The sequence below is a fragment of the Mixophyes fleayi genome, chromosome 11 (assembly GCF_038048845.1).
Source record: "Mixophyes fleayi isolate aMixFle1 chromosome 11, aMixFle1.hap1, whole genome shotgun sequence".
Classification (NCBI taxonomy): Eukaryota; Metazoa; Chordata; class Amphibia; order Anura; family Limnodynastidae; genus Mixophyes; species Mixophyes fleayi.
The window spans coordinates 31,217,438-31,289,526 of NC_134412.1; the positions used below are offsets into that span (position 1 = coordinate 31,217,438).

The following is a 72,089-nucleotide window of genomic DNA, read 5'->3' on the forward strand; positions in this document are numbered from 1 at the left end:
TGGGTCAGTGGTGAGGTGGGCAGGGACAGAGCCCCCTGCTGCGGGGTATCTGTATGTGCTGCTGGGTCAGTGGGTGAGGTGGGCAGGGACAGAGTCCCTTCCTCCGGGGTACGTACTCGTGCTGCAGGGACAGTGCCCCCTGCTCCGGGGTATCTGCATGTGCCGCTGGGCCAGTGGGTGAGGTGGGCAGGGACAGTGCCCCCTGCTCCGTGGTACGTACTCGTGCTGCAGGGACAGTGCCCCCTGCTCCGGGGTATCTGCATGTGCCGCTGGGTCAGTGGGTGAGGTGGGCAGGGACAGTGCCCCTTCCTCCGGGGTACGTACTCGTGCTGCAGTGACAGTGCCGCCTGCTCAGCTCTCTACACCAGACTCAGCACTTCCTGGAGGACCGGAGGGCGGAGATACAGCCATCGCCCGGCCCACTCTACACATGGAAGTCTGCAGGCAGCAGGCGGACAGTGTGCTCTGCAAGGCCAATGCAGGTAAACGGGGCACCGCTCAACAGTTAGGGGACTACTCAGTATACGGATTGTATGTGGTGCCAGGACACATGCTGATAATAGTGACACTAACCAGAAAAGTGAATGCACACCGTATAGTGCTGAGAATATAGGTACATGTGTAATGAGGGGTATGTAAAACGTTATTATGGTAAAGAGTATTGCATAGGTTTTAGTGTTGCCAGGTCAGCATATGAACAATACCCTGCATGCATGCACCACAGTTACAAACATTGGTCAGTATTCCATTTTAATCTGCACCTACTTGTAAAAAGCTGCAGCTATCAGCTGTAATGTGTCCTCCTGTAGATCCAGACTTGTGTCCCAGAGACACCCTCTAGAATAAAGACATTCTCTCAATTGAGTCTTTTTATATTGAAAAAATGGAAATGGGTACCATACCTCATGCCATAATATGTGTATGTAATGGCAGTCTTTCTCACTTTCATTACATTTTATCTGTTTGTGTGACTTTTTTTCTCTAAAATGTAGATGTTCATGGTAAAGTATATTTCCTGTTCCCTGTGTACCATTTATAGACCTGTCAAATATCTTCTGTTTTTTTTTTCTTCTGGTTAGAGCCTCTCTGCGCCAGCCCTACAGTAGGTGTATATTTTGGCGACAGCATTTGAAAAAAGTTACAGCAGTTGCAAAGGAGGAAAAAAGTGCATGTTCAATTGTGGACACATTATGGACAGCAATGTGTGAGCTTTTCTAGCCCTATGGGGTTTATAATAAGTGTCCCCCCTGGAACTCTGATGTTTAGATATGTTCGTAACTTTATTCATCAATACAACAAAAAATACATACACTGTTACACACTTGAGTAATTTGATTCTATTACTTTCTATAGACGATGCCAAGATTCTAATCCACCTTCTGGAAGGAAAGGCCTTTGTGTGGAATGTAGAAGACGCTCGTAAGATCCGGGAGCAGCATGGGCTGGTCGGGAACCTTGTAGGAGCCTTGGTGAGGAAACCTAGACAGAATACACGGCTTGGCCTCCCACTACAACTTCTGCCTGAGGAAGCCCGGCTACTGGTAGAAATTGGGGCTGCAACTTTTGTACGCAGCTGTGAGCAGAAAAGTGCACCCCCAAACCACGATGGATTGCCAATGGTAGGTATAACAATAGGATATGTACTGCCATACAGTAGAGAAGATGACATCTGTAGGTCGGTCGCCTTGGCTGTATGTAATGGAAGTGACATTGACTCCCTGATTGCCTCCTGCATGTCAATTATACTTTCATTTCATTTGCATTTGGTTATATTGTTTATGCCTTTTCATTTTATAATTTTAAAGAGACAGTTTACCAAAATATTCTGTTAAATCCTGTTTATCTTTTTGATGACATTTTATAGTTTGTTGTTTTTTTTAAATGCCAAACGTGTACCATCAGGCAGACCTAAATATTCTTTGGGTTATTCTTTTCAATGAAAAAGTTGCCGATGTTGTATTTACATGAAGCTTTAAGAAATTACTCGTATAGACTAGGTTGACAACTCTCTTTATTATGTTGGAAGGCTGGAAATTTAAGATATCTTGTATACAACTTGAGAGCAGGCTAAATGTGGTACTCCGTTTCGCTTGCCCATGGTTTGTAGGTCTGGAAACTGATGTAAAAAAAGGCTATGTTTATGGTCTTTCCTATTTGGATGACACAGAACTATTGGTCACATGTCCCTTAGAGATGAGCAGGGCCGGATTAAGGGAATGGAGGCCCCTGGGCTAAGGGGGCCTCCATTTCCCCGTGAGGCCTTCCCCCCCCCCCTGGTGAGGCCCCCCCCCTGTGAGCCGAGCCGCCCCCAAGGCACTTACCTCCTTCTCCTGGCATTGCAGTCCTTCCCCGGCGTGCTGTACGCTCCTTACTGTGAGAGTGAGACGCAGCATTGATCGACCCGGGGGCGCCCACGCCCCCCGACCGATCAATAATGCTGCTGAGCAGTTTCAAGGGCCCCCTGGATGCCTGAGGCCCCTGGACTGTAGCCCAGTTAGACCTCGGGTTAATCCGGCCCTGGAGATGTGACATTTTCAAAACTGTTTGCAAACTATTTGCTACATTTCACATTAATATGTAAAATTGTTCAAGTTTTACCAGCAGAATCTGTCCTTAAGTGCTCCCAGATCTCCATTCATACAAAGCAGAATAAATTGACCGTCGCTCCAGCTCTATTCACCGACTATAATTGGCGCTAAATATCAATTTATACAGCCCGGAATGGAGAAACAAAGTAGAACTGGATGATTCAGTTGCCAGAACTGTGATTTTGCTACATATCGCTCCTCTCTAATTTTCCTATTGAACTTTTACCTGAAATAATTGATTTTTTTTTTAGGCTTGAACTGCACACAACAATAGTGTAATGTGTCCTTTTTCACCAATAGGACAGCACAAGTGTTTCTGCTACTGTAGACGATGAGGACTCAAAAACGAAAGCTGAGGCCTATGCGCAGTTTCTGCATAGTAGCTATGAAGAGCAACGACAGCTGGCTCTGCAAGAGAAGCAACACACCCTGGAGAGCTTGGCGGACCGTATTGCGGAAGGTAGAAGCAAGAGAAAAAGGCAGCGTTGTGAACAAGAAGGTGAGGGGGACATATAATGGCCCTTGAAATAATTTAACTATTCATATTTGGCATGAAAGTGCAACTAGACTCAAGTAGTGAAGCCATATTAGAGGGAGGTGTAATTGTCTTTGAAAATGCTAAACCAGCAGTGTCTACTTCCATCAGTTCATTAATATAATTTTACTAATTAACCATTGCCACAATATATCTGAAAGGGCACAACAAAGATATTTTCATAGCAGGAGTCATACTTTTCTCGGATTTGGCTATCTAGAGCGGGGCTTGTCTAAATCCAGTCCGCATGGGGACTGGAAAACTTACCCTGGTGACCGGTCTAATCGGGACACCCGGCTGTCCTGTCCCAGGTTTCTCACCGCGGGGCTGGAGGCAAATATCACAAGAGAGATCATAGTCTCATCTCGTGAGACTAAGCTTCGCATCACAGCACCAGACACCACTAGAGGTAGATAGCCTGTTCTGTTTTATAGCAATCCTCCTCGCTGACGCTGCCAGGCTGACACTGGGCGCCACCTCACAGGCACTTCTCCGCTGAAATCTTTGTAGGGGTGCTTTCACGATAAGCACATTGTAGCTGGGAAACCTGCCACCTGACTGCTGTGACATTCCACAATGTATCCCCTGTAAATAAAAATTGGTCAAATCTGCTTTGTGCTGCAATCATATTGTCATCTATAACGCTTCCTACCTAGATTACTCACATACTGTCCATAAACACTCCCTATGTCCAAATGCTTGTTGTTATTCCAAATCTAGAGAACATAACAAGCTCATGTATGTATTAAGTCTGGGCCTGATTCACCAAGGGACGTAAACAGTGATTTTGTGCGTTTCATCCGAAAAATGAATCTGCTCATGCCTAGAACCAAATACCACAGAATGCAACAACGTTCAATTCATCTTCTACTGCAAAGGACACGTACTACGGCCTACAATTTTGGGGAGGGAATGGGGCAGAGAAGGGGCATATGACTGTAATCAGTGTACAGTACGGGTGTGCCAAGCACAAGCGCACTTAGCAGGGTCCAATCCAAGCTCTGAACATCTCAAAGGTACTTGTTTTTCAGCCGTATCTCTTGCTCCAGCTACAGGTCTAGTCTAAGTGCTGCTTACTAATGATGACGGCTGTGTATGCATGCTATAACAGGTGTATGCAATCAGTAGCAACTGTAGCTATGTATTTTGTGTACATTAAACCTTAATAACTACATTAAATGTATTCCATGGAAAAAACATATTTGAAAAAACTTTTTTTTTTGATGTTCTGCCATTAATGCCTATATTATTACAACAATTGAACAGGCTTTTTTTTTCCGTGCTTTCTTTTGAGAATTTATATTGGACACAACCTGCAGTGTCCTGTGTAGCAGAGCAGACCTACACCCGTATTCGTCAGCGCACGTATCTTCAGATCCTGGAATTGGGCATGTGCAGACCTGAACCAATCGCATGTTGCGCTCAGTATGACTGCCTTGGTGAATCGCGCCCTATATTACATGACTTAATCTGGCTTTTTGTTATTTGCCAACCTTCAAAGACTGGTACAAGACAACATATAGCAAATTCAGATTGGACTGTTAAAATATGTATTAATCATTACTATTATAACAAATGTTTATAATCTACCCATTTATTGTTTTCACAGAAGAGCTGATGGAGTCATCGTCTCAAGGACCTATTAAAGAGTTTCAAAACCTAGAGAAGACATTCCACTTCCCTGAAGAAGCAATGATGGTGCAGATTCCTACTGCTCGAACACCTCTTGGTAACGTAGAGGAGGTGGACTTACACCAAGTCTCCTCAGACTGGCCGTACACGGGCCACAAGAACCATGAAATGCGCTTTAAGGTTTTCCGGGACCTCTGGCAGAAAGGCTACTTCCTCACCAGCGGCAGCAAGTTCGGAGGAGATTTTCTTGTTTACCCAGGTATCTCTATATCAGTGCTGGCTAACCTGTGACACTCCAGGTGTTGTGAAACTAAAAGCCCCAGCAGGCTTTGCCAGGAAATAACTAGCTGATAGCTGGCAAAGCATGCTGGGGCTTGTAGTTTCACAACACCTGGAGTGTCACAGGTTAGCCATCACTGCTCTATATTAATGCACAACTGCTTTAGGAATAAGATACAGTAGCATCTGTATACGTAAAGGTCTTTTGAGGTGGGAATCTAGGGGGGTATTCAATTCGGAGCGAGGTGTCTCTGGAGCATCCATGGAGACAGATAGCGCGAATGTTATGGCATTGAATCTCCGCTGATTTCTTCTCGCACCCTATATAGGTTCACAGAAAAATGAGCGGAGAATCCTACCGTAATGGCTGCCAATGTGCGCAGCTGAACATTGCAATGATGTCCGCACGCCACATCGGCAGCAATCGAATCTCCCCCTAGATGTCTAAAACGTTTTCAATCACAGCTGTTGAATGGTTTTGTGGTATAGAAATACACACATTCTGAAAGGGCCTTTGTTGCATTGGATTGTGTATTTACAGCTTTGAGATCCTTTGTGCTAAAAATGTGAAAACTATTTTTACTACAGCAGATCCCATGCGCTTCCATGCACATTACATTGCCATCTGTTTTCCGCAAGATGAAGAAATTGCACTAAGTGACATCATCACCGCTGGACGCTTGGGCACTAATGTCAAGAAGACCATACTGCTATGTTCATCTAACCAGGAGGGAAGTGTGACGTACACATCTTTACAGTGGTCGGGGTTGCAATGATAAACTAGCACTCGCTGTTTATCTCACAAATGTGGGTGATCAAGCTCACTTCTCCAGTCTGTGTTGCCGAGTCTCAAATGTTGTACAACACTTCCATAGCAAAGACATTGAATACATCGGGGAATACAAAACACATTCAAGATTAAGGACAATAATTAAGCCAGGAGAAGACATAATAAAGATTAACGAGTCTCCTCTTTACATTATAGCAGGAAAGAAGACAATTTATCCTGATCTGGTGAGGTTACTGCAGAATGTTAATATATATTCTTTGTGTCTCTCAAAATTCTACTTTTCTCATAGGCTGCAAGAGCCCAAAACCAAAACGAGACCTTTGTAAAACAAAATGATTTAATGTTTTATTTATTTACAATGTTTTTATTGAAACTTTGAACAAGCCTCTTTAAGTTGAATCAACACAGGAACACATTCAAAAGCTTGCTTCAATGTTGTTGTTTTTTTAAAAGCATGTTGCTCTTGTACAGCTAACATTAGTAGATAGCATCCAATATTAAAACAAGAGTAACATTCCCTTCTGTTCTACTCTGTATTAAAGAGGAACTTATCTTTGTGGGTGGCCATAACAGTTATCCAATCAGGAGCTAGCTTTCACTTCTATTTCTGTGTTTCAATTCCTGCTCTCTTCTGGTGGTCATACGTCACTACTGCAGCCATTAAACATTAATAGTAAGGTGAGGACCCAGCTGCATTGGTTAAATGACAAGGAATGGTCCGCAACCTACCAATATATGTGGGTAGGAGCAAAAGCTGAAAACCTGTTAATTTGATGGAATATCTATACATTTTTTACTCCAAATTCTATTATAAAGTCCTTGTTTGTCCATTAAAGTTTTTCTCTTATTTTACTGTTTTGTTTTTTTTTGTTAAAAAGACATTTAGTACTTGTTTTCTATTTTTGTGTGCAGAAAGGATATTTTCCTATTTATATATTATTTTTAGTAGCGCTGTCAAAAAAAAATGCATAATGACTTTTCCCTAAAAGTGACATTTATTGAGGAGTTACAAGGCCCACTCATTTAAAATCTGGCATTAATATGTATTTTTATTGTAAAACAAAAAATATTTTTTTTGTAGGGGGTGGAGAATAAAAATCAGTTTCTTTTAATGTAACTGGTAGCAGGGTCGTCTACTATGTGTTTAGTGTATCCGATTCTCCCACTAGATGTTTGGGTATGGTTTATTTTAAAATGTGACTGGTAATTGCAAACAGGCTATGGATAGACTGGAAAATAAAGTGCGAGAGGAGTCATTTCGATGGAAGAGTTTTGTAGAGGGAGTTACCTAAATGTGAATAGTGGAATAGTTGTTCATTCACAGAAAAGCCCATGTTTCTTCCATGTACCAAGTCACTGCATTCATAAATATGCAGCCTCAATAACAGAAATTAATTTTACACCAGACACCATTCACATATTTATATATGGTCAATGAGAGCTAAAAAAAATAATTAAAAAAAGGTATTTTTGTAATCCCAGAAATTTCTTTGCTCTCTATAATAAATGACATTTATAAGAGACATATTAACAAAATGTTGCAGATCTGTCTCAGATGGTGGCAGTGACAGACTACTGCCATAACCAGAAAAACACCAGTGCAAATGCAAAGTCAACACTTCTTAAGCTTTTTATTAATGACCTTGTAGGTGGCCAAGGAAGTATGTAAATCTGCTGATGACCCTAAACTATGTAGGATTATTTACACAGAGTGAGATTAACTGGTTGCAGGAAGGTTTAGCCAAACTTGGCAGTGAAATAGCATATGACATTTAATATATACTGTATATCCCATAGGCTGTGGGAAACTATACTACATTTTGTAGATTATATGGCATACAGTTGTAAGCTGAGATAGAAAAGGACTAGTGTACACAAAGTCTCACAGTGCCAGAGAGCAGCTGTAAAGCATAAATGCATGTACTGAAAGCATGTCATAAGCCACTAGTTAGACCACATCTTGATTATGACACCTCACACTAACCACATTGGAGATCTAAGAAGGGCAGAGGTGGGCAGCCTTATTAATAAATGGAAGGGGTTAAAATAATTAGGTCTGTTTACTGTGTAAAATAAAAAGGCACCCTAGAGGTGACCTCTTTTACAAGCAAAAATATGGTTGAGGTCAATATGGCGATTTGTCTAACAAACGTTTTGTCCCTCCTCTCCCCCCCCCCCTCCCACTGTCCCGCCTTCCCTCTCTGCCTCTGACTTTGCTACCTTTTTCTCTTCCAAAATTGAAGCCATTAGACAGAACATCTCCTCCTCCTTTCCCTCTCCCACCACCCTCATTGCTTCACCTCCCCCCATTAACCAGCTGTGGTGCTCGTTCAGATGAAGAAGTTCGCTCCCTTATTCTTTCTTCTCCACCCTCTACCTGTCCTCTTGATCCCATCCCCTCTCACCTCCTTCGCTCTCTCTCTCCTACTGCCTGCTCTTACCTCGCACACCTATTCAACCTATCACTCTCCTCTGGCATAGTCCCATCCTCATTCAAGCATGCTCTTATCTCATCTATCCTCAAGAAACCCAACCTTGACCCCACCTCTCTTGCGAACTACCGCCCTATCTCTCTTCTCCCCTATGCCTCCAAACTACTTGAGCGGATTGTCTGCAGCCGCCTCACCTGTCACCTCTCTGACAACTCCCTCCTTGACCCACTCCAATCTGGCTACCGCCCCCTCCACTCCACCGAAACTGCTCTGGCTAAAGTCACTAATGACCTCCTTTCAGCCAAATCCAAAGGTCACTTCTCCATACTCATCCTCCTCGACCTCTCTGCGGCCTTTGACACCGTGGACCACCCCCTCCTGCTGCAAACTCTTCTTTCTCTTGGCCTCTCTGGTTTTGTCCATGCCTGGTTTACCTCATACCTGGATAACCACTCCTTCTCTGTATCCATGTCTGGCTCTTCCTCCACCCCCTCCCCTCTCCCTGTAGGAGTCCCACAGGGCTGTTCTCGGCCCTCTACTCTTCTCGCTCTATACTTCCTCCCTTGGTGCTCTCATCTCCTCGTTTGGTCTGCAGTATCACCTTTACGCTGATGACATTCAGCTCTACATCTCTTCTCTTGATCTTTCCTCCTCTCTCGTGTGACTGACTGCCTCTCAGCTATCTCCTTCTGGATGTCCTCACGCTTTCTTAAAATTAACATCTCAAAAACTGAACTTAATTTCTTTCCTCCGCCCAGACTCCAATCCCACCACGACCTCTCTATCGTTGTCAATGACTCCACTATCTCCTCTGTCACCTAACTCCGCTGCCTGGATGTCACTCCTGACTCCTCTCTCTCTTTTGCCCCCCACATTCAATCACTCTCCCAAGCCTGTCGCTTCCAACTCCGTAACATTGCCCGCATCCGTCCCTTTCTCTCTCAGGATGCCACCAAAACCATCATCCATGCTCTCATCATCTCCCACCTCGATTACTGCAACCTTCTCCTTACTGGCCTCCCCCACTCCCACCTTGCCCCCCTCCACTCTATACTCAATGCGGCTGCAAGACTCCTCTTCCTCTCACGCCGCTCCCCTTCCCCTACAGAATCCTTTTTAAACTCCTTACCACCACTTACAAGGCTCTCTCCCAGTCTACTGTCCCTTATATCTCTAACCTCCTCTCCATTCACACTCCTGTCCGCTCAGCCAATGATCGCCGCCTCTCCTCCACACTGATCACCTCTTCCCACTCTCGAATCCAAGACTTCTCCCGTGCTGCCCCTCTTCACTGGAACGACCTCGCTCCATCCGTCTCTCTCCCAATCTGTGCTCCTTCAAACGGGCACTTAAAACTCACCTGTTCCTCAAGGCCTACCAACCATCCATTTAACCTCTCATCTCTTCTGCTCATCCTCCCTTGACCCCTCATCTCTCTCCCCTTTGATTCACTGGCTCCCTTTTTTGCCTGACTTTGTTTACCCTCCCTTAGGATGTAAGCTCGAATGAGCAGGGCCCTCTTCCCTCCAATCCTGTTCTTCTGCTCCGTCTCTACTGTATCTGCCCTCCCGGAGATTCTGAAGTACTGGTACTGTGTGTTTATTGTTCTGTACTGTTCTACCCTGTATCGTCTACTGTTTGTACTATGTGCGGCGCTGCGGAAACCTTGTGGCGCCCTACAAATAAATAATAATAATAATATGGGGAACGAGTGATCATCAATTTTGAATGAAAGGAAGATTGTTTCACCATCAGCATAGGAAGGGATTAGGGCTTCTTTATTATAAGTGTGATTAAGCTGTGAGTTTCCTTACCACATATGATGATGGCAGGACATTAACTACAATAATTTAAATATGGATTGGATGCCTTCTTCACAAGAAATGGTATGTGTTGCTATTAGTAGTCTTAATAAGGGTTATATCAGAAGGATCCTCCCCTCTCTTATTCAGCTTGATTGATCTTAACAATCCCATGTTGTTCAAGTGGGTTGACATCAGGGGATAGAAAATGTTGCAGGAACATTGTATAAACATGGTATAGTAAGATAAATAAAACACATCCTCGCCAGACTCTTATAAATAACTCCTACGTTGAGATATGTCATGGTGCTAGCTCTCAATATTATTATGTAGAAAGAAATTAAGCACTGGTTTTAAAATTCCATGGATGAGTCCCAGTTAAGTATTAACCCCCTTTGTCATTTTTCAGTTTATTTTCTTACATTGTGAAATTGAATGGATTTATTTTGGAACTCTTACCACTGATCAAAACAAAACACTCTAATTTGAAATAGAAAAATAAATATTTTCTTAATAATTATTACAAATAAAAACAACAGGCAGTAATTGATTATGTAACGTTCACTCTATTTGGCAAGATACACCTATATAGTGCAGGTCTGGCCAACCCGTGTCGCTCCAGTTGTTGTAAAACTACAAGCACCAGCATGCTTTGCCAGTAGATAACAGCCATGGCATGCTGGGACTTGTAGCTTCACAACACCGCAAGAGCCACAGGTTGGCCACACCCACCCTAGTATGTTTTCAGAGGTCACATAATTGACTGGTATTCACATGTGTACAATTAAAGTGTTACAATGTATGCACCTGTTGGTTATTGGATTTACAAAGATCAATAATCAATTATAGAAAATCTGTGCGTGAAGGTTATTGAGAAGCACCTAATCAGGGGAACAGTATAGAAACAAAGATTGTTAATGTCCCCTGAAGCACTGTCAATTCCATCATAGAGAAAAAGAGGGAACATGGCACACCTGTGAATTTGTATAGAATAGGTCATCCCCAAAACAGCATTTGTGTTAGGGAGGCCACAACGAGTGTAATCCTGAGTTACCATATTCATGGCAGAAACTATCCAATGGGACAGTAAAAATGAATCCGTTCATGTAGAAAACACATGAAATGTCAACTAGTCTGCCAGAAAGCATGTGAGAGACCTTCATGTCAAGTAGAGGAAGACGATGGGCTGATGAGACCAAAAGTAACTTTATGTCCTCAATGATCTGTACTATGTTTAGTTCAATCCTAACACTATGTATCATCCCAAGATGACTTAGAAGAAGGTGTGAATACCAATGTAATCAATTATTGTCCCTTTTTTATTTGTAACTAAAAAAAATAGTTTTTCTGTATGTGGCAGCAGTAGTGCGAGTTTAATCAGTGATAAGAATTCTTGATTACATTATGCAAGTAAACATACATTTTAAAACTGACAAAGGTAATGAATACATTTGCTAGCTATTGCCTATTTACATATGTGGAACTGATTTAGTCAGAGAGGCATTTTTATCAAAGGAAGAAAAGTCCTATTGTTGACAAAAACAGGAATTTTCGCTTGCAATAGTGCTCACTTTTGCTTTGCCAAATTCAGTGTGGTCTTTGCTGGTTATAGCATTGTTGTTATCTCTGCTGATGACCCCAACAGCGGCAAGATTCGCTGGGAAGCCTAAGTAACAAGTATCAGTACTTGTATTGCTGCAATACCTGATCACAGGGTGGTAACATGAAAAAAAAAAAAAAAAAAAAAATTAATGTTTTATTTTCCCTCATTGTTTAAAATCGAATAAGTCAATATTTTAAACACATTTACACATTAGTGGCTTTTCAGTTCCACTGCACACCTACGGCAGCTGAGCGATATGGGCTCCCTTGTCAATTTTTTGTTTTTTTTGTAATAAATGTTACCAATGAGATGATAAAATACAACTTATTACAGTGTTCACATGCCTCTAGGTCTCCGATAACTGGAAACCTGTAATTTATGATGTCTCACATTGGGCACTGCTGTTCTTTATACACGGATCGCAAAGAAAGTTGTATAATAATGGTAATGCTTCGCTCCGATTGTCAGGGTTTGTAAAAGGAAACATAGCCTGAAGCAGCATACATTTCTGCTACCAATCATACACCAGCTTTCATTTTTCAACTTGCAGTGGATAGATCAAAGCTAATTGTGGATTGGTTGATGGGGGTTGATCTAAATATGAGGCCTAGTAATGTTCAGAGCCTCACAGAAATATACCAGCACTCATCAGCCAGTAGTAAGGACTAGATTACAGTTTCTAGCAAAAGTGTTTCTCCACAAAAGCGTCAAAATAACCATAGTAAATTACTATTCAAATTCTGCTGCCTGCATTTCACAGCCCTTGCTGTACAGAGGGTGCAGCGTACACTATATTTTCTCTGTCCGACCCCTCTATACACAGACATTAAATATAACAGAATACTATAGTTTCATTAAAGAAATATTTAATTCTTAGCTTCTATGGACACTATACCCTTGCAAGGATTGTCACTGGTTATGAAAATGCAGATACAAAAATATACCAACTTGTTCTCTACACATTCATTTTAACAATTTAATATTTGTTTTCTTAAATATAAATACCTTCCTGTGTGTATTACTTACTCACATTGGCAGCAGCAGTTGTTATTTCAAAACCAAGACATAAGGCAGATCTTCAGAGAATGACAACAGGTAATAGGAGGAAGTGAGGGTAATCATTCAAGGGCAAATATGCCAACTGCCCCAAGGAAGGCACCCCACCATGCATGGAAGCTGGGTGGGAAATTAATTTCACTTTTTGGGAGGTAGAATTATGCATTTAAATTTTTATTCAACAAAGTCTATGGGGCATATTTACTAAATTGTGGGTTTGAAAAAATGATGTTGCCTATAGCAAACAGATTCTAGCTGTCATTTTGTAGAAGGAACTAAATAACTAGAATATGATTGGTTGTTATAGGCAACATCTCCACTTTTTCAAACCCGCAGTTTAGTAAATATACCCCCAAATCCTCAGGGCAACTTTCATCGAGCTGCAGATCTATTCACAGAAAGTCGGATTAAGTCATGACTTTGATATAACAAATTTGCCTACAGTTCACTATAAGGAGGTTCATGTTCCACATATTTCAGGGTCCATTTATTTGAATGTATTAAAAATAAGTTACTACCTATGATAACAATCCCTCTTATCCCTGGACCCTGTATTCACTTGAGACGGCTGCATATTTCACATGTCAATAGGCTAAACTGAAGCACTTTTTTCTTAAAAAAAGCAAGTGTGATGGCCTTAAATACAACAGTCACTTCCACTCAACACATACAATTATTTTGAATGGAGCAAATTCATTAGTATCAGTCATTGGGTGATGTATTCTTATTATTAATGGTGTAGCCCACAGAATTCCTGTCACTACTGTGTGCAGGTAACCTTTAAGCGCACAGCCCATATTCACCACTTGCTTACACTTTGCTGAGCTAAATGCAATAATTATTATAGATACAGATGTAGTAGGGAAAAGAGGTGCAATCTTTTTCATCTACACTCTTGGGATTCCTGGCTGATGGGTTGTAAATCACTGCCATGGAGAAACTTGTATCCAAACCAGATAAAAATATAATTTATATAAATTGCTGTAGTATTTTGTTTTAGCACACACTAAAAGAACACAGTCCTTGTCTATTTTACAACAAACCGAAAGCCTTTGAGGTCATCTCACATTCCAACTACATGAGATCACCACAAGTGTGACCTTTACTGCCAAACTAGGTAAATTCATACCCAATACTTGTATGGAAAGTCACAATCGCTTCTTAAACATTACACACTAGGCACAAATAATCTCTGTCCCTATAAATGTGACCTTTCAAGTTGGAATATGAGAAAATTCAACCCTTTGTAGCTTTCAATAAACATCCCTCACAAGGAAAGTCCTGTTCTCTACTGTTGCCCACTACACCATTAAAATGCAGCCTCAAACTTTAAAAGGGGTCAAGGACTTTAGCCTGTCCACAGACGTGGACCAGGAATGACCTCACACACTGATGGTACGAAATACATTGAAACCAGACTGAGCCGTGCTAATGACCACTCCAGGACACTGCTGGTGCCAGTGTAGCTCCTTAATGTCTTTTTCTCCTTGATGAACGAACAGCAGTTGCGGAGGAATGGATGCCAAGGTTGGGTCTTCGGTTTCGCCTTCCTGATCTTGATCTCTTTCTACCGCCAGATCCCACTGGGTTATCTGATCGTCAGCACCTGAAGCTGCAAATACACCATTGTCTGTGGGATGCCACTCCACAGATGTTATAGGGGCGGTGTGCTGCTTAAACTTTGCCACACTAACCCCTTTCTGTGGAGAAAAGAAAGAGTTCCACTTAGTAAACCATTTAAACAGACTAAAAGCAAATCCAATAAGAAAAACATTTAGCTATTTAAAAAACAAACAAAAAAAAAACCTATGTAAAAGCTGAACCAAGACTTTAAAAAGATATAACATGCTGCCCTCCCCAGCCAATCAGATAAGTGCTTTCATTTTCAAAGCTGCACAACAAAATTAGTTGGTTGGTTGTTATGGACACCAACTTTTTCCCTTTGCACCAGGATTCATAGAAATCTAGCATTGTCTTCTACAGCCATGCAACAGACATATATCGTGATTGACCTTTAACAGACAAATCACAGGGACAATAAACCTGGTTTGCAACAAGAACATCTTCAAATATTCAGATACTGAGTAAAGGATCAAATCACCACATAATATAAAATGAGAGCAGGGTCCAGTCTAGGATATATTTCTCTATGCTACCCCTGAGTGACAGCGAGATGGGACCCTCCTATGAGACACTCACCATTGCCTTTTATTAAAAATATGCACCTACTAGTTTACATAGATATCCCCAAAAGGAGCACCATGCACATTTCTTATAACAGGTCTGACCCAATACAGAATACACATGTGGGGTATTTATAATAACTGAATGAATTCGTTGGCAGACTGTTCGAAGTGCTCCTCACCGGGTCTAGCGAGTTCCCGTCACAAAAATAAGTTATAATAAAAATTAATGCCAACATTTTATATGCATGTTTGTGCTTGTCTGTTCTCCAAGGGGGAAGACCCAGTATTGAGAGAAAAAACGAATAGCCTCTGTAATCCATGCAAAGTGAGTGACATAGTAAGCCATGCAACTAGAGTCGTATACGCACCTGGAACTGACGCAAGTCCCAGATCTTGAGTACGCCATCGTCTCCTCCACTGACAATAAACGGCTCTTGCCGATTCCAGCTAATCACATTGACGTCACTTTCGTGAGCCTGGCTGGCTGTCAGCATGCAGGCCTTGTTAGGGGCTGCTCGAATGTCCCAGATACGAACTGAAGCATCGGCTGAGCAGGAAGCAAAAACCTGTAAAAATCCATTTATGTTAATCACCAGGATATAGCGCAATGGTGTAACTTTCATGGGGTTATGAACTTCTTGGTGTAGACTAAAATCAATGGGGTAAAGGTTGTTTTACTTTAAACCTAAATGCTATAGATAATGTGTGGCGCTCGTCATCACCAAAAACCTCTTCATTCTAAAAGGATAGAATGTTCTTTATTATAATCAACCTATAAACATATATGCAGGATTATTTTGTTTAATAGGCACAAATGTGCGGTAACTCATAGCAATCAGACTGTCATTTTTGTGACTGCAGTTTAGAAAACGAATACCAACATCCGATTGGATGTAAAAGTTTAAATAACTTGTATGTTCTAAACCCGTTGTCTCCATCGCAATTGTTTTCATAATTTTGCTCACAGATGTGTCCAGTGCACATTTTTTTTTTAGTTAATACATTAAACCACTCTGACAGTTTAAAGAATTGTTAGCTATCCAAGAAAACAGCTTAAGAAAGGTAAAAAAAACATCTAGTGATTGGCAAGTAGCAAATATATTAAATCCAACATGTGTTTAATGAACTAGTCACTTTGGAATAATCTGGTTGAACAAAATGATGCATATTCCACTTTTAGATGATTTAATGTAGTGGCAGGATTTGTCTTTGCTAGCTCTTTTATAATTACTTATATATGTAAGTGCCTGCATTAACAGAGATCTCTCGTCTCCATGAAAATTTTATTTATTCCTCCAGCTAGCCAAGCCACATTCTCTGGGGCTCCTATCATGTGCAAGTTTTCCCACTTACCGTGGTTTCAGTAGGAGACCACTGTAGATCCTCCACGGATTTAGTGTGACCTGTGAAAGGCCTCTGGTCAACATGCCACGTGCCCCCTTCTTTAGTATTCCACAAATGAATGTTCTTGCTACAGTCTCCTGTAATCAATTGCCCTGTGAAGAAATATATTATAGATATTATATCACAAGTGTTAATGGATTGAGGAAAGTTAAAACCATTGACAGATGTGCCATTCAACTAGACAATTTTGCATATAAAGAAGCAATGAGCTGGAAGGAGGTCCATCCGAAGCATCGAGACAGAACCTTTCTAAATTTGCCGTATGGCGGTCATATATTGTTAACATTACATAAAATGCCAAACCACACTGTTTTACTAAGAAGAAAACAAATGCCCATCATTTTCCCAATACTCCCGGCACATGGCCAATTCTGTGATAGAGGTCAGCTGACTGCGGCTTGTGAAATCAGCTGAGGGTCCGACACAGTATTGGTCTTAGCTAACTGTACAAGCTGTGGCCACCTGACACAGTAAAAGCCCAGCTCACTTTGCATATTCTGAAAATACGAGCAGCAACTGCTCCAGGGGCAAGTATACAGCACATGACAGGAGCCTCAGAGAATGTGGCTTGGCTAGCTGGAGGAATAAATAAAAATAATTTTGGAGGCAGGAGATCTCTCTTAATGCAGGCAGTTACATTTCAGTAAAAGATTCTGTTGGTATAAAAAGTCCGGCCTTATGTATGAGAGCAATAAGTATATTTTTGTCCACTCATTTACATATGATACAATACACAAAACACACCCTCTCTATAGAAGAGCCACAAGGTGTAAACAGGATACATTATATAGCTCCTACCTGCAGTCTTTGGAGACCAGTCCATGGAGAAGCCCTCAGTCATGTGACCAGAGAAGGAGAACACCGGTTTGATCTTTGCTTGTTCTTCTTTCAAATATGCAGCAAGAGCCTGTGTGTCTGACACTGCTGCCAACTGCTTTTGGAGATCATAGATTTCCACTAGACCCCTTTCTGACCAAACTGCAGCCACTGGTGTGTTCAACAGTGTAGAAACCTAAAAAAGAAAAAAAGTATTTTGTGTCAGCTAGAAATTGATACAATCTACCCAATTAGGTATCCTATACACTGGTCAAAAAAAAAAAAAAAAAAATTCGGAATGCCACAATGCAGAAGTGCAATCTCAAAGACACATTTGATGGTAAACATTTGGTTGACAGGCATGTCTATTGAACTGACCTAACTAAAAGGAAAAACTTTTTGCTTCTGACTTGGGCAGTGGCTTCAGAGCTTAGTCCTCCCCTGTGCAACCACAGGAGGTATTGAGTGCTTTGAACTGTAGTGCATTTCTGGCTGAGAAGTCAATAACATTTAAAACATCCATGTTTCAAACACTAATTGATTCTATACCAGATTACCTATATTAATACCACACTGCTTATTGATAGATTCACTGGATAGATATTATATGCAATAGCAGGTTATCACTGTCTATACCTCTATTCACATTTTCAGTCTCTGGAGCAAGCTCTCACTTCATGGAATAATTAGAATAAAACCAGGATTATAATGGAGCATGAAACCAATAGGCAGCTGACAAGAATGAAATACTAAACCTGCACACTATATAATGTGACACTGAACACTATTTGATAAAAAAAAAAAGAGGAAACATGAAATAGGAACAAGGGATGTGTGCATGCATTTGTAAATAAAACAGCATAGCCCTGCTACAAAATTCTATAGCCAGTCTGAGTGGATTATCACTATAAATGGATATCTTGCACTAGGGTTCCCTCCATAAAAATTTAGCTCCCAAACTAGTCAGTGTAGGAATAGTAGACAAGGAGCAAAAAAAAGTAAATATAAATAAATAAGTCATTAAGTGCAGTCCTAGCCCTGTGCTGAGATGTGCTGGACCTTTCCACCCCACTGTTCATCATAAGTGAATGGGAACCACAAATTTGGATATTGGTCAATAAGACCCCTTATTCTTTATACCTAAAACAGTTAATTAACATACGCAGATCTAACATATGAAACTTTAAATTGACAAAAACGCAAACCACACGTCTCTCATTCCAAAAAGCAGTATAAAAAAAACATTCTTCTGCCTCCACTGAAGAAAGCCAATAATAATGGACTTTAACTGAATATAAAGAAAAGCAGGCCATGCAGAATTGTATAACACTGAGGCAACATGCAACTTTCCTGACATTGTGAAACTAGAAGAATCAGCATGCTGGGACTTGCAGTTCCAAGGGTTGTTTACCATAAATGTAGCATACTCAGTGCAGGTAGGTAATGCTGCCTTCCTCTACTCTTCATAGAAGGACACATTTTGCAAGATCACAGCAGGAACTTCTAATTATGCAAACGTAGATGACTGCAGCACAGCTTTCATATAGCAGCCTATGTACTTCCCTCTAACGCTGCAGGAAGAGAGCAGAGAAGTGCAGAAGCGGGTGTGAGCAGTCTTTTGCAGAGTTTAGAGGCAACTGCTACACTGTTCATGTTGTTGGAATAATTTATGACCCTAACCTTCATGATTACCATATTTATAAATGTATTGGTAAAAGATTTAAGGTGTTCATCAATATTTCCCCTCAATTAAAAATCCCAAACTCAGTTTAAATCAATATTAAACTGCTTGGCTAATGTTGCTGTTCAATAAAAACACCAACTACAAATTGGTAAAGCTTTGTCAAAAAGGATAGTGCGACATAAAACAATCCAGACTTATTTACCCGAACGCGGTTAATTCCCCCGTGGTGTGGAACCATAGCCAGCTCCAATTGCGGTTTCTTCTCTTCATCTTCCGCTTCATCCTCATCTTCACTATCACTGCTGTCAGAATCCGAGTCATTTTTCTTCTCTTTGCTGGTTCGGTGCAAATTGTGCATCTTCATTACTAAAACTCTGAAAAACAGAATATTCTTTAAAGCATGTGTAGCCTTGATTCTGGGGAAAAATGAAATCTTTCTGTGATCCTCAGTCTGTATAATATATTATAATTATCACCAACAAGCCATAGTATGTACCCAACATAATGAGAGTAGCTCATCTGTATTCAGTATTACACATACTTTACCATTGTATACAATCCACCAGCAACTGCTCATAACTAACTGTTCAGGTTATCCCACTAACCATAAAGCACATCATCTTATGACATAGAAAATATTTCCATAATACAGGCCTGGATGATAAAGATAGCCCAACAGGTAATGTTCATAAAAATGAATTGCCGTTGCACAACCACAACTTCTTTGGGACACTTCCATAGACTCACGTGTGTATACCGCTCCCCAACTATTAACTCCAGTTTATATATCACCAGTGCTACATAAATCCAGAACATAATGCCACCAACTCACCAGAACATATATGTTTAGAAGGTGTGAATACCTCACTAATAGATCTGACAATTCACACAATCAACGGTTTTTGAAGAAAGACAACACTAGGTTGCTTTATTTACATACGTATTACTAACAAGATACAGATCTCTATGCATTTTAAACAGTAATATAAAATTCTGAGCTTAACACATGGGATATTTGTATTACCTATTGCCTTGAGCGGTGTCAGCCTGAGTCCCAGCACAGAGAAATACAGTCAGGGGGTAATCTGAACGATTTTCCCCTAAACTGTCCAAAATTACATCGAAACTTAGACATGGAGCCCCTGAAACCAAAAAGAACAGTATGTTAGTAGAGAGATATTTACAACTTGTGAGGAGGCATAAAGCTGGATCATCAGAGAGCTCATTTCCCACCAGCCCATCAACCATTTATTCATAGCTGTACCCTTCGTCTCCCCGATCCTATCTGTACACTTCACCTGTTTGAGCTTGATGATAGAGAACATAGGCATCCTGGTCCATCACTAGCTCCTCTCCATCCTGCAGCTTCTCCACGCCGGGCAAATACACTTTCTGAGTACCCTTGTCCTCTTCCCCTTCCTCCATGATTTCGTCCTCGTCCTCACTTTCTTCCTCGCTTTCTGTCCCCTCCATATCTTTATCGTCCTCCTGCTCAGTATTTCTCCATGTGGGTTCGCCGTTGCCTGCCATGTTGGAATAGGTGTTACGTCACTTCCGCTGGCTTCAACTGGGTAGTTGTCTTCCGGCCCCAGTATTTTTTTTAATTTTTTGTAGAAAGCTTTATCAGCAGCAAAAGCATAACAAAACTTACATCGCTGTCTACTTAATATACAGATACATTAACAATGAAATGTGAATATAAGACGCATTAGCATTTTTTGGTCTTAGAACTTGCAAATTATCACTTGTTGCTTGTCTAGATTTTAAACAGGTCATCAATTTGGGGTCATCAATTTGGGTAAAGGTATCCAGCGTGACAAGAATGCATTAACTATACAATTAAAAAAAAAATGTACGTTATTTTCTCCACCTAGAGCGCTTTGTGTTTATGTTACACAAACTGCAATTTATCAATTTAAACAATATCTTATATATAGATTGGCTTAATTAATTAATTAAGATGAAAAAACGTCCTCCAATATGTTATCTTTCAGGGAAAAAAAGTGGAAAACTCCACTTACTCCGGCCTATACAGTTAATATATTATGAATATTGGGCTATAATCTGTGCAGTGGCATACTGAGCTTGTCTGTGCTGAGAGCTAAATTGAGCTCCTTTATTGATTGGCAACTATAAACGCTTCTGTGTATCTATATTTTTTTCAGCTTGATTAATTAAGCCAATCTATACCTATGTGGTTGCAATTATGGGTTGTAGTACATGACACAGGTGGCATAACTTTTTATGGTGTATAATATTTTCTGTATATTTGTGTGTTTTTATATTCATATACATTTTATATAGTAATAAATTACAATACTATATATCCGCAGTGTATGTATTTTTGTGGTTTAGGTTTTCCATTGCATTTGTGTTTTTCATAAAATTATTGTTTTGGGGACATTGCAGACCCCTTGCGATTGGTGATCCCAACCACAGCCTATCAAGCGCCGAAAGCTATTTTGTGTTTGTTTGCACCATAAGTAAAACCAGTGTAAATCTGTGCTGCACATATGAACGGCACTGATACAGGATCTGAAAGCCACGTCTAACTCTCAGTTCCGTCCTTGAAGAACTCCGAGCAGCTGAAGTTCGGATTCGAATGTGATGATATAAACGTGAATAGGCTATCCCTGTAGATAATTCAGCTCTTCAAGAGCTGAAACCTTGAAATCGTGATCAAAGCATCAAGTTCAGAAAGTCAAATAAATATGTAGCACACAGTGTCGGACTGGGGCATGAACAGCCCACCGGGGAATGCAACACTAGGGGGCCGACCAAAGGGGGTGTGGTCCGCCATCATAGAGGCGGGACCAGACACTAGAGTGGGAGTGGTCAGTCCACGAAGGACAGCTAGCACCATAGTGTAGTATGTAAAGAATGCAGTGTGTGTATAAAGAGTACACAGTGTTGACCTGCCCTTTAGATTGGGCAGAACAGTCACCAAAAATCAGGATTGTCCCACTATGCCAGGATTGGCCAACCTGTGGCACTCCAGGTGTTGTGAAACTACAAACCCCAGCATTCTTTGCCAATATATAGAAGCTTATTGCTGGAAGGGTATGCTGGGACTTATAGTTTCACAACACCTGGAGTACCACATGTTAGCCAAGCCTGCACTAGACTCAGATCATTTGACAGACTGTCCTACCTGTTGTCACTTTTAACACCTGTGGCTGCTGGTTTCTTTAGTTGCGGCTTGTCTGGATCCTGGAATGTTGAGGGCCGGCCCTATTTGGAAAAAATAATGGGTACATTTAGAAACGTCAACCATCCCTGCCATTAAATAAACAGCACCCACATTCAGTTATAGACCCAAACCAACTCAGCATTAAAGGTCCCATCACCCCCTCCCTATAGTGTTCTCTGTGCAGCCCCCCCTCACTATAGTCTAGCATAGGCAGCCCCCTTATAGTTTAGTATAGATATGCAGCCCCCCTATGCCTGCCACATAGTAGTGCCCCAAAACAATGTAATGCCACACAGAAGCACCCCCAAAACAATGTTATGCCACATAGTGCCCCCAATGTTATGCCACCCAGTAGTGCCCCCAAATGTTATGCCACATAGTAGCACCCCAAAACAATGTTATGCCACATAGTGCCCCCAATGTTATGCCACACAGTAGTGCCCCCAAATGTTATGCCACATAGTGCCCCCAATGTTATGCCACATAGAGCCCCCAATGTTATGCCACAAAGTGCCCCAAATGTTATGCCACATAGTGCCCCCAATGTTATGCCACATAGAGCCCCCAATGTTATGCCACATAGTGCCCCAAATGTTATGCCACATAGTGCCCCAAATGTTATGCCAGATAGTGCCCCCAATGTTATGCCACATTGTGTCCCAAATGTTATGCCACATAGTGCCCCCAATGTTATGCCACATAGTGCCCCCAATGTTATGCCACAAATGGATAAAAAATATACTTACCGATATCTTGCTTGCTGCAGGCTCTCTGCTCCTTCTCTCTTCTTCAGCGGCGGCGGCAGGCGGGAAGATCAGCTGACAGGGGGATGGGGCGGGTCACATGATCGCAGCTGCGATCGCAATTGAGCAGCGGGGACGCTGGGTTCTCATGGGGGCCTCCAGGTAAGCTCCACCCATGGGTAAAAGGGGGTGTGGCCGTAAAGGTAGCCGGGCCTACCGGTGGGTTTATCGGTAGCCCGCTGGGCCAGTCTGACACTGCTAGCACATGTCTTACACGTATCAATGCGATAAGGCAATTTCCTCAGAGACCTACATTGTGTGCTCAAGTCTAGAGATGGGCGGGCTCGATTTTGTGAAAACCGAACCGACCCAAACTTTGGGCTTCCGAGTACTCTCGCACCTATTCGGATTCCAAAACGAGGCAAAACGTCATTGTGACTTCATCGGATCTCGCAAGTTTTGGAATCTATAAATACCACCCTCCACCGCGATCTGGCACCATTTGAGAGAGGGACAGAGAAGGGGTAGGACAGAGTATAGAGCAGTTTGGCAGGCAAAGTGATAGAAGAGAAAGAGGAGGGTGGTAGCAGTGTTAGAGAAAGCTCCATTGCTGAATTTGTCGTTGCTGAAATCCTAATATACCAGTCATTGCACTCTTGTATTCTAAATTTGCACTACAAAGTGTAGGGTCTGATATACACCCTTATAGAAGAGCTGCGTTGGTCATTGCTGAAATCCTAATATACCAGTCATTGCACTCTTTTTTCTGAATTTGCATTACTGAGTGTACGGTGTTATCAAAATGGATTCACAGCAGTACAGAAGAGCAGGAGCAGCAAGCAGCTGCTGGCACCAGTCCTGATGATAGTTATCCCTGTACATCATCTGGTAAAGCCTATGTAAAAGTACATAGTCTTTTGAAGTCAGGGAAAAAAACAAACAAAAAAAACACCTTTTACCGTGTTGAAGAGAAAAATAGCTGTAATCCAGGAAAAGTAAACTGCCGATAAAATTTTTTTTGCCAACATGACATTCTACACACGCAGTGGCCTTCGCCTTTTTCTATGAGTGCGAGATCTAAAATTGTTACTGAGGCTTCTTCTTGTAAGGTCACTCGTGACCAAGTAAGACCTAGTAATCTGGAGTCCAAAAGTGGTGCACAACTACTGTTACATGTAAAAGCAGAGCTGAAAAAAAACAGTAAGGCTTTAGAGGAAAATGTATGCTCAGATTCAGAAATGACACCAATCCCTGAGGAGAGTCCATGCACCAGTGGTATGTGTAATCGTGACCATTCTGATAGTGTACCCATAAAGAAGGCACCTATTAGCATTTCTGCTGATGTGTGCCTGAACAGAACGAGTGTAGCGATGATACACCAATTGAGGATGCCACTTTGGAATTGGAAGAGGATGAGGGGGATATTTGTGTAGCCTCCCATAAGCAGCCCAAGAAGAAGACCACTAGTACTTTACAACAATTAACTGTTGAACAATTTTTTGCTAGAGGAAGCAAGTATGACAGCAGTCACCCAGTCGCAAAGAGGATCACAGACGCCATGGCGACTATGCCAGTGTTAGATCTGCGTCCAATATCCACTATAAACACAGCTAGTTTTTCACAGTTAATTGAGGTTTTGTGTCCCCGTTACAAAATTCAATCGCGACACTGTTTTTCAAGAAAAGCTATTCTTCAACTGTACCATAAAGTTCGTAAAAATGTAGTAATTGGGCTCAAAAATGCCATTCTACCCATTTTACACTTAACCACAGATATGTGGACAAGTGAAAGTGGGCAAACCAAAGACTATATGACTGTGACAGCCCACTGGGTTGGTCATTCGCCTTCACCAGCAGGAACAGCAGCAGCATGTACACCACTACATAACATTTCTCACAGGCAGGCCACTCTTTGTATAACCAGCTTCACTAACAGGCATACAGCTGATAATTTGTTACGAAAACTAAGGGATGTCATTGATACATGGCTTATACCACTTGGACTCTCCCCAGGATATGTCATTTCTGATATTGTGCGAGCATTACAGCTGGGTGAATTCCATCACATTCCCTGTTTTGCTCACACAATAAACTTGGCGGTGCAGAGCTTCTTGAAAAATAACCGTGAGGTGCAGGAGATGCTTTTGGTGGCCCTTAAAATTTCGGTACATTTCCGGCATTTTGCCACAGCATGTAGGAGATTGCAGCAGCTCCAAGAACGATTTAAGTTGCCCTGTCACCAACTTAAGCATGTGGTGTTAACAAGGTGGAGGATGGAGGAACAGGGTAAAGCCATACAAGCGTATTGCACAAGCCATGACATTGGGAAAGGAGGTGGAATGTATGTCAGTCTTGCCCAGTGGAGAATCCTTTCTGTGCTGTGCAAGGTGCTGAAACCATTTGAAGTTGTGACATGTGAAGTGAGCCAAGTCATTCCCTTAATTCGACTTGTGGAAAAGCAGCTTGACAAACTGAAGGAGGAGATGAAAGAAAGCAATTACGCAAAGTATGTTGTCCTTGTAGATCAAGTACTTAATTCGCTTCGCAATGATCCAAGAGTTATTAAAATCTTGAAGTCGGATCACTATGTTTTGGCGACTGTGCTTGATCCTAGGTTTAAGACCTATGTCGATTCTTTGCTTCCAAATGACCGAGATCTGAACAGATGCAAGGAGCTCTTGGTCAGCAAGTTGACCGCTGAACTGGTCCTTGGCTTGACGACGTCTCCTCCTTCAGTTTCTAAGGCACCAGCTGCTCGTAAGAAATTGCACTTTCCAAAGAGAAGCAGGGATGCAGGTGGCAGACCACAACAGTTTGACATCTGATTTGGTTTGAAAGATTTTAGCAAAAAAACGTGTGACCTCGGCCATAACTCCATCCGATCCTACTGTTAACATGCAAAGGATGGTGGAGGATTATATTCAATAGTTCATTGAAATCGAAATGTCAGACAGTCCCTTTCCATACTGGGAGGATAAACAAGCCATTTGAAAACTCATGTGCAAACTTGCTTTGCAATACCTAAGCTGCCCACCCTCCAGTGTGTACTCAGAAAGAGTTTTCAGCACAGCCGGAAACCTTGTCAGTGATCGACGTAGGAGGTTGCTTCCTAAAAATGTGGAAAAGATGATGTTCATCAAAATGAACTACATCTTCCACCAGGAAGGCCCTCACCGGCAAATACATCCAAGTACTGACACTTCTCTAATGGCGGATTCCAGCGGAGATGAATTAATAGTCTGTGATGATGATGTACACACTGATGAGGGTGAGGATGATGCTGAAGATGATGACGACAACATCTTGACAGTGTAGAATTCATTTCACAGCACTGTTGATCTAACGTGCCTTTAGGGTATTGATAGCTGGTTTTGTTGGGGGCCCAAACAAACCAAGCACTTCAGTCACAAAAGTGGCAGCCCTTGTCGCTAAGGTGCTTGGTTGGCTAAAGTGTGCATGTCCTTTGTAAGATCCAAGATATGGGTGGGTGGGACAATTCCGTCTTGCACCATTAATTTTTCCTGGCACTGATGTGTGTTTCTGCCATTACTCTAACAAGCCCATTGTTAGCTTGTTTAGGGAGGGCCATGTTGGACTTGCACATCAGCCACAAAAGTGGCACTCCTTGTGGATGAACTGCTTTTCTTGATAACTTGTGCATGCTACCTCTCCTATAATTGAATGGAAATGACTGGAAATTAGTGTTAGTGAGGTTAATAATAATGTAGGTATAAAATAATAGCGAAATTGTGTGATTTTACCACCAATAATGAAATTTAGTAAAAAATAGCTAAACAAAACCAAAACCAAAACACGCAAGGGCGGTTTTGGCAAAACAAAACCAAAACCCGAAGGTAATTCAAAACCAAAACCAAAACACGGGGGTCAGTGAGCATCTCTACTAAAAACCCACATAAAATCTACGAGATCATCAGAAGAGATATTGCTTGTGGTAAAGATGCCTTTTCGTACTCTGTGATTCAGCACTTGGTTTACTCCCCAGCTAAGGGCAGTCACCAAACCCAAAGGTCTCCCAGACTCTTGTGTACGTTAGAATTTCTGTTTAACACCGCAGATAACTAATTTTAAAAGATTAGAACTAGAACTAGGATTTGTAATATGATCCAACATAAATATCATAAAGATCTAATTATATGGTTGAAAGAAAGTTATTATATTCAAGTGTGAAGGGAATTTAATTAGTGAATCCAGAGCACCTCTTGTCTTTTTTATATCTATCCACTTCATGTTTGGTGGACCTAATATATTCCACCCCTGTAATATTAATGCAACTTGTGTCCTATAAAGCAAAATATTTGGACACAGTGTGTGTCATTGATCTGTTTTTAATGTTACTTCTGCATTCATCAAATCTGTATTTGAGAGACCTTGTGGTTCTACCGATGTAATAAGTCACAACTGCAGTGTAACAAATGTATTGCAAAGTGAGTTTTGCAAGAAGTAAAACCTCAGATCTTAAACTGTTTGGTATTTTCTTTATCTGATATTACAGTAATTGTATTAGTAATAAAATTGCAATTGATACATCTTGTTTTTGAGCTAAAGCCTTGTGTAAACCTAACCTTAAAAATCTAGGAGCTTGTAAATTTGTTAGGTTGGTCCTTCTTTGGAATATAACAACTGGAATAGAGATAATAGAGGTCTTAGTGTTGCATCTTGTTTTAAGATTGGATAATTGTTTTTGTTAATCAGCTTCTTTTCATATGATAGCCTATTGAATTTGGAGATAAAAGCCACATTAGAAAAAGGATGTGACGCTGTTATCTGACATTTTCTATTTTGTCTTTTTCATATGTGGACATGATTATGGTATCACTGCTGACCAAAGGGAACAGGTCCAGGAAGCTAGTAGTAATACTTGTGCACAAATTTAATCATTGGTATTAAGAAAAATAACAAATTCCAGCACTTTGTGTTCACCACCTCCCCAAATAATAAACAGATTGTCAATATAACGACCATAGAGGACCAGGTTCACCCCAAATTCACCTCCCCAAATGTAGTAAGATTCACATAAAGGTCCATATAGCTAGGGGTGAACTTAGTCCCCACGGCCGTACCCATACCTGAGGAACCTGGACGGTCTTTTCTTGAACTCCACACTGTCAGCGACTATTGTGTACCAAGACACGTGTTTGTGTCACGCAAATGCACTTAGGAGCTACCCTAAACCAGGCCCATAATAGCTGTACTGAGCATACACCCATTACTGACTGCTATTCTCCCTGACAGTCGTTCAGATACAGCCTGAGAATTCCTGGGCACCTCCTTGTTCTGCTGTTATATAAGACATCTGCATGTTGCAATAATCTCTATACTTATCTGGCTTGAAAAGGATTTGCCTTTGTTTAATAGTGACATCAACAAGCCTGTTACTCCAGCCCTAGGAGATTTTTGTAACCATTAACTTGTGTTTACTTTTTAAGTTTTAAGTGCTTTTTTAAGTTTTAAGTGCAACATTTTAACATTCCAGAGCCTATAGAAAAAGGATCGATTTTCAGGTTAACTGCACCATGTTCTTGTGGGAAACAGCTTGCAAATGTCCCACTGTTCTTTTATCACCGTCTGTATATAAGGGCAATTTTATTTCTTAATGAAATTTATAATAAACCACTTGATCTATATTTGGTTTTGTTATTGTTTACAGCACCATCCAGAAGCAAATTGGTATTAACATTCTGGACTAATACCGGACAAGATTCTCTCCTAGTTGTTCTACTTTAACATCCCAGTATATCTAGAGTTGATAGAAGTTCTCTGTCAGTGATTGGCCTCCACATCACCCCCCCGCCACATGGCTACCGCTCTGCTCTGAGAAGGGCTGGTGAAAATACACACTGATGATGGCGATGCCATTCGCCAGTGCTAGCGGTTTCTGATTGGCTAATTGCTATTCACCTCTGAAGCTTTCGTTATTGATCATCCCTATATCATATGATTTTCTTGGTCTATTTTGACTTAAGAGTTTGCTACTTTCTTACGTACACAAGAAGGGAGATTAACCCTGCTGTAGTATAGAGTCTCATTTTCATGCAACTCAAACCTAATAGCGCATGCATTTTTCCCTGTCAAAACAAATGTGAACGTGTTTGGGTGTAAGTCTAACACAATCCTGGTGCATATGCGACTGGTGGAGAGCTGGATGTATCCGCTGATGTATCTGACCCAGCAAATGGGTGTAAATTAGGGGTGTGCACCGGCCACTTTTAGTGTTTTGGGTTTTGGGTTCTGATTAGCTTGAGGTTTTGGGTTCTGATTTGTTTTGCAAAACACCTGACGAAAGGTTTTGGTTCTGATTTAGGGTTTTGGGTTCTGATTTATTTTTAAAAAAGCATAAAAAGTGCTAAAATCCAGTTTGTTTTTTTTTTTCACTCCTACGCTATTATTAACCTCAATAACATTCAATAACAATCATTTCCACTAATTTCCAGTCTATTCAGAACACCTCACACCTCACAATATTGTTTTTAGTCCAAAACGTTGCACCGAGGTAGCTGGATGTCTAAGCTAAGCGACACAAGTGGGCGGCACAAACACGTGGCCCATAGTAGGTGGCTGTGTAGGCTTGAATGGCCTTTTTCTGCTCCTCCATCCTCTGCAGCATATAGAGGGTGGAGTTCTAGCGCGTCACTACCTCTTGTTTTCGATGATGACAGGGCATTTTCATTATTTTTTTTATTTGGTAGCAACAGTGAACGTAGTTTAATATCTGATATGCAGCTATCTGGACTGCGTAGTGGAGTGGCCCCGGTACCTAATTTGGTACCGGGGCCACAATACCTTCTCCAGCTGGTCTGAATTCCACTGCACAGATGGCTGCTCCTACATCCTCTGCAGCATATAGAGGGTGGAGTTCTAGCGCGTCACTACCTCTTGTTTTCGATGATGACAGGGCATTTTCATTATTTTTTTATTTGGCAGCAACAGTGAACGTAGTTTATTATCTGATACGCAGCTATCTGGACTGTGTAGTGGAGTGGCCCCGGTACCCAATTTGGTACCGGGGCCACAATACCTTCTCCAACTGGTCTGAATTCCACTGCACAGATGGCTGGTCCTACATCCTCTCCAGCATATAGAGGGTGGAGTTCCACCGCGTCACAACCTCTTGTTTGAGGTGATGGCAGGGCAGGTTCAGACTTTTTTGATGTTGCGCTCGAGTCTGCGGTAGGCACTGGCAGAATGCCGAAAGTGTCCAGCAATTTTGTGGGCCACCGCAAGCATCTCCTGCACACCCCTGTCACTCTTCAGGTAATGCTGCACCACCAAATTAACGGTGTGGGCAAAACATGGGACGTGCTGGAAATTGCCCATATGTAATGTCCGCACAATGTTACTGGCGTTGTCTGACACCACAAATCCCCAGGAGAGTCTAAGTGGGGTAAGCCACTGTGAGATGATTTCCCTCAGTTTCTCTAAGAGGTTGTCAGCGTTGTGCCTCTTATTAAAACCTGTGATACACAATGTTGCCTGCCTTGGCACGAGCAGCCATTGTGGAGATGCTGCTACTGATGCAGCTGCTGCTGTTGCTGCGGAAGGCGATGCATCTACCCAGTGGGCTGTCACAGTCATATAGCCCTTCGTTTGCCTTGAACCACTTGTCCACATGTCCGTGGTTAAGTGGACAGTGAGTACAACCGCATTTTTCAGAGCACTGAGGACACTTGTTCGTACTTCTCTGTACATCTTTGGTATCGCCTGCCCAGTGAAGTGGAATCTCGACGGGATTTGGTAGCGGAGACATAATACCTCCATCAACCGTCTAAATCCCACTCCACTGATGGCGGACACCGGACGCACGTCTAACACCAAAATAGCAGTTACAGCCGCAGTTATCCGCTTTGCAATAGGGTGACTACTGTCGTACTTTGTGCTCATGGCAAACGACTGTTGGACGGTCAACTGTTTGGTGAAAGACGTAGCGTTCTTACGACTTCCCCTCTGGGAAGATGACCGACTACCAGCAGCAACAGCAGCAGCGGCAGTAGTAGGCGTACCGCTGCAGGATTCCTCGGATGAATCCCGGATTGAAGAGGACTCAGTCTGGCTGGTGACATGGCCTGCTGGACTAAATCTGATGGAGATCGTGGAGGAAGTTGACGAGGAGGGTGTTGGTGGTGTGTATCCAACAGGACTAAGGGATTTAGGTGTCCCTGGACTGATGACAGTCCTAGCCCCAGTTCCTGAAGTAATCACTGAATTATGAAGGTTATTCAGGTGATGTATAAGGGAGGATGTCCCTAGGTGGCCAAGATCCTTACCCCTGCTTATTTGCGCTTTACATAAGCTACATATGGCCATACATTTGTTGTCCGGATTGGGATAAAAATAACTCCAGACCGAAGAGGTGCATTTCTTGGTCTTCTGTCCAGGCATGACGATGGGCTTTTTCATCCCATGGACAACAACTGATTCCCCCCCTGGTGCCTCATTTAAGATAACCACATCAGCATCCTCCTCGTCAAGTTCCTCCACAGCGCCAGCTACATGAATATCCTCCTCCCGGTGTACAACATTGACACCTTGATTATCCAAATCTGGATCTACACTGTGGGTGATCCTTCCAGCATATGCAGAGGGTGTGCTGCAAATGGTGGAAGGAGCCACCTCTTCCCGTACAGTGAGGGGAAGGTCAGGCTTCACAACCACCAACACCCTTGGACTCACCTTGGGGATTTGTGATGACATCTCTTTAGAAGGCAGAGTTGTTTGCTGTGTTGTTGCTGACAGCATAACTCTTTTAAATTTTTTGGAGGGGGGGGAGGAGAAGGGCTTAGATCCTTGGGTGAAGCTGAACCACTAGTCCTGAACACGGGCCAGGGCCTAAGCCGTTCCTTGCCACTCCGTGTCGTAAATGGCATATTGACAAGTTTTCGTTTCTCCTCAGATGTTTTTAATTTACTTTTTTTGGTAATTTTTGTGCCGTTTGGGTTTTTGGATTTTACATGCCCTCTACTAGGAGATTGGGCATTGGCCTTGGCAGACGATGTTGATCAGGGGCGGATCTAGAAAAGTATCCTACCCGGGGCGATTTAGGGGGGGCAATTTAGGCCCCGCCCCCTTTTTTGACTTCAAGGCTGCCGGCGGCTGCACAATATGTGCAGGTCCGCTCGGCAGTGACAATGTGCTGCCCGGCTGCTCTGATTGTGTTTTAAACACAATCAGAGCAGCCGGGCAGCACACTGTCACTGCCGAGCGGACCTGCACATATTGTGCAGCTGCCGGCAGCAAGCCCCTGCTAAGGGGGTCGATCGCCCCGATCGCCCCCCCCCCCCCCTGGATCCGCCACTGAGGTTGATGGCATTTCATCGTCTATGTTATGACTAGTGGCAGCAGGTTCAGCATTAGAAGGAAGTGGGTCTTGATATTTCCCTACTTTATCCTCCAAATTTTGGTACTCCATTATATGCAGCACATGTTGTATTACAGTACTATTTTTTAAATACTGCTGGAACAGTGAACAATTTTTTATAGATTGCAGTACTAATGTTTCTGGACTGCAAGAACAGTGAACACTTTTTAATAGATTGCACTATATTAATGTTTCTGGACTGCAAAAAAGAACAGTGAACAATTTTTAATAGATTGCAGTATTAATGTTTCTAGACTGCAAGAATTTTTTTTAGACTTTTTTTAATTTTTTTTAGATTTTTTTTAAAATGATTTTTTTATAATTTTTTTTTTATTTTTTTGAAGATTTTTTAATACTTTTAAAATAACTATGCACTTAGCAGAACAAAGCACAGGACAAAAGCACCACTGTACTCAGCAGCACAGAGCACAGGACAAAAGCACCACTGGACTCAGCAAGGACAGAGCACTGGACTGATGCACCACTGGACTCAGCAAGGACAGAGCACTGGACTGATGCACCACCGGACTCAGCAATGACAGAGCACTGGGCTGATGCACCACTGGACTCATCAAGGACAGAGCACTGGACTGATGCACCACTGGACTCAGGAAGGACAGAGCACTAGACTGATGCACCACTGGACTCAGCAAGGACAGAGCACTGGACTGATGCACCACTGGACTCAGCAAGGACAGAGCACTGGACTGATGCACCACTGGACTCAACAAGGACAGAGCACTAGACACAAGTAAAGAGCACCACTACACTATACACCCTCCCTCTTCCCTGATGTCAGGCGAAATGAAGATGGCGGCCGCAAGGTGAGTATTTATGATATCCGAGTCTCGCGAGAGACTTGAATGTCATAGCCTCGGTTTGGCTTCGTTTGGCGCCCGGAAGTTCCCGAACAGTGCTCGGATCCCGTCGGATCCGCACTGTTCGGTCATCCTTAGTGTAGATATGTATTTTACCTTTTTGATGCTTATGCGTCTTATATGTTACGTGTCAAGGACCTCTGGCACAAATAAAATATAATTTTAAAATGTAAAACATAGATTTCTAAAAACAAAAAGTGATATATATATATATATATATATATATATATATATATATAAAAAAAATATTTGATCCCTAAATAGACTCTTGTCTTTAGTTTTATTGTCAGATATTATATTTCTGTGTATATGCTGCAACACGTGTCAGGATCCTCTGTGCAGCTTTTCACTCACTCCAAGTCTTACAGTTGGTTCTGTCTCCTTCCACGTCCAATGTGATGCGGTGGTACCTAAATACGCTTTCTGGGCTCCACCACTTCCCAATCATATATAAATCATATGTTTCAAACGCTGATCAGAGTTGGTTTATTGTGATACATGTGGGTGTCATGACACACAACATTTTGGAGGTGGGGGCTCCATCCCTACCTCCTTCTTCAGGTGAAGTCACTCCAAGCAGACAGGAAACAGGTGGATAAAAGCAGCCGCTGTATATGACATTGATATATCTTTCATTTACACAGATTTTTTTGTTACCTCTCTTTGACCACATATCTCTTAGATGTATCATTAGTTCTTATGACATCTTATAAGCATCAGCTGCCTCTTTCATTCAGGTGATCATCTTCTCTCCTTAGATCTAGTGCCCCTGGTGTTTCCCTTGTTTCCATTAGTAGATGGAAGAGACACAATAGACTGAGACTGGGGCACTAGGGGTCATTGATACATGAGAAGAGACAATGCCTGAGCACAAGGGGGGTTTGTTCACAAAGACCAAAACTATTGTGGATAGAAAGGACATGTCTTATCTTATCCATCCACAGAAGACAGAAAACTGGAAATAACACGGATGCATTAAAATCACTTGTGTGCACTTAGCCTTAGTCCATTCCTCATTACCCTTAGATGTTCCTGTTCTAACCTCTATCTTCTCTATGCCTGTGGTTTATGTTTAATAAGCTGAGATTTAATTTGAGATTTCATTCTTTCAGCAACCCCTGTACTGCCCCCCATTACCATCTCTGCCCCCGGTCATTATCTCACACACCACTTCTCTTCCCATTTCAGGAGCATTTATTAAGAAAACAAAAGAAAGATCATGCAAATATACCGTATTTTCAAAAATATTTATTAAAGTTTTCTTTAAAATTAAAACATACATTTGTTATTCTGCATAATAAAACAGGACCATATGGTCGAAATTGGCCTATGGCTCTTACAAACTTGTTCTATAAGAGAATCAAGATACCCCTGGACTCACGAGGAGTCATCCTTCAGCGCTCAAGAGAGGAAAAACCCCCTGTGGAGGAAACCTCTGGGGAACCATGGCTGCAAGGACTGCCCTTCCCTCTGGGCATTAAGGGGCTATGCAGAATTACATTACTGAGTCTTCATCAAATATGTACATGTGATCGAGAAATGCTTGTTGCTCCTGTGAAGGTGAACTGCATGTTGCTCCTGTGAAGGTTAAATGCTTGTTGCTCCTGTGAAGGTAAAATGCTTGATGCTCCTGTGAAGGTAAAATGCTTGTTGCTCCTGTGAATGTAAAATGCTTGTTGCTCCTGTGAATGTAAAATGCTTGTTGTTCGTGTGAAGGTAAAATGCGTGTTGCTCCTGTGAATGTAAAATGCTTGTTGTTCCTGTGAAGGTAAAATGCTTGTTGTTCGTGTGAAGGTAAAATTCGTGTTGTTTGTGTGAAGGTGAAATGCGTGTTATTCGTGTGAAGGTGAAATGTGTGTTATTCGTGTGAAGGTGAAATGTGTGTTATTCGTGTGAAGGTGAAATGTGTGTTGTTCGTGTGAAGCAGAAATGTGTGTTGATCAAGTGAAGGTGAATGATCAACACATTTCACCTTCACATGATCAAACACATATTTCACCTTCACGTGATCAACACACATTTCACCGTCACACGAACAACACACATTTCAACTTCACACGAACAACACACATTTCTGCTTCACACGAACAACACACACTTCACCTTCACACGAACAACACACATTTCACCTTCACACGAATAACACACATTTCACCTTCACACGAACAACACACATTTCACCTTCACATGATCAACACACATTTCACTGTCACATGATCAACACACATTTCACCGTCACGTGATCAACACATATTTCACCTTCACGTGATCAACACACATTTCACATTAACGTGATCAACACACATTTCACATTAACGTGATCAACACACATTTCACCCTCAGGTGATCAACACACATTTTACTTCACATGATCATGTGAAGGTGAAATTTTAAGGTAATCAATCTCGGAGTCTGCAAGCACGTCCACGGGTTTATGAGGACATACTTATCTAATGCTGGCTTCTTTTGGCGAGATGGCTACAAGCTTCTGTAGTAAATGTCGAAGGATGGCGAGGTGCAGAGGATGTAGTCTGTATGTGCAGGAGAGCTGGTGATGTCTGCTGGTGCTGGGTCAGTGTCCTGGCTGTGTGTGACAGAGGGTGGAGTCTTGAAGCAGTGATATCAGCAGTTACCATTATGATGTCACATCATTACCTCACTCAGCTCAACACTCCATAAAGAGGCAAAGACCACATTCTATTTATCACACATCTGTCCATATAGTCCTCTGTCACCAAGATTTTCTTTTCTTGCAATCTACTTTCACTGACTATCAAATATAGTCATTTAATATATATAATATATCTGACACTCTTTTTACTTTATTTCTAGACCTCTAAATGAACTGTTAATTAGGTCCATAGCTGTCAGATGATTGCAGTTATTAAAACGTAAAAAAAAAGGAAATCATTTCATGGTTTTTTACCCTACAATGACAAAATAACCAGGACTTATACTATTAGGCATTTATCCCTATACCACATTAAGAGCACATAAATATATCCCAATAAAACACTGCCCCCCCATCCCACTAGACACATTTATTGGCATTAAAAATATTTAAATTTTATCTAAGACGTTTAATGAATATCCCCTCTTCCTAATAATTGTACTTTGGTGGTGGTCCCTCCCCTCTCCACTGCAGAGGAGATATGACACAGTGGGCCTGATTCATTAAGGCACGCAAAACGAACGTAATGTGTGTCTGTAAAAAGAGCACGTGAAACGGGTGTACGCAGATCCCTATTCCCGCAAGGAGCGTACTTGAAGATACGTCTGGTGATGACTATGGGTGTAGGTCTGCTCTGCTCTGCTAGGCAATACACTGCAGGATACGTATAATACATATAAGGAATATAAATTCACAAAAGAACGCACAGAAAGAAAAAAACTATTCAATTAATGTCATCTGTTAATAATATAGGGCCTGATTCATTAAGGAAAGTACTCATCTTTTTACTTAAGTTTTCTCCTGGATAAAACCATGTTACAATGTCAGGGGTGCATATCAGTTTATTATTTTGCACATAAGGAAAATACTGTCTTTTTCCTAGATCAACCTTAAATGTCAGTGTACAAATAAGCTATCAAGTATTTGTGTGCTACATGAAAAAACAGACAGTATTTTCCTTATGTGCAAAAGTATAAACTATTATCACTTCGCAAGAATTTAACCCTATCTGCCACCTTATGCTGCAGATTGTCAGTCAAAATCTTTGCAACTATAGTATATATATATATATATATATATATATATATATATATATATATATATCTATATCTATATATATATATATATATATGTATGCCTAATTTTAGTATCTTTGCTGGTTGACCATAACAGACAATAACCTGTTTTTCAACTTGGTGTTGTCGCCAGGGCCATCTGAACAACATTATGGGCCCCCGGGCAAAGCAGTGCACCGGGGCCTCTAGATATAGATATATAGATGTATACAGATATAGATATATAGAGATAGAGATAGATGTACTTGCTCAGTGACCCTTGTAGGTTTTTTTTGCAGGTTTTTTTCTTTTGCAGGATTATTTATTCTCATTAAGAGCCGTGCCTATGGGGCCCCCTTGCCCGTGGGGCCCCCAGGCAGCTGCCCATCATGCCCAGTGGAAAAGATGGCCCTGGTTGCCGCCTCCATGGAGTGCAGTCATTTGTGTGGGACATTCAGCCCAGAGTTGTGGGTGCGTCTGCTCTGTGACCAATATATTTCTATAAATTCAGTTTCAGGACAGTGCTGACAAAGAAGTTCACAGTAGCTGACATAATCTTTCTGACATCAGTTCTGTCGCTATCTAACAAGGAAATCCTTTTTTTGTTTTTTTTTGTTACAGGTGCTTTAGTTTAATTCCAGAAATACATTATTATTATTTATGTGATTTATTGATGACATTACATATTAGACTACACATTTTGCTGTATCCATAGCAACCGTATCATTTCTGACACACATTTAAACAACTCCACCCAAAGTGAAAAATGTTAAATGGATGGAAATAAAAATCTTAAAGTTAAAAAAAACACCTCGCAGACACCAATTTCCAGATTTGTCATGGTCCACAATGGTTGTAACAGTCCCATGTTCCATGTTGCACTCCTCCATAGGCCTACTGCCTCTATTTCATACAGAAAAGTGGGTGTCCATGACCATCATTATTGTGAACAGGAAGTTTAGGGGGGAGGGGCATCGAAACCTGGTATCTGAAGAAGTGCTGCTTTGGATTATTATAGCCATTGGGACCAATGGCTGATCCAGTGAATGGTGCCTGCAAGTTATACTTTTTAAGGAGAGCAAAGGATAAAAAAGGAGTAATTTGGCACATGGTCAAAACCATGTTGCATTGGAGGGGGAGGTAAATTTAAAATGCGGGGACAGATTTATAGTTGGAGTAGGGCATGTCCTAGAGCAACTTTAAATATCAGTGTAAACATAAAACTATCAAGAATTTGTGTGCTGCATTTGTGTGCTAACTTATGTGCAAAATAATAAACTTATTTGCACCCCTAGCATTGTAACATGGTATGTCCAGGAGAACAATTACTTTTTTTTTTTTGCCTTACTTCCCTTCATGACCCAGGCTCTGTCGAAGTCAGCAAATTGGATAAAGTCATTTCAATTAAAGTCTAGCAAACTTGGTTGTCTTTGTCTGAAAAGATGCGTACGGTACGCTATGACGTACAAGGGCACGCTACGGCGTGAAAGGGCGTACGCATCCACTACACGTGGCAGCAACAGTAATCGGTCTTTTACCATACATTCGCACAAACACGCATACTTATAAAATAGTACACATTAATGGTAATTGCAACACATAGTCAGTTATGTCAAAATATAGTAGTATTTATATGTTATATCAGAGTTACATGCATATTAGTGAAATACACGGAATGGGTTAAAGGAATAACATCATGAGTGGTATCATAATGAACCTTATTACATATCCTACTGTTTGGTTCACTCTGCGAGGGAATCGCAGAGTGCATACGCAAGTTATGAATGATAGGGAATTATGAACTACTTAAGACTAAGGAATCCGGGCGGGAAGAGCAGAGCATACCCCCTGCAGAGATGACCCCCTCCTTTGGATTCCTTAGGATGAACCAGCCAATGATTGACGACCCCTTGGACATTCCTGAGACCCGGACCAATAGATGCAAGCTATACCATCTTCATTGTATTACTGTATTTGATTGTGTATATAAGCAGCAGCTTGTGATCCAGAGTGCAGACTTCTTGTCCCCAGACTTCAGGATTGAATGACTGCACTGGATCCAGAGCGCCTGCGATAAGTAACGGCTGTATTTACTATTACTTCGCTTGAGCATATTTTTCCACTTATTGCGAATAAATCTTTGTGCTTTGGAAACACAAATCGAGGTTCGACAATCGTTATTGGTTAGCGACGATACGCACATAGCAATTGGGGGCTCGTGAGCTTTGGAGGTTTCGTTGCCGATGATACGCAAGACCAACGGATTTCGGTTCCTCAACAAAGGGTGGAGACGCGTCATAAACGGGTAAGAACGCATGGTGTTCAAAACCTGAATTTTACTCTGTGTTGCGAAACCGAATGTCCGTTTTGCATTATCTAGGGCACGCTAACTAGAACCTAGGGACAAAAGAGAAAACTGTTTCTTTTTTCTGTCATTGTGCGTTTTAACTGTATTGCATTGTTTAGCGTATGTGTACTTCCTGCTGTGCGTACGCGAACTTCCGGTAAACTTGCCACGTGGTTAAACAATCGTTTTGATAGTTATTATACATGCATAGTATAATTACTTGTGAAAGCCTCTGAGACATTATTACTATTGTTGGGAACTTTTGATTTTCTGCGCAGAAAAGGTGTATATAGTGTGTGATGTTGTAACGTAGATACACTGTTTTATTGTTGAGGTGCTCAGTTGCTGTCTGACGAGGCGGATTGCCCAACTGAAGGACGGTATACAGGGCAGGTATACCGAATGCGAAAACTGGGTTTTCGCAAAGCGCTACCAATAGATCGCAAGGTTTGCTAATAATTAGTATTGGTAGGCAGTGCGATCCGGTCGCACCGTTAGTGCGAATTGGTGAAGCAGCTAGGAGGAATTATACTGGAAAGGCAGGTTGATTGTATCGACTTTGCACTCCCAGCGATAATAAACTCAGCAGATTTTTGTGGTTGAGCCAGGGTATCGAGGAGCTGATAGCCCTTGGGGCCCACAGTGATATTTCTGTATTAGGGACCCTCGCCAGGGGCGAGAAAAGCGAGTGAGCGCGGCTAAAGGAAATACGTTCACCGAGCATTATAGATCTCTAGCGGTGAGTATAGCAACAGAGTTGAAATTATTAGGTGGAAAGAACAGAGCATTGCGGTGTGTCTGTATTTCACATTTGGCCGGAAGGAACAGAGCATTGCGAATGTGTCTGTGTTCCGGGTAGAAGGTATATTGTTCAACATGGGTGCTAAGCATACGCTAGAGATGGTCAGTGTACTGCCTAAGGAAGGCCCTATTGGTTCAGCGAGGTTTCTCATGTGTAAGAAATATGGTGCATATGCAACTGTGTATTGTGACACGTGGGTCGGGATGACCAAAGCTTGTGATAGGCCTTTCCCAACAATAGGGAGTTTTAAAGCAGAGGTACTAAATACTGTAAAAGATAAAATATGGTTGATCAAGTCAACGAAAAAGAGAAATAGACATAATGATTGTTTAAAATTGTGGCAAATGGAAGGTAACACGTGGCAGAGCAGCGAATGCAAACCGGAAATAGGCGTGGCGAAAAGCGCGCGCGAGGCGGATGTAACCATTGAGAAGCGTGGCGAACTCAGCGCAAGCGCGCCCCCGCCACCTTATGTGGCGGGAGGGGTAAGTACAGCCGTTGTTAAAACTGAAAATAGAAAAATTACTAAGTTGTACCCTGTTTTAAATCAGTTTCAATCAAGTGTATCTGAAAATGAAGATGAACCCACTGTGATTTCGGCCATTGCCCATGCTGTTAATGTACTAGAGGCTCAGCGCAAGTATGAGAAAATGGCTGAGATAGGTGAGAGTAGCGTGATCACTAGGAGTGAAAGTGTTCTAAATCTAGGGCCTGTAAATCCTGTAGCGTCCCCTGAAGTTAGTGTACCAGAGGGTGTGTTCCCGGTCCGCACAATATCGGTTCCCAATGGGAAACCAGATAAGGATGGTGTAGTTCCTTTAAGAAATGTTACAATGCATTGTCCCTGGACTAGATCAGAATTACGTTCCATTATGACTGAATTCCCGGACCCTAGAAAGGAGTTCGCTAAATGTCAGAAATTTGTTAAAGACTTAGGGAATGCTCACGAACCAACCAGTAAGGATTGGCGGGTAGTGTTGAGGGCGTGTCTTCCTCCCAATACTAACATACAAAAATTTATTGGAGATTGTTTGTTGGAGGAAGATGACACCTTGACTGATGAGATTAACCAACGGAATATAGAACAAATTGTCAAACACTTAGCCATCTGTTTTCCAGTAGTGGTAAATTGGAGTAAGATTTTCACCATTAAACAAAAGGATAGTGAAACTGCCTCAGATTACTTTGCTAGAGCTATAACAGCGATCGCACGATTTACTGGGATATCCAACATAAGTGAGGACCCACATCACAGAGAGGTAGCTGTAGGGGTACTGATGGATGGCCTTAGGGAAAATTTAAAGACGAGAGTACAAACCACATTACCTAATTGGAGAGGCGTCACGGTAGACTTCCTTAGGGAGTCTGCTGTGGAGCATGACAAGAACCTTTTTAGAAAAAGGGAAGAGAAAAGTGATAAGTTAATGACGGTAAGTATACAGGCTCTAGAAGGGGTGCACACACGACCACCAGCATACAACCCATATAACAGGAAACCTAAAGTGATCAGGTGTTTCAACTGTAACGAGGAAGGACATTACAGGAGAGATTGTAATAAAGAAAGACTCAATACACATAGGGGTGGGTCACATAGATATCCTCCAAGAAAGGATTCACATAGACTAGAAGACTCACATCTACCCGCGCATATTACGGCAGCAAATGCTGCGCGGGAAATCAATAGTCAGCGGTAGGGGTCAGGTCATACCTGTAGTCTACAGCCAGTGAGGTTAACTGAGAGTCAGAGTGAAGAACCAACAATGATAGTTGACATAGCTGGCAGGAAACAAACTTTTCTTGTAGATACAGGGGCGGCCCGATCTGTGATAACCTCTCCTTTCAATCTACAGGTGACCAGCAAAACTATTCCAGCTATGGGGGTGACGGGAAAAGTGTTACATTATCCTCTAACTAAACCCGCCGAAGTTACTATCGGGCCTCTGCATACTAAGCATTCGTTTCTCTTGGCTGCAGCGGCTCCTACTAACTTGCTAGGGAGAGACTTGTTATGTAAAATGGGATGTGTCATATACTGTACTTCAGATGGTGTGTTCCTAGATATACCCGAGAAGGTTGCACATGAGGTACAGGACATATTGGACACCCCTCAAAGGTTAATGTTACACTCTCCTGTTATAGAACAAGGTCCATCTCAAGTAAAGGGGATGTTGCTGGAAATACCAGGTTCCCTATGGACCAGAGATGGACAGGACACTGGACTGATGGCAAACGTAGCCCCTGTCATGGTCAATCTAAAAAGTGGTAGGATAACTCCAAAAAATCCCACAGTATCCATTAAAACCGGAGGTGGAACTAGGGGTATATCCTGTTATTGAGAGGCTGTTACAACAAGGGATTTTAATTCGTACAGCCAGTACAGCAAATAGTCCCATTTTCCCTGTGAAGAAGAGTGGGGGGAGGGGCTATAGATTAGTCCAGGACTTAAGGGGAATTAACAAAGTTGTTGAGAGCCAATTCCCCGTAGTGCCGAATCCAGCTGTCATCCTCATGCAGATTCCACCGTCTGCCAGTCATTTTACTGTCATTGATCTATGTTCTGCTTTCTTCTCAGTCCCTCTTCACCCTGACTGCCAATACCTTTTTGCATTCTCCTACAGGGGAGTGCAATACACATGGACCAGACTGCCCCAGGGGTTCATTGACAGCCCCAGTATTTTCTCCCAAGCCTTACATGACTGTTTGCAATCCTTTCAACCCCACAATGGGTCTGTTCTAATTCAATATGTGGACGATTTGTTGTTGTACTCTGATTCTTTTATGTCATGTTTACATGATACTAAATTGTTGTTGCTTCATCTTTCACAAACAGGGTACAAGGTGGCAAAGGATAAATTCCAGCCATGTCAGACTAAGGTCAAATACTTAGGACACTGCCTCACTAAGGGGCTAAGACACCTGACAACCGACAGAATTGAGGCCATACAACACATGACCCTGCCACAGAGCCAGAAGCAGATTCGTACTTTCTTGGGGATGTGTGGATACTGTAGGTCATGGATCCCAGGTTTTTCTATTCTGGCATTACCATTGCAGGAGCTAGTCTCTTCCTCAAAACCAGAACGTGTCGTACACACAGAAGAGTCAGAGCAAGCGTTCTTTAACCTTAAAGATAGTCTGACAAGAGCACCTGCATTGGGAATACCTGATTATGAAAAGCCTTTTGAGCTATTTTGTACAGAAGCTGATGGCTGTGCAGCAGGTGTCCTCGCACAGAAACATGGTGACGCTAGCAGACCGGTAGCATACTACAGTGCACAATTAGACAATGTGGCAAGGTCACTCCCAACATGTCTCAGAAGTGTAGCAGCAACGGCCCTTCTAGTAAGTAAGAGCGAGGATGTAGTATTAGGACATAATTCAACCATCTATACACCCCATGCTGTATCAGCTCTGTTAAATTCAGCCCAAACCAGACATGTTTCTTCAGCTAGATTCACAAAGTGGGAACTAGCCCTGATGGCACCCTCAAACATCACCATCAAACGATGTAGCACCCTAAATCCAGCTACATACCTTCCGTATGTGTCTCAAGACACACAAAGGGTGAGGAGACCCTGGTTGATGATGAGTTAGGCAAGAATACTGACACGCATGACTGTATGGAACACCTGAATCAGACCTTTACTGCAAGGCCCGACATACGTGACACCCCCTTAGAAAATTTAGATTTTACGTTTTATACAGACGGAAGTTGCCATAGACAGACAGAGACAGGAGAGCTATGTACTGGTTACGCTGTTGTAGACGATCAGGATGTGGTAGAAGCTGAACCCCTTGGTCCACCTCACTCAGCCCAGGTGGCGGAACTAGTAGCACTAAAGAGAGCGTGTGAACTGGCAGAGGGTAAATCAGCCAATATATATACTGACTCTAGGTACGCCTTCGGGGTAGTGCACGATTTTGGGGCCCTTTGGCATCTTAGAAACTTTACGACAGCAGCAGGTACACCAGTGGCACACTCACAACACATAAAAGGACTTCTGACAGCGATACAGTTACCCAGAACAGTAGCCGTCATAAAGTGCAAAGCCCATACCTTTGAAGAAGACCCAGTGTCATTGGGCAACAACAGGGCAGACGAAGCTGCTAAATGGGCAGCAGGGCAACCTATGACTGTATCGACCGAGACTATGATGGTTTTTCAGACATTAGACATGCAGAAATTAATTGAAATGCAAGATTTGTGTTCCCTGCAGGAAAAGGCGGTCTGGAAGGCGAAGGGATGTGGTCAAGAGTCCTCAGGACTCTGGAGGGATGGACAAGGTAAGCCTGTAGCTCCCCGAACATACTATCCAAGCCTGGCTGAAGCAGCACACGGCCTGACTCACCTGGGTAAAGAAGGTATGCGCAAACTGGTGAGAGCATACTGGTGTGCTCCCGGATTTTCCTCTCAGGCTGGTAAGAAAGCAATGTCATGTCTTATTTGTTTGAGGAAAAATGTTGGGAAAACTATTCCAACTGAGCCATCCCACATCCCTCCTACAGACGGACCTTTTCAGGTAATACAAATTGACTATATCCAATTACCACCGTGCAGGAATCTAAAGTATGTGTTAGTGTGTATTGATGTGTTTTCCGGTTGGGTAGAAGCATATCCGGCAGCCACTAATACTGCTGTGTTCACTGCAAAGAAAATCGTACAAGACTTTGTGTGTAGGTTCGGTATCCCTAGAATCATTGAAAGTGATAGGGGTACCCATTTTACTGGTGATGTCTTCCAAAATATGTGTAAACTCATGGGAATCAATAGCAGACTTCACACCCCTTACCGACCACAAGCCAGTGGTAAGGTGGAGAGAGTAAACGGTACTATCAAGAACAAACTAGGTAAGATAATGGCTGAAACTGGGTTGGCATGGCCTGAGGCTTTGCCGTTGGTCCTCCACAGCATTCGAACCACTCCTAGACCTCCTCTTAATCTGTCCCTCTTTGAGATACTGTTCGGACGACAACCTCATTTGATCGTGAGTCCACAAGACGACTTAAAGTGTAATAATGAAGTGACTGTACAATATCTTATAAGAATGAGTAGACAGCTGAAACAACAACAACAAAAACTAAAAATGCTGTCACCTGGTATGCCAGAGACGAACTGTCATGATGTTGAACCTGGAGACTATGTTATGATCCGCAATTTCTTACGTTCAGGTTGTTTAACAGAGCGTTGGGAAGGCCCGTACCAAGTGCTGCTGACCAGTACTACATCACTGAAGGTTGCAGAGAGAGACACTTGGGTCCATTCCACCCACTGCAGGAGAGTCCATAATCCGGAGAAAGTGCAAGACAAGACTCAGACCGACGACATAGAACTGTCACTTGTGAACCTGTTCCGGGAGACCTAAAGCCTGCAGTTGAGACACCTGAACCAGAGACGTTGCCTCAGAACTATCTTTCCAGCGATGGAGTGGCGGTTTTTGTTTGTCTTTTGTTCCAGGATTTTCCTTGTTTTTACTTTTTCTAGGACATTCTATTTTTGTGAAGGAGAATGGAGGATGGAGGAGAGTTCTGGGAGTGATACGGATGAAATGGAGGCCGAAGAAAAGTTAATAGGATATCCTGAGCAGCCCATTATCAAACTTGGTCCAGGGGTTATGAAAAGGTCTGCTAGCTCAGGAACTCGGAGGCAGTGTGAGGGGCTATTGTCTGATGAGTATTGTATCTGCAAGTTCTGCAACTCCCTAGTTGAAGAGAGATGCATCCAACGATGCCAGTCCCCCAGTACTCTGAATATAGGCGGGCATCCTTTGGAGGATTATCACTCCCTGGTGGGTAAGGTACTAAACCAAACCGAGTGTTGGGTGTGCTCTCATGTGCCTCAAGGGCAGCATAACATATGACTAGTGCCATTCCCTTTAAACATATCCGAAGTACTCGAATTAAGGGGTGGGAGGCCCATAGAAGGGAGGTACAATAACACTAGGTCCCCTAGTCTGACACTTCGACAATACTCCATAGGCAGATCTTTGCTGTGCCTAAACATATCTCATGCAAAGCGCCTGGAGAATTGGGAGGCCGACCTATCAGATCAGACAATGGCTCGCCACACTCATTTTAGAGAGAGACACACAAGGTCCCTACTAGGCAGGAATGCTGATGGAAGTCACAAGTTAGGGCGTATACCCAAACATAAGAAGGTATCTATTGGAAAAGTCTCTACAGATAAATGTGAAAATGTCATTAATGCTGACACATGTCTAGAGCAGATGGAGACACTAGGCATGGGTAGTTTTATCAAAACTCTGTGTGACATAATTCATGGGCATACCGTCCCTTATGTTCTCCCTGAGGATGTGTATTTTGTTTGTGGAAGAAAAGCTTATTCCTGGGTGACTCCGAGTTCCAAGGGCTTGTGTTTCTTAGCTAAACTGGTTCCTGAAATCATGACTATTACTCATGAAGAAATGGTAGATATTCACAAGACTACATCACCACCATACATACACACACAGTATGAACACCGTGGCAAGAGAAATATGATTCCTGGTGAGGAACCCATAGCTACAAAATTGATTAGTGAAACTGCTGGTTTCCAAGTTATGGTTGCTCTAGATCTCACCAGGACCGCTCGGGGAACATTAAACTTTAAATATATCCAAGACCTAGCTAAATTAATAGATAATATCACCGAGATGTATGATGACACTTTCAGGTATACTGGAAGGGAGCTACAAGCGTACAAGAAGGAGTTGGTGCAACATAGACTAGTACTAAATTATCTCACCTCTATTACTGGTGGGTACTGTGTGACACTGGCCACCCAGTTCGGTGTCAAATGTTGCACGTACATTACTAATAATACGGAAGACCCTAAAGAGGTTATAGACCGGAAGATGGATGAAATTTTGCAGCTGAAATGGGAATTTCGAAAGAGCCATAATTCTTCGTTATATGAGGTCGGGGAAAAGGTGGCGGGTTGGTTCTCATGGTTGAACCCAGCAAAATGGTTCTCCGGTCTGGGGGAGTGGGTACAGGAAATGATTGCGAGTGTAGGTAAGCTCCTTCTCCTTATACTGGGTGTCATGTTAGCAATTGGTTTAGTTGTCAAATGTGTTCCTACTGTGTTGAAGTGTGGAAAACGGTCTCATGGGAGTAACACTGAGAAAGAGACTGAAAGGGTGGTACCAGATACTGAGATCATGGTCTGTGAAGAAGTATTGTATAATCCTGAACTTGAAACGGTGATTGGGTGATAGTTTATTACACTATCAAAGGGTGGAACTGTCAAAGTCAGCAAATTGGATAAAGTCATTTCAATTAAAGTCTAGCAAACTTGGTTGTCTTTGTCTGAAAAGATGCGTACGGTACGCTATGACGTACAAGGGCACGCTACGGCGTGAAAGGGCGTACGCATCCACTACACGTGGCAGCAACAGTAATCAGTCTTTTACCATACATTCGCACAAACACGCATACTTATAAAATAGTACACATTAATGGTAATTGCAACACATAGTCAGTTATGTCGAAATATAGTAGTATTTATATGTTATATCAGAGTTACATGCATGTTAGTGAAATACACGGAATGGGTTAAAGGAATAACATCATGAGTGGTATCATAATGAACCTTATTACATATCCTACTGTTTGGTTCACTCTGCGAGGGAATCGCAGAGTGCATACGCAAGTTATGAATGATAGGGAATTATGAACTACTTAAGACTAAGGAATCCGGGCGGGAAGAGCAGAGCATACTCCCTGCAGAGATGACCCCCTCCTTTGGATTCCTTAGGATGAACCAGCCAATGATTGACGACCCCTTGGACATTCCTGAGACCCGGACCAATAGATGCAAGCTATACCATCTTCATTGTATTACTGTATTTGATTGTGTATATAAGCAGCAGCTTGTGATCCAGAGTGCAGACATCTTGTCCCCAGACTTCAGGATTGAATGACTGCACTGGATCCAGAGCGCCTGCGATAAGTAACGGCTGTATTTACTATTACTTCGCTTGAGCATATTTTTCCACTTATTGCGAATAAATCTTTGTGCTTTGGAAACACAAATCGAGGTTCGACAATCGTTATTGGTTAGCGACGATACGCACATAACAGCTCAATAGTTTTATTTTAACTTCTTCATCTCCACTGAAAAGTCCAAATTGAGTTTTGGGCAGACGTATCCTTTATTATTGCTAGATAATCATGTAGATCATCACTGCTAGATCATCATGTTTTCTAAGTGATATTAACATGTTACACGCTCCTTGCTGAAACGGCCAGCTTAAATCACAGGCAAAAGCTAGTTTTCCATTACACTGGACAATGGGGTGACAAAGTTGCCAGTCCAGGGGTCCAAATCATGCTCATCAGCCTAGCTCTCACATCTCGGGAGGTGGGGGGGAGGGGGGTGGCTCAGTCTGGGCTGGTAGCCTCTGGGAAAGGGGCATGCCCAGTTCATCCAATTTCTTTTTCTTTAAACAGCAGCATAGTGTGAGTACATGGGGATTGTGCATGTCCAATTTTGTGCATGTGGCGTTATTTTTTGATCATATTCCCCAGAAAGCGCCTGGAAGAAATGTTTTTGCCCCCACTCAGAGGCGCTCTCTTCTCCTCTTCATCTCACTTTAATAGTATCACTCCCTAAACTGGAATCTTATTGCTTCTTTATTCCGCACATTGTTTATTACGCTAACCATTTCTTTATATAAAGCACCTGCAGTTGGTATCTGTAAACATTGTGAAACCAGTGGAACTAGGTAAACATACATATGTTATTGACCCACGGTGAACACAGCGATGGATCCCATGAAATTATAACACATGTTATATAGTTTCCCTAGGAGGAGTTAATTTTTGTTTATGAGTTGTATCAAAATGAACTCCTGTAGTTTTTACTTCAAAACCTCTTTGTGACCTCCTATTTGAATGACTAATACCAGGTTCTTGGTTAAATGTTCCATTCTTTCTATTAAATGTCCTCACTTTATCTGATTGATAGTCATCTAAATCCCCGGTGTACTTGGAATTTTTTCTATTTATCAATTGACATTCATATTCTTCGTTAATCATTTTGTCTCCTTCAATAAATAAGTCTGAATCTTTATGATTTTTTAGATTTATCTGCATTTCTTTCACTGAAATAATAACTGTGCTCTCCCTGTATTTAATGAGTAATTTCGTGAGTGATAACACATTCATCTAAAGTCTGGTTCCACTCTAATAACATCTCTTCATTATCATGAAGAGGGAAGATTTTAAATAATCTAAATCTGGGGGTGTATATATATATATATATATATATATATATATATATATATATATATATATATCAAGCTGCGAGTTTCCGACAGTTTTGAATAGCTGAGATGTTGACTATAGCAATCAATCAGATTCTATTAATCATTTATTTAATACATTCTACAAAATGATAACTAGAATCTGATTGGTTGCTATAGCCAACATCTCCACTTTTCACACTCGCCAGAAATGTGCAGCGTTATACACTTACCCCTTAATGTTTTTCAGTATGGGGATTGGTAGCCTCTGAGAAGGGCATAGAGGCACCAGGTCTGTGCTGACCATGAGGGGGTCTGTTTTTACTATAGCAGGGGGACGAAGCAAGACTAGCTCCCAAGAGCTCCCGGCACAAAAAGAGCTCTTAGCAGTAGTGAATGTATTTATAACATGGGGATTTCCCACGGCTTGAATTATTTTGTGATTTTATATGCCACATATGTTACTAACCTACAAGGCCATCAACAAAGCTGCACCAACATACATCTCCTCTCTTGTCTCAAAATATCTCCCAACTCGGCAACTCCGTTCTACACAAGATCTGCGTCTCTCATCCACCCTCATTACATCCTCCCATTCCCAAATACAGGACTTTTTTCGGGCTGCACCCACTCTATGGAATGCTCTCCCTCGCACAGTAAGACTCTCCTCTGGTCTACAAACTTTCAAGCGTTCTCTGGAAACCTACCTCTTCAGACAAGCTTATAATATTCCTCAGCCACCCTCTTAACCTCGCTACCTTTAGCCTGTTACACAATATCACACAAGAAGACAACTACCCCCTGACCAACATTGTTGTGTGACGGGATCATTTAGCTTATGAGTCACTTTTACCTTTGAAGTCTGGCTGGGCCAAAATGCATAATGTAGACTTAGCCTCATGTGTCAATCTCCCATTGTCCCATAGATTGTAAGCTTGCGAGCAGGGCCTTCTCACCTCTTTGTCTGTTTTACCCAGTTTGTTTATTAGTTTATTATGTTTGTCCCCAATTGTAAAGCGCTACGGAATATGTTGGCACTATATAAATAAATGATGGTGATGATGATGATATGTATTGGACGTATCCTGCAGGGTCTTGTCTAGTAGAGTAGAGCAGACCTACACTCATATTCATTAACACACGTAACTTCACTTCTGCTCCTTGTTGAATTCGGGTGTACATATACCCGATTCATATGTGTTTTAAATTAAATGCACATTGCACTCAGTATGTGTGCCTTAATGAATCAGGCCCTATAACTGTCGACATTATAACTGTCTACGACTGTAGACATTTTGGTGTAGACATTTCTTTGTCCACATTATCACTGTCGACTTTTCATACCCTACCTGGGCTATGCAATGCAGGTTCTCTATTAAATGTGGTGGGTAGTAAATTAATGTTGGGGCTCCCCGTGGAATATTTGAATGCTCTTATCTTGATATGGGGGCTGGTTGGGGGAAATATGCCTATTAAATGTTTGCATATTATATGTCTATTAATTGGTAATGATATTAATATAATATTGGACTCTGGGGAAAATAGATCTATTTTTTAAATTTAAATGTTATTCAATTAATATTGGGGGTGGGGAAACAGGTCTGTTTATCTATCTTTACTATTGTTTTGTGGTTGTTTGGGGGCCAATATGTCTATTTATTAAATTGGTATGCTATTAAATTCATTTTGTGCTTGTTGGGTGGAGAAATGCCTATTTATTAAACTTAGACACTATTAATGTCGGTGTGGTTGTGGGGGGGGGGGGGGCTCTAATTATTAAATATGGGTGGTATTGATTTAATGCTGGTGGTGGGTGGGGAGAAATAGGCATATTTATTAAATGCAAACACTCGGTAAAACAACTGTGGTTTTGCCTGCGGTGGGTAACTGCATCCGCTAAATAGGGGGTGGAGTGAAAATGTCTGTCTTTAAAGAAATGATTGATCTTTATGGGAAATGGTGATCTGTAATCATTGAAGGGACACTTCCCGGCTGTTCGGAATTGAGGAAACTGTCTCCTGACTCCAATGCAAATTGAAAGCAATTCAAAGCTTTTTAAGTGCTGGGGGTGGAGGATGGCCTAGTTCTTTGGAAGAACTAGGCAGGCCACCAGGAGACGTGGCACACTTTTACAAGTGGCCTCTTCCCTAAATTTGGTTAGAAAATTCCTCTTTTTTTCTGCACGCCAAGTTGCCCAGATAACCTCCAGGACAATATTGGCAAGTATGATGACGCAGAGGATGCACCTGGAACATAGCAAATTCTATTCATTGTGCATCCTGCATGTCAGTGACTATTGATGGCACATTTACTATAGAAATCAATGATCTCTATAATGATAACCACTCTTTAAGCAGTTCTAACTGCATCCCAACTGTCCTGGGGGACTGCCCTGCCATTCTTACTGGTAGTACGTTTATCCCGACTGCCGCTATATTTTGCTCACGGCGCACAATTGTCACTGGTGTTTGCAGCAGTGCAAGAGTCATGGGAATTAAGGAGATTGTGTTTATACAGACATGCCCTCAAGCTGCCACCCCACCCCCCACCATGATGTGGCCATGCCCCAGCCCAGATTTCAACATTTGGAAGCTTGGGAGGTACGCTAAGCTATCCTTTTACCTAGTATGAACCCTCACCGCTTTGACACAGCACAATGCATCACCTAATACTTGTTCTTTCTGAACAACAGATTTATTATATTCCTATCCTAGATTCATTGGTGATCAAAAAACCTGTACTTCTATTAGAATGCATGTAAATATTCATAAGGGTTTTGTTATATTTCTGACAAGATCTGGTGACACGGAATACATCAACAAATGTCACCTTAGCGATAAATAACTTTTTTTTGTGAAGATCTAAGTTTCTTCTTATCTTCTCATGTTACAATTCATCACTTAGAATGTTACATAACCTCTGGTGGTTTGGAATGTAAGTTTTACTATATCTGATGTCCTTGAAATCTAAAGTAGCATTAACTTTGCTCTTTAGTCCTCATTTATTTAGAGAGAAAAAGTTTTGTATCAATCTTCAAAAGGGTTTTTTTTTCTCATGAGGTTCTACTTAACCTGTTTATGTCTGCACAGATTTATGACAGGCAAGACTGAGCTCTATTATTTGCTGTATTAAGCTACTAGTAATACAAAAATGATTCACCTGGTTGTGTTAGCTCTAGCAAGCAGCTGATATATCTGCTCCAATTATAATACACAACAAACAAACAGGTGGTGTAAAAAAGTTATTTCTTTGTAGTGTCCCCGTACTGGAGATTATATTTGTAACCCACTCACCAGAGCGTCCTGTTTGCTACGGCCACTGGTGGCGGCAATTGGAGGTCACCGGGAAGGTGGAATAGGCGCCACAATGTGCCTCCTCGGTGGAGCAGAGAAGAAGCAAGATTTTCTTTTGTGGCAAGAGATTATTGTAAAAAGATTAAGGGGTGGGAAAGGGGTATATTTAGGCCATTACTTGCTGTACAGAGATGCACAGCCATCTCCACTCTACAAGGTTTTTTTTGCATTTTGCACCAGCCGGATGTTCTGGTTTTGTCCTCTACTGTAGTGGGGCCCATTTTGTGCCTCACTGTTGCACTTTGACAAAGGTGCACAGTTCCAGGCACACTCCAAGAAGTGTAATAAACAGTTTCAAACACACACATCATCATCATCATCATCACCACTCCTTGCCCCATTGGAGCTTATAGTGTAAATTCCCTAACATATACAAAGGCAGAGAAAGAAAGACTAGGGTAAATTTGAAAGCAGCCAATTAACCTACTAGTATGTTTTTGGAGTGTCAGGATCTGCCTGCAGTCCTCTGCATTGCATGCTGCTTTGCAATGCCAGCTCCTGCCTTCTGGACCCGAGGTGCTGCTATTGTGCCGTTTTTCTTTGCTATTACTAAAGATGAGCGGGCTCAGATTTCGCTAATCCGAGCGCACCCGAACAGTGCGGATCCGACGGGATCCGAGCACTGTTCGGGTATTTCTGGCCACGAAATGAATCCAAAACGAGGCTATGACATCCAAGTCTCGCGTCGGATCTCGCAAAACTTGCATGTCATAAATTCCCTGCTCGCGGCCGCCATCTTCATTCTGCCTGCGATCACTGAAGAGGGAGGTTGTAGTTTGGGAGCCCCTGTCCTGCTTATTTTCAGTGGTTACTTGGGAGATCCTGTGCTCTGTCCTGCTGATCAGTTTAGTGGTGCTTTGTCCAGTGCTCTGTCCTTGCTGAGTCCAGTGGTGCTGTGTCCTGTGCTCTGTCCTGCTGAGTCCAGTGGTGCTGTGTCCTGTTCTGCTAAGGCCATTTTTATTTAAAAATTATTAAAAAGTAAAAAAAAAATATACAAAAATAATAAAAAAAAATATATAAAAAAATTATAAGAAACAGTCTATAAAAATTTCTACTGCAATATATGAATAGGTTCACTGTTCCTGCAGTCAAGAAATATTAGTACTGCAATATATAAAAATAAGTTCACTGTTGCTGCTGTACCAAAAAATAGGTACTGCAATTTCAAACTATGTTCACTGTTGCTGCTGTACCAAAAAGATAGGTACTGCTATTTCAAACTACGTTCACTGTTGCTGCTGTACCAAAAATTAGGTACTGCAATTTCAAACTACGTTCACTGTTGCTGCTGTACCAAAAAATAGGTACTGCTATTTCAAACTATGTTCACTGTTGCTGCTGTACCAAAAAATAGGTACTGCTGTATAACTCCAGCCCAGTGGTACTCTCCTGTGCCGCAGATAATTTGTAAAGGCTTTGATGAGTGTGTGTGGTTTAGGGGTATGCTCTCTTGTGCTGCATATAATGGAGTACAAAAATTTGGAGGATAAAGTAGGGAAAGATCAAGACCCACTTCCTCCTAATGCTGAAGCTGCTGCCACTAGTCATGACATAGACGATGAAATGCCATCAACGTCGTCTGCCAAGGCCGATGCCCAATCTCCTAGTAGAGGGCATGTAAAATCCAAAAACCCAAAGTTCACTAAAATTAGCAAAAAAAGGAAATTAAAAACATCTGAGGAGAAACGCAAACTTGCCAATATGCCATTTAAGACACGGAGTGCCAAGGAACGGCTTAGGCCCTGGCCCGTGTTCAGGACTAGTGGTTCAGCTTCACCCAAGGATCTAAGCCCTCCTCCTCCCCCCCCTCCAAAAAAAATGAAGAGAGTTAAGCTGTCATCAACAACACAGCAAACAACTCTGCCTTCTAAACAGATGACATCACAAATCCCCAAGGCGAGTCCAAGGGTGTTGGTGGTTGCGAAGCCTGACCTTCCCATCACTGTACAGGAAGAGGTGGCTCCTTCCACCATTTGCAGCACACCCTCTGCATATGCTGGAAGGATCACCCACAGTCCAGTTACAGATTTGGCTAATGAAGGTGTGAATGTTGTACACCAGGAGGAGGATATTAATGTAGCTGGCGCTGAGGAGGAACTTGACGAGGAGGATGCTGATGTCGTTATCTTAAATGAGGCACCAGGGGGGGAAACAGTTGTTGTCCATGGGATGAAAAAGCCCATCGTCATGCCTGGGCAGAAGACCAAAAAATGCACCTCTTCGGTCTGGAGTTATTTCTAATCCAATCCGGACAACAAATGTATGGCCATATGTACCTTATGTAAAGCTCAAATAAGCAGGGGTAAGGATCTTGGCCACCTAGGGACAACCTCCCTTATACGTCACCTGAAGAACCTTCATAATTCAGTGTTTAGTTCAGGACCTGTGGCTAGGACCGTCAGCAGACCAGGGACACCTAAATCCCTTGGTCCTGTTGTATCCACACCAGCAACAACCTCCTCGTCAATTTCCTCCACGATCTCGATCAAAGATAGTCTTGCAGTCCAGAAATATTAGTACCAGAGATTAAACTACGTTCACTGTTCCTGCAGTCCAGAAATATTAGTACCAGAGATTAAACTACGTTCACTGTTCCTGCAGTCCAGAAATATTAGTACCAGAGATTAAACTACGTTCACTGTTCCTGCAGTCCAGAAATATTAGTACCAGAGATTAAACTACGTTGACTGTTCCTGCAGTCTAGAAATATTAGTACCAGAGATTAAACTACGTTCACTGTTGCTGCAGTCCAGAAATATTAGTACCAGAGATTAAACTACGTTCACTGTTCCTGATTGGTTTGTTAAAGTGCGAATGTCCTATTTCAACAACATCAGGGTGGGTGGGAGGGCCCAAGGACAATTCCATCTCGCACCTCTAGCAAACTCTTGCAAACTGCCATCCTGTCTGCCACTGCAGTGCCACTCCTAGATGGGCCACGTGTTTGTGCCGCCCACTTGTGTCGCTTAGCTTAGACATCCAGCTACCTCGGTGCAACCTTTTGGACTAAAAACAATATTGTGAGGTGTGAGGTGTTCAGAATAGACTGGAAATTAGTGGAAATGAATGTTATTGAGGTTAATAATAGTGTAGGAGTGAAAAAAACCCAAAAAATATGGATTTTAGCACTTTTTATGCTTTTTTTAAAAAAAAATCAGAACCCAAAACCCAAAATCAGAACCAAAACCTTTCGTAGGGTGTGTTGGCAAAACAAATCAGAACCCAAAACCTCAAGCTAATCAGAACCCAAAACACCAAAAGTGGCCGGTGCACACCCCTAGGTATTACTATGGGTTAACCTGTGTTACTAATTATCTCCTGCACCTGGGTGTTCCCTATTTATACCTGCCTCTCTCCCCTGCTGGGCATTCTTGTTTTGTTGCCCTTCCTGTGGTTTTGTTCTCCTACTGCTCCTGTGCCCTCGGACCCTCTTATTTTGCTGCTAACACCACTTCTCCGGATCTCTCTCCACTTACCTTGCTACCTGTGTTTGCGGTATTCCTTGCAACCAGAATTCAGCCTTATCAGAAATCCCTGTGCAATTTCTTTGTATTTTCTAGCAATAGACACCTTATGCCTCATCACATCCCGGACTCCATAGCTCTGATTTACTTTGAAGCGTGATATGGAGTGTGGGAGGAAACCCACACAGACACGGGGAGAACATACAAACTCTGCACAGATAAGGCCATGGTCGGGAATCAAACTCATGACCCCAGGGCTGTGAGGCAGAAGTTCTGACCACTAAGCCACCATGCTGTCCCACACATCAATTACCATATGTAGTAAAAGCAGTAGGTAGGTTTTATTACTCACAGGATTCATTTTAGCCATAAAGGAGGTTAATCTGAGCATTATGTTAGGTGAAAAATGGAAATGTTTATTTTATTGAAAAGGGTGGAACTGAATTGGTAGGATGTTGGCATTTACAGTTTAATGCACATCATCTCTCCGTACACCGATATGGACTTCTAGCTTGTGGAGGCATATGTGCTAGGAGTGTCATCTAGGCACACTGGTGCAAAGCCAAAACGTTTCGTGGTGAGCATCGACTGCACTTCATAAGTGACTTCCTCAGAGAGGTGCCTCTCAGCACTCTTATTGTTATCAGCAGAATGAGCCTCACATTATAAATGATTCAATTAAGAATTGTTTTTTTTTTACTAATGCTTGTTCTTTTTTATTTGCTGTGTTTGATTATTTTGTTACAAAAAGTCATATAACTGCCATTTACTTTTATGCTGTGGAATATTAAGCTCATGTATTTCCTTGTGGCTGTGGTTCAAAGCTTCTAAACTATCCAAGCAGTTATGTATCTTTACAATGAAAACAGACTATCATGGGAATTTGAGTAAACCTAGTGGGCCACACATTTCTCAACCTCTCATTTATTTGTTAGCGATGCTGTTTTGAGGGAGTCAGCTGCCGAAGCTTCTGAATGGAGGAAGAGGGCACCTGAGAAGCACAAAACCTTAGTGCAGTGACATTTTCCAGCACTCTATTTATAATGAAGTTGGCAAGCTGAAGTGTGTTTGAAAGTATGGTCACAGCTGGCAGAGCATAAGCGTGCCTCAAATCATTACAAATGGACTTCAGTAACTCATCTGCGTCTTCATGGGAACCGAGTAAGATGTAAATTGGCGTGACCCAATGGCACCACAACCATTTCGTGTATATCCATATCAAAGCATTTACTTGGCACATAATGTTGGTTTATTATGCAGACACACCAGAATAGAATCATCCCTATTGCAGATGGATTTCATTGGAATACAATTATGTAACACTGGAGGTTTATGTATTGAAACATAGGCTTTGTTTGTAAACTCTGTTTTTGGACAGTAATAATATAAAATATATAATAGAGAACAAAAATATTGGAAACAATTAACTGCCCACACTAAGTCTTATATTTTAAATTGCACAAAACAAACAAATAAACACAAAAGATAATTTGTGACAATCAAATAAAATTAATTACAAACACCTTAATCCACAATATTTCATGTTTTAGTTCTGCATTTATGTTTGCAGTAAAACATCTTGAATACAAAAAGAGAACAAAACAACACATTTATCTTGCTAATTTATTTTGTTTCTAAAGCTTTTAAAACACTTAACTTTGCCAAGTCCACAAAGCCACCATATGTTCTTTTTGGAAGCCAATATGCACTAAAATAATTAATATTCTCTGCAGCTCTCTTAATGCTGATGAAACTATTCCATCTATTTACAGGGAGACCCCAGAGTGTACAGGTAGTTCTGCAGAGCTGTCACAGTACTCGGGGTTGGATGGTGATGGTCTTTTAGCTGAAGCCCCATGTATCTACTGTTAAGACTATTAGAGAACTCAAGTGACTTATCACAGACATTTGCAACCTGGCAATACCCCTGTAGTTTAGGAATGTATCATACCAATAACCGGTGAGCTGAGCTTATCACACACATTCAGATCCATCAATGCTTAAAAAATAATGCAGTTGGTAACACTAGACCAGTGATGGCTAACCTGTGACACTCCGGGTGTTGTGAAACTACAAGCCCCAGCATGCTTTGCCAGCTATCAGCTAGTTTTCTACTGGCAACGCATGCTGGGACTTGTAGTTTCACAACACCTGGAGTGTCACAGGTTAGCCATCACTGCACTAGACCGTGGAGCGGCAACCTTCGTGTATCAGTGTGCCAACTAAAGCTTTATCCAGCCCAGGTGTGCCAGTTGTACATATATATATATATATATAAATATATATATATACATATATATATATATATATATATATATATATATATATATATATATATATGTGTTTTTAAATGAGTTTAATCTGTTATTGCCATCCTGGGATGATAATAAAAGAACAAGTATTTTGTTTAAAGTACGCTACCACAGGCAATAGCAGTATTATCCCTGGTGTCAGGTGGGGAGTTTGACTGGGGCGGTACACCTGTCAAACCGTAATGCAGGTGTCCTAAGAGGAGCTCAGGGAGGACAGAAACTTCCCGTGGAGCAGAAGCTCACTGAAAACAAAGTACATACAATTTATTAAAGGAAAATTGTGCTTACTCTGCCATCCTCAATTATGCGGTGTTGGATACGGTTTTGCACCTGTTCGTCCATGTCGCTACCATATCCAGAAGAAGAAGAGGAAGGATAAATGTGAAAAGAGCAGAAGTGGAAGATGTGGGAGACGAAGCTGTGGTGCAAAAGGACAGTGGGGGCTGAGGGAGCAAAACTGAAGGGGAATCAGATGGTATGAGGGGACAGAGGGAGACATGCACACAAAGGGGCATAGAGAAGGGGACAAGCATGTGGAGACAAAACACACAGTTTGGGCACTCGTGGGCAGGGAAGAATTGAGACAGGAAAAGGCCAGGATAGAATGCAGGTGGGAGAGCTTACTTGAAGTCTCATTGATTGTGTACTGCGAGGAAGGCACTCAAATTGCATCTGTCAAGTCTGACCAATAGAGGAAGCTGAAGGGAGGAGTAGAAGCCGGAAGGTAGATGCTGCAATGCCTCTGTAAATGAACACATGCACGCTCCAGCCCAAACGGAGTACTTGTTCTCCTGGAGAGACCAGCAGTGGAAACACGGAGCTCCTGAAACCAGTGTTCCCCCTTGATGTCTAGACGGTGCCTGAAAGGCCAGCGTTCCAGTGAAAACGGCTGTGTGTGCCACGTCTGGCATGCAAGCCGGGGGTTGCCGACCCATGCACTAGACTAACGCAGGGATCAACACTGGATTCTGTTTGCTTAAAGCCACACTCACAGATAGCCGTGGAAGTTGTTCCTGCTCACCACTTGTAAATGGCTGCAGAAGGGGGTCTGATCAGGAGGTCCTATCGGTTTACCGTATTTATTTGTGATGTCACAGAGACTGGGGCTTCTGATTGGTCCTGTGGCTTAAATCACCTTCAGCAGCCTCACACAGCCCTGTTTTTCGGAAGGGTCTGTGAGAGTAACAATGGAGCCTTGAGAAAAAAGGCTGCACAAGGCATCCCTGGGGCTCAGTGAATGGTGCCCTTTCCTTTCTTACACTTGGGCACAAGACGATGGGCATTTTTTGAGTACTAGGCTCATATGGCAGCAGTGGGCATAAGGCCCTGGATAATTAGGGCTATTAGGGAATTGCATATTCCATTGCATATTCTATCTGGATGCATTAGCATGGGCCAGCAGTAGTTAATAGGATAAGCCGATTGTACAGTTCTCACTGTAGTATATTTAGGAAGTCATTTTGTGGTGTATTCTTCACTGTACTTTATAACATTGAACTGTACTGTGTTGTGTGTTTCTGTATAGGTGTTTTCCATTCTAGGGTTCAAAAGTCAGGCCCCCATTAAAGTTAGGCTATTGGTGTCTGTATTTCTGTCACGGTTGGCTTATAGGAAATTGATCCCTAGGCTCTGCTGGACATTGCTTAGCCCACCCACAGGCGCGGTGTTTAACAGGCCGGTAGTTTTCACCAGGAACCCCCGCAAGGAGGAATGGACTTTGCGGCACCAAACCTGCAGGTCGCGGTACTGTGAGTGGGTGTACAGCAAAGCGGTGTGGAGGAGCCAGGTGACACGGGCAGCTATAGATGAGTCACAAGGAGAGTAGATGTCCTGTGGTGCAACCAGTAGAAACAGAGGCTGTCACCATGGTAATAGGTAGAGGTACTGGAATAGCTGGAGTACAGCACTGGAATTGTACAGACCACACGAGAAAGTGGAGATAACTGGGGAATCAGGCGATGAGTCACCGAGGCAGTTGCGGTCCACAGTGGTAGCGGTCAGAGAACTGGAGCTGTCACGATGAAGTACATGAGAGGTGGTATAATAGTACTGGAGCAGCAATAGTTCAATACAGCAGGAGACTGAGAGCAACTTAAGTGGCCGAGGTAACTCATAGCAACAATAGATGAGATACTGTAGTAGCGGCTCTGAGTGATAGCGGTGAGAGAACGGGAGCTGTCATGATGTAGTACATTTGAGATGGTAAATAGAGGTTGTGGAACAACAGGAGTTCAATACAGCCAGAGACTGAGAGCAGACTGAAGTAACGGAGGTAACCCGTGGAAACAGTTGATGAGTCACAATAGGAGTAGCGGCTCTGAGTGGTAGCGATGAGAGAACTGGAACTGTCACGATGAAGTACACTGAAGATGGTAGTAGTAGTACTGGAGCAGCGATAGTTCAACACAGGCCACGAACTGAGAGCAGGCTGAATAGCGGAGGTAACTCGTGGAGACAGCTGAGGAGTCACAGGTGTAATAGCGGCTCTGAGTGTAGCGATGAGAGAACCGGAGTGTTAGGGACCCCTCCAGCCGGCACGACACAACCCGGAGTCTACTCTGCCAATCAGGTGTTCACTGGAGCCCCTGATGGTGGGGACAGACTGGGCTGCAGACTGACAGAGGGTCGTGAAGTGCGTACCGGCTGGGGAGAACCCAGGTAAGCGGAGTGGATTTCAAGCAGAGGTCAAGGGCCGGCAGCAGATAGCAGATCCGATAAACAAGCCGGGGTCAGGGGTCACGAGCAGACAGGATGTTCGGTATACAAGCCAGAGGTCAGGGTCCCGAGAAACACAGGCAGGGTCCAAATCCAGGCAAGGGGTCATACACGGGTAGTCAATAGAATTTCCAAGACACAGGAACAAGGCACAGAGCAGGTCAGCAGACTGGAACAGAAGCTATAACCGGCAGTGAGGCTGCAGACCTCACTGCCTTAAATACATGGTTAGACCAATCGGAGCCTAGCTCTGTAACCACACACAGGGCCCTGTTAATTAATTAAATCAACCGCTAAATAGCCTCCAGGCTATTAGATAACCTTGCGCATGCGCCCGGCTGTCCCCTGTTGCCGGGACGCAGCGCTACACTGTGAGGCATCCGCCGTTGTCTTGACAACGGTCGGCGTTGAGAGGGAAGTGACGTCCCGGTCGTCATGGTGACGGCCAAGACGCTGGGGCAGACAGGAAGCGAGCCGCGGCGGCTGTGAGTACCGCCGCGGCTCGTGACACGGAGCTGTCACGATGAAGTACACTGGAGATGGTTAGAAGGGTACTGGAGCAGCGATGGTTCAACACAGGCTGAATAGCGGAGGTAACTCTTGGAGACAGCTGAGGAGTCACAGGTGTAATAGCGGCTCTGAGTGTAGCGATGAGAGAACCGGAACTGTCACGATGAAGTACGCTGGAGATGGTTAGCAGGGTACTGGAGCAGCGATGGTTCAACACAGGCCACGAACTGAGAGCAGGCTGGACTAGCGGAAGATCCACAAGGAGCACAGGAACCAGAGCCACAGGCTACAGGAAGTGAGCTTGAAGAACAGGCATCAAACAGGAGGTTTAAATAGTGCTCCAGAAATGCTCAGCCAATGAGAAAAGGAGGGAGGTCCAGAAGTGCAATAGATTTGCACCTGTGCTGAACTGAATATAGCTGAATGAAATGAATGAAGTTTGTCTGACACTGGAACATGACCTTTTCCAGACCAATGACATGCGGGTAACGGAACAGGTACTACTTGCGGGACCGAATCGTTACAATTTCCCGTATCTGCAATTGTGATTGACATCTGTGTTACTGTGGGGTTTGGGCTAGAGTAGTGCACCACACCTAGGGGTATATTTACTAAACTGCAGGTTTGTGTTTGTGTCACCCCTTTTACTAGGTGTCAATTCACAGAGTTGCAGACATCCAACAAGAGGAGATGGCAATTTCTTGGTGACTATCATCTTTGGTTTTAATCTCTCTCTCTGTAGGGGCACTCACCAGTACACCAGTGAGTAGGATAGTTGGGCAGGATACTTCCCTGTCCCGAACATCCATAGTCGCTTGCCCAGGCCCAGAACAAAGCGAGGTGTCAGCAATTGGAGAATTGAAGTGCCTCTACTCCTGGCTGTCACCTCGGACACCCCCTCTCCCTCCATCCTTTATCCCTGCCCTTCAGTAATGTGCCTTGTTTCTGCTTAGACTGAAGTGGCGTGTCAAGCTGTGCTGAGTGGTCCGTGGGAATGGTAGGTGGACCAACTGTGGATAAGGTAAGACATCTGTGTGTGTCTGCATTCCCCGCAGGTGTTACAGTTACATAGATTTGTAACATGATTGATATCACAGAAGGGTAAATCAGATGCATAGTGACTTAGAGAAACTATAGGAATAGACTAAAATCTGAAATCTTAAATTTAATATATTAAAATGTAATCTGAATCTGAAAGCTTAATACAGAATGAATGGTAAGATAATATGAGGAACAGAGGAAATGAACCTTGGCGTTATAATTTTAGATGATGTGAAATTAAGCAAGCAGTTTAGCTGCAGGAAAAGCCAACAGAATACTTGGTTGTAGAGAAAGAGGTATTAGGAAAAGGGAGGTTATATTATCACTAGTGAGACTTCACCTTGTACAATTCTGGGGGCACTATTACCAATAAGACATTAATAAAATAGAAACATTTCAGAGAAGAGCTACTAAAATGGTGCATGAACTTCAAGAGATGAACATGTACAGCGTCATGGGGAAAGAGGATATGATAGAAACATTTAAATTAGGGATGTGCACCGGCCACTTTTGGTGTCTCGTGTTTTGTGTTTTGGATTCAGATTTGCTTGAGGTTTTGGGTTCGGATTTGTTTGGCAAAACACCTGACCAAAGGTTTTGGTTCGGATTTAAGGTTTTGGATTCGGATTTATTTTGAAAAAAACATAAAAAGTGTTATAATTAGGGATGAGCGCGCTCGGATTTCTGAAATCCGAGCCCACCCGAACGTTGCGGATCCGAGTCGGATCCGAGACAGATCCGGGTATTGGCGCCAAATTCAAAAGTGAAACTGAGGCTCTGACTCATAATCCCGTTGTCGGATCTCGCGATACTCGGATCCTATAAATTCCCCGCTAGTCGCCGCCATCTTCACTCGGGCATTGATCAGGGTAGAGGGAGGGTGTGTTAGGTGGTCCTCTGTGCTGTTTAGTTCTGTGCTGTTTAGTTCTGTGCTGTTTAGTGCTGTGCTGTTTAGTGCTGTGCTGTGCTGTGCTGTGCTGTGTTCTGCAGTATCAGTCCAGTGGTGCTGTGTGCTGTGCTCTGTCCTTCTGAGGTCAGTGGTGCTGCTGGGTCCTGTGCTGTGTCCTGTTCAGTCCAGTGGTGCTGTGTCCTGTGCTCTGTGCTTCTAAGGGCATAGTTATTTCCCCAATATTCCCCTGTGTTTAAAAAAATAAAAAAAAGTTTTTTTTATAAAATACCAAAAACTACTTTAATATTTTTTAATTACCACAAAATTTTCACAACCAATCCTGCAGTATAAGCCCATTGGTACTGCAATATTACCAAGTTCACACATTCAGCAGTAAAAGTCCAGTGGTACTGCAATATTACAAAGTTTACACATTCTGCAGTATCAGTCCAGTGGTGCTGTGTCCTGTGCTCTGTCCTGCTGAGTTCCGTAGTGCTGCTGGGTCCTGTGCCGTGTCCTGTTCAGTCCAGTGGTGCTGTGTCCTGTGCTCTGTGCTTCTAAGGGCATAGTTATTTCCCCATTATTCCCAAGTTTGTAAAAAATAAAAAAAAAGTAAAAAAAAATAAAAAAATTAAAAAAAAAAAAAAATATATAATAATTATAACCAAATTTGCAAAACCAATCCAGCATTATAAGTCCATTGGTACTGCAATATTACCAAGTTCACACATTCAGCAGTAAAAGTCCAGTGGTACTGCAATATTACAAAGTTTACACATTCTGCAGTATCAGTCCAGTGGTGCTGTGTCCTGTGCTCTGTCCTGCTGAGTTCCGTAGTGCTGCTGGGTCCTGTGCCGTGTCCTGTTCAGTCCAGTGGTGCTGTGTCCTGTGCTCTGTGCTTCTAAGGGCATAGTTATTTCCCCATTATTCCCAAGTTTGTAAAAAATAAAAAAAAAGTAAAAAAAAATAAAAAATTTAAAAAAAAAAAAATATATATAATAATTATAACCAAATTTGTAAAACCAATCCAGCATTATAAGTCCATTGGTACTGCAATATTACCAAGTTCACACATTCTGCAGTATCTTGTGCTACATATAATGGAGAGCAAAAATTTGGAGGATAAAGTAGGGAAAGATCAAGACCCACTTCCTCCTAATGCTGAAGCTGCTGCCACTAGTCATGACATAGACGATGAAATGCCATCAACGTCGTCTGGCAAGCACGATGCCCAATCTCCTAGTACAGGGCATGTAAAATCCTAAAAGCCCAAGTTCTCAAAAAACAGCAAAAAAAGAAACTTAAAATCATCTGAGGAGAAACGTAAAGTTGGCAATATGCCAATTACGACAAGTAGTGGCAAGGAACGGCTTAGGCCCTGTCCCGTGTTCATGACTAGTGGTCCAACTTCACCCAAGGATCAAAGCCCTCCTCCCCCCCCTACAAAAAATTTAAGAGAGTTATGCTGTCAGCAACAACAACAAAACAGCAAAGAACTCTGCCTTCTAAACAGATGACATCACAAATCCCCAAGGCGAGTCCAAGGGTGTTGTTGGTTGTGAACCCTGACCTTCCCATCACTGTACGGGAAGAGGTGACTCCATCCAGCATTTGCAGCACGCCCTCTGCATATGCTGGAAGGATCACCCACAGTCCAGTTACAGATTTGGCTAATGAAGGTGTGAATGTTGTGCACTGGGAGGAGGATATTGATGTAGCTGGCGCTGAGGAGGATGTTGATGATTATGATGCAGACAGATACCAAATTGCATTTCTCAATTTCTATTTATATTCTAGATTATATAACGGCTGAAAAGTTTTCATTATTTAAAACAAGAGGTTTTGACGTGCTAGAATTAGTGTAGTGTTAAGATGTTATAAACACTACACTTGGAAATTGGAGGAGGTAATGTGGCCCCGGTATCAAATTGGGTACCGGGGCCACCCCACTATGCAGTCCAGATACTTGTTTGGTGGAATTCCGACACGTGGAGGGTTTTTAAATTATATTGTGGCCTCGGTACCAAATTGTGTACCGGGGCCACCACACTACGCAGTCAAGATACTTGTTTGGTGGAATTCAGACCAGTTGAGGGTTTTATTATTATATTGTGTGGACCACTCTATCTATACCACACTACAACTCTATACCACTCTATTTCCTACTTTAATTCTATTTAATTCTATTTCCTACTTTAATTCTATTACTAATTAATTAACATAAAGAGGAACAAAAAAAACCAATTTTACCAAAAGTATAATATGACTTAGACTTACAAACACTACACTTGAAAGATCGTGCCTTTAAATGAAAAAGTAAGTCTTCATTGCACGACTATGTGCAACAGGGACAGTTTTTTTCTTTACAAAGTCAACTAATAACACTTGGACCCTGTCTGTCTTTAACATACTTAATGGGATCTCAATGACGAATTGTCTGTAGCATGTTTGGAGGAGGTATTGTGGCCCCGGTATCAAGTTGGGTACCGGGGCCACCCCACTACGCAGTCCAGATACTTGTTTGGTGGAATTCTGACACGTGGAGGGTGTATTTATTTTATTGTGGCCCCGGTATCAAGTTGGGTACCGGGGCCACCCCACTACGCAGTCCAGATACTTGTTTGGTGGAATTCTGACACGTGGAGGGTGTATTTATTTTATTGTGGCCCCGGTACCAAATTGTGTACCGGGGCCACCACACTACGCAGTCAAGATAGATAGATGCGTATCATAGATAAAGTACATTCAGTGGTGTGGGGCAAATTGAAAAATATTCAAAATGCACTGACATTATCAAAAACAAGAGGTTGTCACATGCTAAAACTCCAACATGTATATGATGGAGAGGATGGAGGAGCAGCCGTATGTGTAGTGTAATGCAGACCTGTTGAAGGTTTTTTATATATTTTATTGTGGTGCCCAGTGCCCACTCCTCTACGCAGTCCAGGTACATTTATTGGTGCGAATCAAACAAGTTGATGGTTTTCTTATTATATATATTGTGGTGACCCACTCCTCTACGCAGTCCAGGTACATTTATTGGTGCGAATCAAACAAGTTGATGGTTTTCTTATTATATATATTGTGGTGACCCACTCCTCTACGCAGTCCAGGTACATTTATTGGTGCGATTCATAAAAGTTCAGGGTTTTTAAGATATTGTGGTGACCCACTCCTCTACGCAGTCCAGGTACATTTATTGGTGCGATTCATAAAAGTTCAGGGTTTTTAATATATTGTGGTGACCCACTCCTCTACGCAGTCCAGGTACATTTATTGGTGCGAATCAAACAAGTTGATGGTTTTCTTATTATATATATTGTGGTGACCCACTCCTCTACGCAGTCCAGGTACATTTATTGGTGCGATTCATAAAAGTTCAGGGTTTTTAAGATATTGTGGTGACCCACTCCTCTACGCAGTCCAGGTACATTTATTGGTGCGAATCAAACAAGTTGATGGTTTTCTTATTATATATATTGTGGTGACCCACTCCTCTACGCAGTCCAGGTACATTTATTGGTGCGATTCATAAAAGTTCAGGGTTTTTAATATATTGTGGTGACCCACTCCTCTACGCAGTCCAGGTACATTTATTGGTGCGAATCAAACCAGTTGATGGTTTTCTTATTATATATATTGTGGTGACCCACTCCTCTACGCAGTCCAGGTACATTTATTGGTGCGATTCATAAAAGTTCAGGGTTTTTAATATATTGTGGTGACCCACTCCTCTACGCAGTCCAGGTACAATTATTGGTGCGAATCATAAAAGTTCAGGGTTTTTAATATATATTGTGGTGACCCACTCCTCTACGCAGTCCAGAAAGATACCTTGTTGCAACGTTTTGGACTAATAACTATATTGTGAGGTGTTCAGAATACACTGTAAATTAGTGGAAATGCTTGTTATTGAATGTTATTGAGGTTAATAATAGCCTAGGAGTGAAAATAAGCCCAAAAACTTGATTTTTAAACTTTTTATGTTTTTTTCAAAAAAAATCCGAATCCAATACCTTAAATCCGAACCGAGACCTTTCGTCAAGTGTTTTGCGAGACAAATCCGAACCTCAAAAATAACGAAAATCCGGATCCAAAACACAAAACACGAGACCTCAAAAGTCGCCGGTGCACATCCCTAGTTATAATCAAGTTTTTTGGTTTATTTTCACTCCTACGCTATTATTAACCTCAATAACATTCAATAACAATCATTTCCACTAATTCCCAGTCTATTCTGAACACCTCACACCTCACAATATTGTTTTTAGTCCAACTGGACTTATACTGCTGAATCAGTGAACTTTCAAATTGGAGGTAGGAAGATTGAAAGACAGAATAAATAATCATTTTTTGCAGAACAGGTGATAAGTCCATGGAACAGTCTCCTAGTAGTTGTGGTGGGAAATAACTGAAGAATGCATGGGACAAACATACGAATAATGAAAGTAAAATATTACATAAAAGAAAAAATGGAAGATTAAATCAGAGGCATTTTATGAATTTAGTAGGCCTGTCTGCAAGAGTGCCCCCCCCTCATATATAGAATCGTGGGGGGGGGGGCATGTGTGACACTGTGAGAGTGTGGGGGATGGGGGCGCAGAACCCTAACCCACACCAAAGCAAAAAGAAAGCTTTTTCTATGCCATCCTGGGAATTGTAAAAGGATATGCCAAAACCAATATTGTTTAAGTGGAGTCCATTAGGTAACATGAATCTATGATTATATTCTTTAAGCAGCCTATGTTTCACTACCACTTGTCCTTGGAATTCACGAATCATGACATACACATAATCAACAGACATCTAGGACTTGATTCATTAAGTAAAGTAAAGCAGAAAAAGGAGTAACCTTGCACCGTGATAAAACCATATTGCTTTGCAGGGGAAGGTAAATTAAAAATGTGGGGACAGATTTATAGTTGTGGTAGGCCATGTCCTAGATCAATTTTAAATTTGAGTGTAAAAATAAAACTATCATGTATTTGTGTGCTACATGAAAAAACAGCCAGTATTTTACTTATGTTCAAAATAATAAACAAATTTGCACCCCTTGCATTGTAACATGGTTTGTCCAGGAGCAAATTTACTCCTTTTTTTTATCCTTACTTTCCATAATGAAATAGGCCCCTAATATTTTCTATTGCACCAAAGTCTCTTATACCTCTCTATGCCACACTCGGAATTCCCAATTTCAGACTAGGTTATGTGCCATGTCTCATTATTCAGGAATATCATTTCTGCCAAAAGGGCAGGACGTGTTTTGATACCCAACAGTCATATTCCTTGTGCCATCACTTAATGACTTACTTAATGAAGAAGTGCTATGTGACATGGGGTAAATACTATATTTTAAACATGAAAGCAAATGCAGATTCCTTCTATAGTACATTAGTGGTAAACTATTCTGTGCAGTTAATCCACTATCAATGCCAAGTAGGCTTCCCTGTCACCCATTATTGTTCTTAGACCAACTAAAGCTAACGCTTATACCAGGCTCACAAGTTGAATTGCACCACAGCCAATAAGGAAGATTGGCCTTAGTTCTATGACCTATGGTTCAGGTACATAGATGATGCCATTTGTATCTGGGAAGTAGATTTTAATTAATTAAATAATTTGCTTGTTACTGCTTTGAATTAAACAAAACAAATGAAACAGGAGGATTTTAGAATTGAGGAAAAGAAGGTGAAGCAGAAAAGAGTTAATTCACTTTCCCATTTATTAGGGAGCATATTTGCATAAGAATGTGTTATTCAATTAAAATGTCCTTAGTTTTGGGAATAAGTGATTATTTCTATGTACGGAAGAACAGTTTCTGGTACATCGTAATTCATTTTATGAATGGAGCTTAAAAACATTAGCAATTGTGATGTCTTAAGGAAACAAAGTTACATTATAATAACAAATACAATTATGCTACTTTTCTTTACACAAATTAATGTAAAATAAAATTGTCTATTAGATAAAAGTTTGTGTTAAACAGATGTTACTTTAATCCTATTTCACATTCAAACAAATTAGTTCAACGTGGTTAAACTGGGAAGATTTAAGCTAATTGTGCTGCAACTATGAGGCAGATCAGGGTAAACAAAGATGTTATATATCATTAATAAAATTATTTTGTATGTTTCTAAAATATGTAGACCACTAACATAATTACCTTTATTTTCCTAATTTTGTCAAAATTTAAAATTTGAGAAAACAACATATTATGCCAATTAAAATGTTTTTCAGTAACCAATATGTTTGTATCTTCTGTTTTAAAAGCATTGCTTCAGCCACTCACACCACTGTATTCCTGAGGAAGTTGAGTGAGTCCCATGTTTTTGTTTTTTTTATTTCACTTTGGACTTGTTAGAGAAAAGGGCAATCACCATAGCGAGGAACAGGGAAGTGTCACTGTTACAAACTGCTTTCTGGAATATTAAAGCCCCATGTGTCTGGAAAAAATATTGCACTATGTTTTAATATTTATATACAAAATTAAAGATGTAACAAAATTATACAGATTCAGGTGTCTTCTGAAGAAAATTATTTAGATACCTTTTACTCACTTCAAAAGGGTGATTATATTTTCAGTACCAAACTTATATCATCCTTTTCCCACAGTAGCACTATGATTTGCATTTCACTTTTAGTTTGAGTAGTTGTTGAAACTTTGGAGATGGCAAATAATACACTGGGAAGATCACTTTAGCTGGTTCGCCTTCCTAATATGTTGTAAAGTACATCTCTCACCAATTTGTAGGTGAGTCTACAAATCACATTTATACATGTAGGGTGTGTATCATGCAGGGAGCACTATAACACACACACACACATATATATATATATATATATATATATATATATATAGGAATAAAGGAAACACGGCGCCACATAGTGTATTACCACAATATAAATAAGTAATGCAGTGAGAGAAAATAAGGTGTGATGAGTCAGATACACACTCAAGAATTGTAACAACTCTCCAATATGAATGATGGAACCGAAAGGGTGATTAGAGATATGCACGCGTGACAGCACACTATGTTCAATGCCACAAATAAAATCACCAATAACCATATATCTGCGTACCAGATGGTAGAACCAGAAGGTGTGAGAATCAGTTGAATGGATGTCTCCAAAGCTGTACAGATGTTACCAGTAATGTCACTCATCCAAATGAATAATCTCGTTAAGACTGGAACCTCAGCATCATAGGAGCAATATAAAAAACTCATATAGTGTAATATTGTAAAAATCTGATTTTACTAATAAACAGTAAGTATCACACTTACATAAAAACACAAGGTAAAAAGCATATATTGGTATCTTTAGGTACTCATCTGGGATGCATTCAGAGATGTATGCATGGATATCAATCAGCTCATAGATGGATCTCTACAGCGCTCCCACCACGCTAGTACCACGATGTCCAAACAGTAAATAAAAAGGTCCTCAGACACTCCTCAACGCGTTTCGTCTGGTTAGATGTTCAGACTTCATCAGGAGATGAAAATTGTGTGATAATTTCATCACACAATTTTCATCTCCTGATGAAGTCTGAACATCTAACCAGACGAAACGCGTTGAGGAGTGTCTGAGGACCTTTTTATTTATTTTTTATTTACTGTTTGGACAACTTTGGGTGTATTTATCCCGCTTAGTGACTATACACTGAATAGGGTTACGCGCCCCCTTTTATGTGGTATCTGTTGTCTGCATCAATATATATATATATATATATACACACACACAAGTTAACCCGTGCATGACACTCATGCATTCTAGTCAAATCAAGCTACTTAAGATGTTAAAAAGGTTCTTGTCATGCATTTGGGCCTAGCCCAGGCCTCCTCAGGGGAAGAGCGTTACTTCCCGACGCAAGCGCCCTTTTTTAACGTGGTTTTGTCCACATGTCACCACCTCATCATTTTTCTCCATCACCTCATCCTTCATCTTCATCGCCACATCCTTCATCAAGCTACTTAAGGTGTTAAAAACTCCCCACTGTCACCCCCGGCAACCACCAACCACTGCAAACTGTCACTTCTCCTTCAAGAAATATATAGGTCAGTGTATAACTCTGCCCAGCAGGTGGCGATGCAGCTTGGTTTTTTTTTTCCACACACGCCACTAGGCATTTATATAGTAGATATATATATATATATATATATATATATATATATATGCACACGCACACACACATACACACATACACACACACACACACACATACATATATAGTGCTCTCTTACTAAAGCTTTCTGGAGTGATTGTAGAGTGATAGATAAGAAAATAGGCATAGAGATTATGTGAACTATTTATTAACAAATTAATAAAAATTAAGATGAAGCACCTGGAAAACCTGCCACTGAAAACATGAAAGTGAATCTGAAACATCATTAGTAACTCTCAGGACATGGTATGCCCAAAACTTTATTTGTAAAAGCAAACAATACAAGATTAGGGGGTAAATTTATCAAGCTGCGGGATTGAAAAAGTCGAGATGTTGCCTATAGCAACCAATCAGATTCTAGCTGTCATTTTGTAGAATGTACTAAATAAATAACTAGAATCTGATTGGTTGCTATAGGCAACATCTCCACTTTTTCAAACCCACAGCTTGATAAATTTACCCCAGGCGGTGAAGAAGCCCTAAGGTGGTAGTAGACCAATTTGTCTATTACTCATTCACTTATTCCACAACTTG

At 41.9% G+C, this 72,089-nt stretch overlaps 2 protein-coding genes across 2 annotated transcripts; one reads left to right on the forward strand and one right to left on the reverse strand.

Annotated features, from left to right (window-relative positions):
* Nucleotides 1-230: 230 nt before the first annotated feature.
* On the forward strand, nucleotides 231-6,676 carry TSEN34 (tRNA splicing endonuclease subunit 34). Its single transcript, XM_075189845.1, has 5 exons — nucleotides 231-482; nucleotides 1,354-1,619; nucleotides 2,889-3,087; nucleotides 4,733-5,014; nucleotides 5,623-6,676. Exons 1-5 carry the CDS (start codon nucleotides 431-433, stop codon nucleotides 5,808-5,810), a joined length of 987 nt encoding a protein of 328 aa, XP_075045946.1. The 5' UTR covers nucleotides 231-430; the 3' UTR covers nucleotides 5,811-6,676.
* A 4,755-nt stretch (nucleotides 6,677-11,431) lies between these two features.
* Nucleotides 11,432-20,374, reverse strand: GRWD1 (glutamate rich WD repeat containing 1). The gene is made up of 7 exons (XM_075191659.1): nucleotides 20,106-20,374; nucleotides 19,832-19,949; nucleotides 19,010-19,181; nucleotides 17,106-17,319; nucleotides 16,257-16,399; nucleotides 15,272-15,469; nucleotides 11,432-14,417 (listed from the first exon to the last, which is right to left on the reverse strand). The coding sequence occupies exons 1-7, from the start codon at nucleotides 20,335-20,337 to the stop codon at nucleotides 14,100-14,102; spliced, it is 1,395 nt and encodes a 464-aa protein (XP_075047760.1). The 5' UTR covers nucleotides 20,338-20,374; the 3' UTR covers nucleotides 11,432-14,099.
* Between the last annotated feature and the right edge of the window lie 51,715 nt (nucleotides 20,375-72,089).

What these genes read in the sequence shown, in the direction of transcription:
- TSEN34 (XM_075189845.1), top strand. Translation starts at nt 431, where the DNA reads ATGGAAGTCTGCAGGCAGCAGGCGGACAGTGTGCTCTGCAAGGCCAAT. An exon ending in ACCACGATGGATTGCCAATG is followed by an intron (nt 1,620 to 2,888) that starts GTAGGTATAACA and finishes TTTCACCAATAG; the next exon opens with GACAGCACAAGTGTTTCTGC. An exon ending in AGATTTTCTTGTTTACCCAG is followed by an intron (nt 5,015 to 5,622) that starts GTATCTCTATAT and finishes TTTTTACTACAG; the next exon opens with CAGATCCCATGCGCTTCCAT.
- GRWD1 (XM_075191659.1), bottom strand. Translation starts at nt 20,337, where the DNA reads ATGGCAGGCAACGGCGAACCCACATGGAGAAATACTGAGCAGGAGGAC. An exon ending in GGGGAATTAACCGCGTTCGG is followed by an intron (nt 17,320 to 19,009) that starts GTAAATAAGTCT and finishes TTTCTTTTTTAG; the next exon opens with GTTTCTACACTGTTGAACAC. An exon ending in GGGACTTGCGTCAGTTCCAG is followed by an intron (nt 14,418 to 15,271) that starts GTGCGTATACGA and finishes TTTTCTCCACAG; the next exon opens with AAAGGGGTTAGTGTGGCAAA.